At 48.1% G+C, this 54516-nt stretch overlaps 2 protein-coding genes across 2 annotated transcripts; both read left to right on the plus strand.

Annotated features, from left to right (window-relative positions):
- The first annotated feature begins 4769 nt into the window (after window positions 1-4769).
- Serpina9 (serpin peptidase inhibitor, clade A (alpha-1 antiproteinase, antitrypsin), member 9) lies at window positions 4770-18196 on the plus strand. Its single transcript, XM_013517148.1, has 6 exons — window positions 4770-4774; window positions 4860-4993; window positions 9471-10115; window positions 14167-14440; window positions 16467-16614; window positions 17553-18196. Exons 1-6 carry the CDS (start codon window positions 4770-4772, stop codon window positions 17754-17756), a joined length of 1410 nt encoding a protein of 469 aa, XP_013372602.1. The 3' UTR covers window positions 17757-18196.
- Window positions 18197-27889: 9693 nt separating this feature from the next.
- Window positions 27890-40204, plus strand: LOC102021280 (serpin A11). The gene is made up of 5 exons (XM_005390392.2): window positions 27890-28060; window positions 29686-30331; window positions 31554-31812; window positions 38116-38263; window positions 39862-40204. Exons 2-5 carry the CDS (start codon window positions 29689-29691, stop codon window positions 40063-40065), a joined length of 1254 nt encoding a protein of 417 aa, XP_005390449.1. The 5' UTR covers window positions 27890-28060; window positions 29686-29688; the 3' UTR covers window positions 40066-40204.
- Window positions 40205-54516: the final 14312 nt, after the last annotated feature.

Here is a 54516-nt window from a genome sequence, read left to right on the forward strand (position 1 = left end):
GAACAGAAGATTCTAGCAAGTCTGCTACCCTCATGTTACAGAAGAGGCTCCATGGAGGCGGCCAGACCTGGGACAGACTCCATTGTGATGGGCCTTGGGTGGGCACGAGGGGATCTGCTCCTGCTTTGGAGCTGCTCTCACAGGATTGGTTTTCTGAGTTTGGGGAGAAACAGGACTTTGTCTTCCAGCTGGCCCTGAGGCTCCGGTAACAGAGGCACTCAGGGTGCTGGTGCTGTCGGAGGGCTCCTCCGTAGGGCAGAGACAGAGGTTGGTTGGGAGTGGGGTGGGGAGAAGCACCTAGGACTCCCCTCTTGAGTCTTCTCATCTTTCTTGGAAAATCTTACTGGGAGGCTCTGAGTAGGGTCTGAGAATTTACATATTGATGAGAACCCGAGCTTGGAAAATTCCAGACTTCATAGGTCATCACCACCTACCATCGGGATGCCTCCGTGCAGCTCCCTGATTACCAGACTCCCGGGTGGGGTCATGTCAACAGGGTCTGGCCCTCGGGTTTCCTGCACTTCCTCCCACTGCCCTCTCATGCCTTCTTCCACCTTCATATTCCTCTGGGTTCTTCTCCCTCTCACCCATTCTCCCTGTGATGTGCCGCTCTCCGCCCCCGCCCTGCGGGAAGCCACAGGAGGCCCTGGCTGTCTGATCAGGGAGAGACACCGAGAAGGTGACAGCTGTGGCCGGCTGCAGGTGTTTGTCAAGGGCGAGGCAGGCTTCCTGTGGGATTGGGGCAGGCTGGTGTGGGTGCCTCGGCGCTGGGGTTACAGGGAGGCCAGAGTCACAGGTAAGGAGTGTGTGTGGGGGTGGCCCAAGCACACCGAACAGCCTGTGATCATGCAGAGCAGGGACAGAAAGGACAGGACTGCCTTCCTTTCATTTGATTGCATTGAGTGTTTTTTAAAATTTAGATACAGTTTATATAGAGTAAAAGCATGGAGTCTTTCTGCCTGCCTTTTCTTAAAATCTTTTTCTACTCTCTACACCCCACCGGTTTTCTTGCCTAAGACTGAAGGTGTTAGACTGTGGCTGGGTAGGTTTCAGACCTGACGAGGTCCCTGGTGGAGCACACTTACCAAATTTGGTCACAGAAGAAAATCACCTCAGGGTACATCAGTGAACAGAATAGGCAGTTTATTAGGCAGAGTTCAAGAGTAAGAAAGTGGAAAAGGGATTTTAGCTTGAAGAACTGAGAGGGCACATTTCTCTTTTTCTGTGGCTTGCACACAGGGTCTCTGCACTGAGCTGCATCTCCAGCCAGTTTTCTATTTTTTTACCTTGAGACAGAGTCTCACTAAATCACTAAGCTGCTGAGGCTGGGTAGAACTTGGGATTCTTCTGCCTCGGCCTATCAGAAAGCTGGGATTACAGGCATGCACCATGTCTGGCTATGAAAGGGTTCCATTTCTGATGAAGAGGATCACACTGACCCATTCATAAAAGAATGACGCCAGCCTTTACGGGTTCACAAATGTGGGTCAGGGTCTGATTGATCACCATGTTGGTTCTGCTTTTGCAAGATGGCACAGGAAGAAATCTTTACCACTGAGGGCAACTCAGTCTGTAGATGCTTGTTTCTGTCTGGGGCAAGCTCTGCTGGAAGCCAAGTGTAGGGCAGTGACTAGAGACGTCTGGACACACTTGAATGCCCCGTAAATCTCTTTCCTTGGTGTCCTCCGTCTTGACGGAGGATGTGCAGGTTAGGTCACGGTTGACCAACCTATTTTGCAGTATTTAGACAGACACTATTCAAGTGAACAATATATCTACATGCAGAGCCTGATCTTCCCAAAGCTTTAAAGTGATAGAATGAAGGTCAAACTTTGTTCTGCCTTTTAACTCTCTACTGAGCATCTGTAAGCCCAAATAAAGAATCACTTTGTGGTGGGGAACTACTTTCAATTTCCCAACACCTCAGAAGAAAACACAATCATGCTGTTCATGAGTAACAGGTTAAGGATCCAGGAGTTTCAGCTAAGAAGATCACTGGTCTTTTCTTCAAAAGTATTAGGTTGCTCTTAAATGCGGCTGGTGAAATTTAAATTTCAGATATAGAATTTTTCCTCTCTCCAAGTTCAGATTTGGTTCCTTATAAATACAGTGATACCTCGGTTCATGAACTTGATTCTTTCCATGATTCTGGTTGCAAACTGAGTCGGATGGGAATGGAATCAAATTCACTAGTTAGGTTCAATGTTGCGCTTATGGGGAAATTGGATTCACTTCTTGCATAGTTTGGTTTGCGACTAGAATCATGGAGAGAATTGAGTTCGTGAACAAAGTACCACTTAGTTTTATTTTTCTTACATTAAATCAAGAGCTCTCCTCTTTAAGTATATTTTGCTGGCCATTTTATAGTCTTTGTTTGCTCATTCTTAATATTAGTCATTTTGGGGTCTGTATCTATTGCCTAATTTTGCTTCTGGTCATGGGTAACACACTCCTATCTTTGGAATGTCTAGTGATTTTGGGTTGGACATTGGACACTGTAACATCACAACTTTGTTGTCTGTCTTTGGTTGTTTTCCTTTACAGTGCAGTGATATTTGTTTTTGACCTACTACCAAGTTCCTTGAAGATCTGCTTGGTCTTGTCAAGGCATGTTTTTGAGCTTAGCTAGGGTGTGTCTAGTGTAACTTTAAAGTTAGTTCAGCCCTAACGATAATAAGTGATATTTCTGGGACATGACTGAATGCTGCAGGTCTGTCTACTTCAGATACAATCTGAATATGTTTCCATGCTTTGTAACCTATGAGAATTGCTCTGCACAGAGCCATTCGTGTTTTAATTTGCAGTTATGTGTGTTAGACCAGCCACAGGGAAATTTACCTTATGCACCCAGAGCTTAGCACTTCGCTGCAGCCCTAAGGAGACTATGAACATTTCTGAAGCTCTCTGTCGAATTTTGCTGCAAAGTTCAGCTTTCTCGAACTTTGACGTCTGTCTCCTGAACTCAGCAAACCTGCTATGTCTCCTTGCTTTTCCTCCTGTGCCAGAAAGAGACTTTGGCAGAAAAGGGGAACAATAACAAGGTTAACATTCTTTGCTTCTCTTCCCTGCCTGTTATCCAGGGTCTGAACTGCTTCTTGTATTTTTATTTAATGTTTGTTTGTTTATTTGTTTTCTGGTTTTTTCTTTTTCAGTCAAGGTCTTGCTACCTAGTACAGGTTGGCCTCGAACTCACAGCAATCCTCCTGCCTCAGCCCCTCAAGAGCTGGAATTATAGGCATGTGCCACCACACATTTATTTTTCAACGCCTCAATTGTTTCATATATTGTTCTCTGGTTTCTCCTTTCTGTTTATTTATAGTGCCACCCTCCGTTACTTTGTTTCTGACAAACGTATAAGTCAAGTCAAACTTGATATCTGTATATAGGTTCAGAAACCCACATCACCCTGACCTCGAAAGAGTCCCTTGTGCTCATTTTCAATCACTATCACTTTCCACAGGCAAACTATTTGTTTTATTTTGTTTCAGTTCATTCATTCACTCATTTGTTCGTTACACACTTACAGGACACACCAGTGTTGGTCAAGCAATGGGTGTGTAGGGAGAACAAGCTAGTCAAGTTCCCTGATTCAGGAACTGGGCAGTCTCATAAATAAACATGAAATGATGGGAGCAGTGCGTGTTTCATGCAGAAGCTGATGGTGGCATAAAGACATCTAGTAGAGCCAGGTATGGCGGCTCACGCCTGTAATCCCAGCCCTCTGGGAGGCTGAGGAAGGAGGATTACAAGTACAAGCCCAGCCAGGCCAATTTATTGACTTCGTGAGAACCTGTCTCAAAAAGGAAAAAAATGGGCTAAGATTGTAGCTTAGTGGCTAGAAGAAGTGGCTTAGTGGCCAGAAGGCCACTTAGTGGCTTAGTGGCCAGAAGACCACAGTCACTTAGTGGCCAAAAGGCCCTGGGTTCAAGCCCGAGTACCAAAGCAAAATGAAACAACAACAACGAAGAAGAATTAGTAAGAGGAACATTCCCCGTCTGAGTGGCCAAAGACAATTTTCATGAGAAAATTGTATGAACCAGGTCCTAAACAATGAATAGAAATTAACTAAGGAGAAATTAGAAGAAAGAGCTGGGAAGAACACTCCAGGAAAAGAACAGAATTCCTATGTGAGCATCCCTAAGAAATGTCCTGACAGAGAGGTCAGGAGCCAGGGCCTCTGATGCACCCTGGCAGAAACCAGACTGGGCTGCAAGCTGAATGAAAGGTTTCAGGATTCACTCTGAACAATGGAAGGCTATCAGAACATTTAAAAGCAGGAACACAATCTAGGCTTGAGTTTTAAAACTCAAGTTTAAAAAGCTGCCGTATGTAGAGGGAGTAGGGTACCAGAGACCTGCTAGAAGGTTTTCACAGTAGTCAAAGCAAGAGGCCATGATAGTCTAGCTAACCTGCTCCTGGGAGAAGCAGAGAAAGCAGGGGAATATTTAGGAGGCAAACTTGAAAGACTGGTAAAGGGTGCTGGGGAATTAAGCTGCAGGTGCTAGAATAACCCCAGGCTCACAGAGCTGCTGAAGTGGCAGTTGAAGAGAGAAAAGTTGAAAGAGGTTTCTGCGGGACTCTTGGGATATGATGGCCTTTGGGAAAGTCTGAGTTCAGCTGGGTCACACAGCAGGCACTGAGATTTATTTATAAACTCAGGAGGAGCTGGTGGGCAGGTAATGAGAGATACGGAGTTCAGAGGGCAGGCTGGCAGGAGATGAAGCCACTGTGCATTTGTATATCTTAGTGAGAAAGCCACCGTGGGTGTGATGAGGTGAGTCGGGACAGGCGAGAGCCACAGCCAAGCAACCACAAGCGGAGGCCCGCAGACATATAAGGCCTGGGCTGGGGTGGTGGAGGAGAGGAGCCAGCCTGGTGTGGAGGAGGAGGAGCAGCGGGGTGAGAGAGATCCCAGAGGACACAGTGGCAGGCAGCCAAAGGGAAGGGCAGCATCAGAAGCCCGGGTGGCCTCCGTATCTGCGCCGCTGGGAAGGCAAGTGAGACGAGCATGGGCTGCATGCGTCCGTCGCTTTAAGCCTTGGGGTCAGGCTTCTGTGAGCGCAGAGCGAGACAAGGAGAAGAGGGGAAGCTGTGGAGGCTGTGAACACTGGAGCTGCAGAAGGAAGCAGCCAGAGGAATGAGAGGAAAGGATGCTTTTCATTGTTTTGTGGCTGCAAAGCATTGGTTTGTCCGAGCAGGCAAGACGCGACCTGTTTAAAAGCCCGGGGCAACACTGAGAGGGGAGCTCAGTGTGGAAGAGAGGGGAGAAGGGTTCCTGGATGGTGTTTCACAGTCTGGCGGGGCTGCAGGGCGGAGGGGGAGAGGGGCTGGGAGCAGGGATTTGTGTTTTAAAGAAGCTGAGTCAGTTCTTCTGAAGGTCTCTCTTTGATGTGAGGTAGGAGCAAGGTCCTCTGCAGAGAGGATATGTGTGTGCACGGTGTGTGTGTGTGTGTGTGCGTGTGTGCGCACACATGTGTGCTTTGTGAAGGAGGCAGAGACTGTGCTTTGCTCTGTAGTCAGTGGGAAAGTGAGTCCACACCTTGCCAGGCAGATAGAGATTAGACATCAGCTTCCCAGTGATCAGGGATTGACTGAGGAGCCACTTTCCCAGAAGGGACAGCTGGTAGGTCCTACCCAGCTAGGACCTTGCAGAAAGAATGCATCACAGATGGAAGCCCTGCAGCTGGAAGGCCCTGGACAGCAATGAAGCCCTTGACAAGTGAGCTGGAAAGGGGGCAGAGGATGGTGGTGGGAGACGGAGCTGGGGACAGGGCCAGGTGGTGCACAGTAGAGCAGGACCTTGCAGGCCAGGAAACGGCTCTTGCCCTGAGCTCAGTGGGGAGCTGCTGAGGGGTGAGAAGGCAGTGCTGCACAGGGCGTACACTAAGAACCTGCCCCGTGCAGTGACGAGAGATTGGGGCTGGGGCTGCCTCGAGCAATGGGCTGGTGAGAGGCAGGGGCAGGTGGAGCAAAGGCCGTGGCACCTGGGAGGGGGCAGCCAAGCGAGGCTGACCTGGAGAGGTCAGAGGGTCCCTGTCACCTCCGCGGATGGATCTCACACACATACAGGCCACAGCAGGGCAAGGGGAGGGGGCAGGGGCCACCCCAGGAGGACGGGAGCTGGGGTGGGGGAGGCCAGGCAGGGCGGGAAGTCGAGTTTTGCGAGCCCACCGAGGGAGCCTTTGCTAGGATTTCCCCGAGAAAGCGCCCGGGCTGTGGGGCCCTGCCTCTGGATGTATCTCTCTCTTCCTTTAGACACAATTCCCACAGCATGAAGCACAGCAATCTCTCTGCCACTATTTCTTCCTGTCTTTCCCACTGTCCACACCTCCCTCCCCACAGTTTTTTTTTTGCTCCCCAGGAATGGATTACACATGAGTTGGGGCACTGTTGTTTTATTTCCTTTCACTTCCAGCTTGCTGTCTTCAGTGCGGATTGTCCTTACCAATTTGTTTTCAACAGTGCTGATCTTTTCTTCAACCGTAATGGGGTTGTTCTCAAACCTAGCTGGTGACTTTAACTTCTCATCGTGGTCTACCCTGAGGTTGGGAGGGGAATGTGACTTCTGACTGGCGTCAACATCAGGCGCTGCTACTTAATCTTGGAGTCCATGGACCCTGCAGACCCTGAGCTGTCACAGCAACCCCCAGCTCCTCCCAAGTGTGCTGCGGACCCCACCCCTGGAATTACTGTCAGTCACCGCTCAACAGACAGGAGAAACTCGGGGTCTCAGTCCTGCCTTCCTGGTGGTGGCTCCCTCCTGCATTCTGTGCGCGCTGTGCCCTGCCCTGTGGCTGACTGTTAGGGGTGGGTGGGGCCGAAAGTGGGTGCAAAGAGCAATGAAGGACACTCTGGTGGTTGCAGTGAAGGAGTATCCGCTCCACCCGAGTGCTGCTCCGTGCTAGCTCCCAGCAGGTCCTCTGCACATGGTTTCCTGTTTCTGCTGCCTCTCTCACCAGTTCCGGCCTTGTGACTGGCTGCTCTTGCGCTGGGGTCCTGCTTCACACAAACTTGTCCCTTCTGTTCCCTGGAGCTGCCTTGCTCTCATTCCCCTTGGCCCAACCACGGCAGCTTCCCCAGCCTAAAGCTCTCTTCTGGGCTTTTCAACTGCATCTTGTGTGTAAGTCAGCTTTCCACTGCTGTGACAAAATGCCTGAGAAAAGCGAATTAAAAGAGGAAAAGTTTACTTGGCTTATAGTTTTAGAGGTTTCAGTCCATGCTCCCCTGGCTGTGTGGCTTTTGGAGGGAAGGCAAGGTAGACCATCATGACAGTGAGACAGATGGGGAAAGAAGTGACCAGGGACAAGTACGCCCTTCAAAGCCATGCCTCTGGTGACCTACTTCTTCCAACTAGGCCTCTTCCCTGGAAGTCTCCATCACCTCCCAGTAGCATCACTAGCTCAGGTCTTGGGGAACATTCCAGATCCAAAGTATGACATCTTGTTAACATTTTTCAAGTCTCAGTCTGTTGTCACATCCTCTGGAAGCCTTCATTGCTGTGGGACAGGTGTGCCCAGAGTTCAGACCTTCTCATCATGTCCACTCTTCATACCTGGTTGTGTTTGCTAATTGCCCATCTTCCCAAAAGCTCCTCAGGGGCTGGGACCCTCCTCTCTGTCCCCACTCACACAGAGCCTTACCTAGGCCCGTGTATGTCAACCCAGAGCCCTGGATGCGTGCAGTGCACATCCTGAGTGCTCACAGACTGTAGACAGACATGCACGGCCGGTGATCATCTGTCTGGTAATAAAGGTACAGTCACATTTCAGGAGCAGGGGAAGAGAGAAGGAAGAGAGGGCAGAAGTCACAGAGGAAAAGGAGTGAACAGGGTGCCTTTTGAACAGGTGATAGCTAAGTAGTTTCCAAGAATAGGAAAGAGAGACTGTTCTATGATCACTGGAAGGGGAGGGGTCCCCCAGGAAAAGCCCCTTCAGTGGGGTGTGATGGGCAGCAGGGAGGAGTCTGGAGGCAGGTGGGCCATGAGCTGTCTGCTCTTGGAGTCAAGTACAGACAATGTAGATGGATGTGCTGGTGGGCAGTGGGTCGGGAAAGGGAAAGAGATCGATACCCTGAGAGTGCTGATGTAGGCAAGTTTCCACTTCTGTCCCCAAAGAGAGTCTGGAAAGGTGTGGTAAAGCCAGTGACATCTTTTTAATGGTGTAAGGATGGTGCAGGAACTGGGCAGGTAGGGGGCTGTGAGCAGGGCTGGGGAAGCTTCTGAAATGGCCCAAATCAAAGACTCATTCAGTCCTCACTGAAATCAGTAACTGCAGCAACAACAGAAGTAATGTATCGAACACTTACTGCATGCTGGGTCCCCTGCTGCTCTCTTCACGTGGTGATTCATCACAAGCCTCTGAACAACTCACTAAGGTTCTACAAAGGTGGAAAGGAGAACTGAAGTCACCCATGATGCACATGAGAGTTAGTTGCAAGCCCAAGTCTGTCCTCCTGGGGTTTCTAACTGCCATGAGGTCCTTAGCCTTGTCAAAAGAAAACATTACAGCACAACTAGTTTTCTTTGCTGGCTTTAATTGCAATTATAGAATTGATCTGCACTCTGAACCAGGGGTGGTTCAAAGTGTTTCACCCTACCACATGGGCAGGTTTAATTAATAGAGAAAAGGAAGTAACATATAGAAAACAGAAGTGAGGTACAGAGACAGCTGGATGGGTCCCAGTTTAGTTTGCAACCATCTCATTTGGAATATGATCTGGAGAGTTGGCAGCTTGTGATTGGCTGAGACTCAGCTACTTGTTACAAGAGTAGGTTACAGTCTACTTACCTACCAAGTTAGATTACAGTTCACCATGTATGGAGAAACCACTAGGCCAAATTTAGTTCAGTTTAACACTGAAATCCCCCAGGTGCCCAAGTCTTGCTGGATGATGCTGGAGGGGGTGCAGGCAGTCATGGTTGGAGCTGGATCTCAGCGGCTGAAGGTCACCAGCACTCAGGACACCTGGGAACCACAATTCTAGGGCAACTGCTTGTTCTAGGGTTCCACTTGGTGACAACACAAACACACCCAGAAATGCCTGTGACCTAGACAGGCAGTCAGGGTGAGAAAATGATCCGATCTGCACAAAAGGGGTAAAAACTATTTGGAGGGTGAGCGATCACTCGCAGTACGAGGACTGAGAATTTGCCAACTACTTTCACTCTCTTATTCTTACAAAACAAACCTTGGAAGCAACAACAGCAAAGACCATGAAACTGGGGATCTGAGACTTGACTATGAATTCCAGACAGCACACAAACTAACGTCATGACCTGGTGTAAGTTACACATCACACCCTCTCCCGGGCTTGTACCATCAACACAATAATGACGATACCTGTTTTGTGGGGTTATTGGGGGTTCAAATGAGGTTTCAGTAGAGAGCTGGCAGTTGGTAACGTGGGGAGTGTAGAAGGTTTCCTGCCTGCATCCTCAGCTTACCTCTCCTCTATGGTTCTCTTTCTTACAGACTTATTTTGTTTCCAGATGGCTTCTTCCTTTTATCGCCTCCTCCTTTTTGTTGGCCTCTGGGCTCTCATCTGCTGCAAGCCCCCATCCAGTTCCCCCAGCAGAGGGTCTCCACACCCTCCCTACACCAAGAGCAGCCCCATCTCCCAGGTGTCTTCCAGCAGTACCAACTTTGCCTTCCACCTGTACCGGAGACTGGCTCTGCAGAGTCCAGGTCAGAACATCTTCTTCTCCCCTGTGAGCATCTCCACCTCACTGGCCATGCTGTCCCTGGGAGGCCACTCCGCCACCAAGGCTCAGATCCTCAGGACCCTGGGCTTCAACCTCACAGCCACACCAGAATCTGCCATCCACCAGGGTTTCCAGCACTTGGTCCATGCAGTAAATATTCCCAACAAAGAACTGGATTTGAGGATGGGGAGCGCCCTCTTTGTCAAAAAAGGGCTGCAGCTACAGGCAAGTTTCCTAGACAGAGCCAAGAGGCTGTATGGATCAAAGGTCTTTTCTATGGATTTCTCTGAAGCTTTCACTGCCCAGAGAATCAACAGATATGTGGAAAAGGAGACCAAAGGAAAGGTGATGAACTTAATCCAAGACCTTGACCCTCTGACTGTCATGGTCCTGGTGAACCACATTCTCTTTAAAGGTAAGGATCTGATTTTGTTATGTTTGTTTGTTTGTTTGTCTGTTTGCTTAATCAAATGTCTAAGCCAGACAAGTCCTAGACAGCAGGGTGGAGTTATGGGAAGGTCTGAGTTCTAATTAGCCTTGCAACCAACTGGCTGGAAGCCCTTGAGTACTTCATACACTGCTGGCATATGTTTATCAATTAGGATGGAGGCTTAGTCTTTAGAAAGATTGTGTGTCCTGAGGGGCTGATGCACGGTTTGGTGGGCACCTCCCTGGAAAAGTCTTCTAGAAATTATCTTGGGATAAAGGGTCCGATCTCATTCTATCAGCAACTTCAGCTTGGAGGTTTTAGAGGAGTGACACAGAGCTCTCTGACCAGCCAGTGTAGCTCATTCATTTCATCTGTGTATCATGACTGAATGGGTAAGTGATAAAGACATACTCTGGGATTGTGATTGAGGTTGATGTACCTGAACTCCCTGTGCAGAGTTATGAATACTACTAATCATTCTTCCCTTCCTTTTTTCTCCCATTCCTTTCTCCTTCCCTCCATCTACCCATCAGTCCATTCATCCATCCACCAGCTCATCCATTTATCCATCCATTCATCTATCCAGCTGTCCAGACATCCATGTACCGTTTTACCTATTCATCTTTCTGTCCACCCTCTACCTAGCCACACATCTATCCATTCTCCCACTTACCAAACTATCCACCCACTTATCCATCCCTCCCATAAAAAAAGGAAGAGAAGGAAGACAATATACTTTGCTTCCTTACTAACTTACCTTCACTTTATATATGTTTTCCTATTTAACTTAATTTTATTGAAATGCTATCCACTTTCCATACCATTAACCATTTTATAGTGTTCAAGTCAATGGTTTGGCTTTTTAATATATTCACATGTTTGTGTTACTATCTCCACTATATAATTCTAGAACATTTTTACCACCTCAAAAGGAAACTCCATACCCATATACCGTTTCCATTAACTCAAAAGGAAACCCAGGGTTTAAAAATAATAGGAATATCCATTCCTACACATGCTCTTTCTTTACTATTTCTTGTCAGCTAGGTCAGCTAACAACAAATTCTTGCAATTTTTATTTGTCAGAGAATTATTAATTTTGCCTTTGTTGTTTGAAAGGTTGTTTTGCCAAATATAGAACTGCTGATTGGTAGAGTGTCTTGCTTTGCTTTGTTTTGTTTTGGTTTGGTTTGGTTTGACTTGGTTTTGCACTTTGAATATGTTATCCATCTACCTTCCGGTCCCCCTGTGCTATGATTTAAATCTTAAATGTTCCCCAAAGGCCATATATTAAAGCCTTGGTCTCCAGCCTGTGGAACTATGGGTGGTGGAACCTTTAGGGGCAGTTACACCTTTGAAGGGGACACTGGGACCACAGTTCCTTGCTCTCAGTCTCTCTTCTTCCTGACTGCATGAGGTGAGTAACTGTGCTCTCCTACATGTTTCCTGCCATGCTAGACTACTTCACTACAGGCCCAAACACAATGCAGCCAAGTGACCATGGACTGAAACCTCTGAACCTGTGAGCCAAGTGAGAGCTCCTCCTTTCAAATTGTTTATCTCAGGCTTTTCATCACAGTGACAGAAAGTGAACAAATCAATTTTCTGCTAAGAAATTGTCTGTTTTTTTTTTTTTCATTGAGGATACCTACATAAATTGCTTTCCATGATTCTTTCTTTGTTTGGATGGATATACTGTGTCTAGATAGGTATCTCTTTTAGCAGCAACTACTGGGAAATTGTTGAGTGTTTTGAAAGTGTACATTGATACTTTTCATCAAAATTGGGAGTTTTTTATGAAAAAATAAAAATTTCATAACACAATAATAATAGAATAACAATTCTTGATGACTGTATATTATTGTCTTCAAAGTGGTTACTCAGAGTACAAAACACAGACAAAAGAGATTCTCACAAATAAGCAAGAAACAGATAATTGCACAAAGCTTCCTTTTCAGTGGACTAAGAGAAATGACAGAAGGTTTTTGGATGTTCCCATGTGTATACTTCTATGTCTGATTGTGTTTCATAGGTCTCTGAGAGGTTTCATTTTTTTCTATCCTTTTCCCTGTGTTTCTCATGCTGTTTACCTATTTTACTAGTCACTTGCTTCTGCCAGCTCTAATCTGCCATTGACCTCTCCCATGAACTTTTCATTTCAATTATTGTACTTTTCAACTCTATTTTTTCACCTGACACTTATAAAGTAATTTCTCATTACTGATATTCTTTATTAGGCATATCATCCTTGTCATACTTGCCTTTAGATACACAGATATGAATTCCCTTAGCTGTCTGAGTAAGTTTTAAATAATTTGACAAAGAAGGGCAACATCTGGAATGCATTGAGAACAATTTTTATTGTTTTCCCCCATGTATGGGACATACTTTTTATTTCATGTCTTTTTTTATTAAGCAGGACATTTTAAATAAGGTAATTCAGCAACTCTGGAAATTGGTTTCTATCCCTCCCAGAGGCTGCTGCTGCTGCTTGTTGTAATGATTATTATTATTTTTTTTTTTTAGTGACTTTTTGTTTAGTGATTTTTCAAATTCTTTAAAGCCTGGGCTTTCTTATGTGTGACTGCTAAAGTTCTTCCTTGGTTAGTTAAATAGTAAGTTAGAATATGACAGAGATTTTTTTAAATGCCCCAAACAAATAAATCTCCCAATCATTGCTGAGGGTATCTGTGTATATGATGGATCTTGCGATCGACACTCAGCCGAGGAGTCTAAAATTGTCTTCACCTTTCACTTTCTGATTGTGCAGACTCCCGAGGTCATTTGAAGGTGAGAGCTCACAGCCTTCTCTGGGAACTAATGAATATGCATCCAGCTTTACACACCTGTGAGCTCACTGTGGACTCAGGGTGTTAACACAACTTTCCAAAACTTTTGTGGATATTTTATTCCTTAGTCTTTTATTTCAAATTCTTTGATGAGCCTATTGTTTGTCTTATCTGTTTTCCATCAGCTAGAAGATGTGAAGTTAAAACACTTGCCTGTAACTGTGTTTGACAAATATTCCCACACTCGCACTAAGAAAGCTCCAATCAGATGTGTGAGTGAGATCTTTCAAGGAACCACAGGATAGGTTCAGGAACAATCATTTTTTGATATTAAAGCTTTGAAAGTGCTCCAGCTCTAATCTGCTTCTTGTATAAGGCACACAGACTACTATTTTTCAGCGCTATTGCTGAGGGAGGAAGAGAAAACTGGTGCCAGCTAAAATGCCAGGAAGCTAGCTGTTCTCATCAAGATTCTCTCATTTCTCCTTGAATAAACTCCCCCCAGTTTGCTATAAGTCTTCAGTTAATTTCAAGATCTCTAAAAATGTTGCTTCTGAACATTTTTTTTCTAGTTATGCTAAGGGAAGGGTAAATATGTAAAAGCTCATTACACTATCATTTTTGCTGATATAACAACCCTAATTTGTCTTCTTAACCTCTTTGGTTAGTCTACTGTTGCTCTAGTTGCTATTTTCTCCTTAGGCAGCTGTCAAATTTATCGCTGCCTGTAACCTTTTTGGAAAATATTCCCTGGGGAAAAGGGTTTTTGCATTGGCCAAGTGTGGAAGTAGATCCAATACATCTTCACAAGTAATGTTTCTGGGATAGCACAATACTGATTGAATATAACAATTCTTTGGGAAAGAGATTTTAAAGGGCTCCAGCTGCATCTTTTTCCTGCAGTGGCTACCAAGCTGCTGGACTTCAGTGTAAGTGTGGAATGTTATTTTTCAAAACCATTGCAGAGCTGAAGAATAATGTATGTGACTATGATAAGTTGAAATACCATGAAATTTACTGTCCTCACCAAAATTCAGCTACTTTTCTGTGGCAGTTTGTTCCCCAGTTACCTGTAAGCATTTAGTCAATTTTCAGAGTTCTGAAAAAGTGAATGCTGACCATAGTTTTGCATTTTTTCATTGCTTTGGTGCAGAAATGAGTTCTCAGAGGTACTTACCTCTCCCCTTTTCTCTCTTCACCTCACTAATTGCACTTAGACATAATGACCTCTTTTTTCTTTATGCTAGCCAAGTGGATGAAGCCCTTTAACCCTGCAGATACTCATAAAAGCTTCCCATTTCTGGTGGACGAGCAGACCACCGTGCATGTCCCTATGATGCAACAGATGGGAACGTTTGCTTTCGGGGTGGATTCAAAGCTGAACTGCTCTGTGCTGCAGATGGACTTCAGGGGAGATGCCATGGCCTTCTTTGTCCTTCCTGGTGAGGGCAAGATGAGGCAGCTGGAGGAGAAGTTGTCAGCCAGGATGCTGAGAAAGTGGAGCCACTCACTCCAGAAGAGGTGGGCATTTGTGTCAACTGAGGGGACTTGAACCAGGTGATGGTGCACAGGCAAGGGTAAGGAGGAGAAGGACTGTGATAACAGTTGTTAAATCATCAGCCCTACAAACTGAGCATCTATTGCACACTGGTCAGTGAGCTTGGTACTTTGTATACATGTTCACACCTGAACACCACCATCACCCAGTAAGCGAGGGATATCATCATCTCCTTCTCTCCCCATACTTCACAGATAAAGAAAGAGTGGTTCCTTGAGGGTAAGTGAATCGCCCAAGGTCATATCACCTCAGAGCTTTCTTATCACTGTAGCTATTGTGTATGAACAGAAGCCGATCTGTTATCGACTTACATGGGAGGATTTTGTAAAAGCAAACAGATAAACAAACAAGAAAAACATTGGTCCTCACTTATAAAATCAGGATAATAATACTGCTGGATGTATCAGAGGTTGAAAAGATAAAATGTTGCTATTAATAAAGCACTTAAACAGGGAGAGTAGGCAGTCAGTAAATGTTAGCTAATGGCAATGTTAGTAGTTTTGTAATTATGAGGGAGGGCATGGAAAGGATTTGAACTACACGATGTAAAGAAATACCAAAGTCTTATTTTTAGTCTCTGAGAAATATTTTCTTGACAGCAACAACATCATAACAAGGTTTTTTTTTGTTTTGTTTTGTTTTGTTTTGTTTTTCTCCGGTACCGGGAACCGAACTCATGACCTTGCACTTGCCAGGCAGGCGCTTTTGCCGCTGAGCTAAATCCCCAGCCCATGACAAGGTTTTTGTACCCTGGGAAAAGACAGGATTGAGAATACCTGTCATTAAAGAATGACAATGGCCATTTTCCCCGTGGAGGACAGGCAGAGTGGGGGAGGGGCTTCTGAGCAGAGAGAAACCATGGTTAGCTGAGACTGCAGTAGGCTTCAAGTAGATAGTGATAGCATCTGAATTAACTTCGCGTAGCTCAATTAGTAATTTAAGTATGGGTGGGCATGAATGTGTGGAGGTTAGAAGGACATTTTTGGTAAAGGAAACAGAGGCAAAGATGTACAGCCAGGGACCCAGAAGTTCTACCCACTTCAGCAGTTTCTCCTCATCTCAGACTGTTCAGACCTAGGGGCAAGGAGGGGAGGCAGTGGGGACTACACAGGGGTGATGCACAGAGCAGCAGAGAAGCCCAGAGAGGATGAAGATGCCCTAATCAGCGCTGGGGGAAATGTGGACCGGGAGGGAGCTGTCCATGGTGTCACGACAGGGTTTTCAGATGAGGACTGAAAGGTGTTTCTTGGAAACTTTCATTTTTGTACTATGACAAAGTTTTCCCACCTGTGAGTGGAGGGAACCGCCGTTGAACATGCCTAGGATGGAGTCTGGGGTGCAGTGAACGTTCAACTTATACAGATGGTTTGCTCTTGGTTCAGGAAAACGGATGCAGAGGAAGAAAACATCATGCCAAACTTTAGAGTCATTTAGCTGTCTTCATGATTTACTTTCCTGACACTGTGGCCACCACTGTGTGTAGTTATTCAAGTTCCAGTGAAGTCAAATTAAAAGTTCAGCTTTTCTCTTGAGCTGGTGATGTTTCAGCTTGCTCAGTTGCCAAACGTGGCTGGTGGCTGCCATGTTGGACGGCATAGGCAGAGGAATATTCCCAAAGTTGCAGTGTTCTGTTGGCCTTGGCTCCTCTAGGGATTAGCAGGGCTCAGGAAGGGCTGCTGGGATGGCCCTAGCAGGAGGTATAGATAAGATCCCATCACCCTCTGATGCCTTCCATTGGTCTCTGCCTTGGGCTCCCTTGCTGGGCCACCTTCTCACTTCTGTCCCCTATTTCATTAGGGAACCCACTGGTCTTCTTGCATGTCTTTGGTGCTGAGCTTGGTAGCTGGGAGGTGGGCTGGGATACATGGGCCCCCTTAGTAGCAATCTGGTGCCTGGAGGAAGAGTGGGGTCTTCTGAGATGCCACCTAGAAGGAGAGCTGTAGGCACCAGGGGCTTTGACCTCACCTTTTCCCTCTCTCGTCTCCACAGGCAGATAGAAGTCTTCATCCCCAAATTTTCCATTTCTGCCTCCTACGACCTGGAAACCATTCTCCCAAAGATGGGTATCCGTGATGCTTTCAGCAAAAATGCTGATTTTTCTGGGATTACAAAGACAGGCTTTCTGCAAGTTTCCAAAGTGAGTTGATGGGGGAGATTATTTGTAGAGAGCACATGCTGGAAACACTCATAGACATGGCTGGTGGAGAGTGGAGGGCTCTCATTTCATGTGATGTGGAAACAGAGGCCCATGAGGTAAAAAGATCTCTTGGTGGCCCATAGAAAGGCCAAGTCCCACACCTGCCAGGCCCGTGGCTCGATGGCGACCATAACTCTGGCCCAAAGGCACCTTTCACCCTTCGTCAAACAGACATCCCCAAGATCCAACTACAGCTTTGCCTTGGGCATTTGACCTCCCTTCCTTCCTCGCTATGGTTTCAGTCCCCACAGATGCCGTCAGGAGGCTGCCCATGACCAAGGTAGACGTGGCGTTTGCTCTTCAGTGCTGAAAGGAAGAGAGAGGAGGCCGGGGTTGGGGAGGCAGAAGCAGAGAGGGGGGGGTGCCACTGAGTTTATCTTCCCAAGGCAACAGTGAACCCAAGCCCAAACACAGCCGCAGTCACCAGGGCTGAGCTGTGTGCATCTTTCAGTGACCACGTGCCCCAGACCCTGCAGGTCTCCTCATCTCTGGGGTTACTTGACTTGCCCTTGTCCACATACAACCCTCTGATCCTTGACCTAAAGTATTCATTTGATAATGGATCATAATGGTCTGTAGTAGTCTGGGGGCCCCTGAAAGAAACTTTTGTCATTGACCCTCAGGGAAGGAATGCAAAAAAGGTCCCAGTGGAATAGAGAGCAGAATGGAACTTTCCCCCAAAGAAAAGGCTTATGTGCCCCTACGGAAAATCATGCCTGTGCTCACAGGAAGTCCCCAGCCCCAATGACGCTCAGGAGCACAAGAGTCCCAGTCAAGGAACTTCTCCTTGAGAAACAAGAGAGATCAGCCTTTGGTATGCCCAGCCCAGGTAACAGTGCCAGCACTGGAGACACTGGTGTTTGTTTTTCCTTTGTCAGGCTACTCACAAGGCTGTGCTGGACATTGGTGAGGAGGGGACAAAAGCTGTAGCAGCCACCGCAACGAAGCTCATAGTCCGGTCCAAGGATACGCCCTCTTCTTCTGCTATAACCTTAAACAGGCCCTTCCTGATGTTTGTTGTGCAAGAAGACAGAAATGCTGTTCTCTTCATGGGAAAGATTGAGAATCCTACTAAAGCCTAGAGGGGACCTGACCTGTTGGCAAGTTATCCACTAATAAAGATGCACAGGAAATAACAACACTGAGCGCACTCCTACGGTGACACTGAGATCCATCTTCTCCTGGTCTAAGGGCCCACCTCACCCCTGCAGAGCTGTTGGGGTGGGGATGCCTGTTCCAAGGCACAACATCAGACTGAGAACACAGGTTCTGGTCTCAAGCCCCAACCCTGGACCCCAGGCAGTGTGGCCCTTTCTACCAGCTCCATGGAGCATGGCTGGGATGGTAGCTCCATTCCTCAGAGCCTAGGAAGGATGCCATGCAGAGCAGGTGGCTTTATTGCAGAATTATGGCAATGCAGTCAGAAACCTCAAATGTGAACCTAGCCAGAGCAGGGCTGCCTCCTACCTGTAGGGTCCTGATTTGATTGATGGGGTAACTCAGTGGCTGGGATGCACCCCCAGGACATTTCAGCAGCTGTGTGAATTCATTCTTCATTTTGTTCAACAACCTATTAAGCATTGCCTGTGTTCTAGGAATGAATCAGATGGATGAGTCCTGGGGATGTTGGACCTGAATGGAGAAGGCAGGTCACCCAAGAGCAATAGAATAAAATCCACACATAAGCAAGATATCAACAGATTAGGAGATGCACCTCAAATGCATCTCACAAGATTTGAGGGGGTGCTATGGGGGGCAGGGAGGTGTTGCATGAGCACAAAGGCAGTGAGCCGGGAGCAAGCAGAGGTATCAGAGGGGACAGAGGGAAGACCCTTTGCCTGGGGCATCGTGTGTCACAAACAGAATGGCAAAAGCTGAGATATAAGGGTCTAAGGAGGTGGACTGTGTGGGGAGGGCACGGTGGCCAATAAAAGTGGGCTGGGCTTGAGGGTGGGGAGCAGAAGGCCAGCTGGACACCTCTGGCAGGAAAATGACAAGGGCCTGAGGATGAGTTGTGAAGGTGTCCGCTAGCACTGGCCATCTTCCTAATGGACACTGTCACACACGCACATGTGCACACAGCCCTCTGGGTGCTCAGCTCCTCCTTGGTGGCTTGTAGTGACAATAGTCTGGATCCCTTTTCTGTGTCCTGAGAGCCATGGACAGTGGCTACGGTGACATTTAGGCTGAGGTAGCTTATGGTGCTCCTTCAGCTGTCTCTACCATCCCTCCTGACCCCTGTAGCAGGTGGCCACATCACCTCTCAGCTGGAGGGTATCTCCCAGGCACCCAAAGGCCAAGAAACTCCTTTCCTGGGGCACCTATGCCCCTACCAGCCCTGGATGCACCATCTGGGGCTTATGCTGGCTTTCCCATGTGCTTTTACATGGAAAGGAATAGCCTGTAAGGGATTATGCTGGGCAGCTGGCAGAAGCTGCAGAGGCCCTGAATTTCCACAGCACCCCCTACTCTGTCTGGTCCACAAAGAGCCAAGCAGGGGCTCCAGGCAGGAAGACAGATGACGGGCCCAGGCTGCAGAATCGCAGGATCAGGATTAGAACCAGGAGTAGAGCTCTGCCACAAGAGGTTACAGCCATAACAGAGCTTCCTCCGTGAGGGTCACGGTGGAGGACAAGCCACCCTAGCTCTCAGAAGCACAGTGGGCTGTACAAGGCTCAGTTCTGTCTGTGCTCAGTGGCACACAGGGAATAGCAGGCATGAAGAACTGGCTAGGGACACTGGGTTTCTCAGAGTGAATCCTTTCTAATGACCCTCGGAAGCACCACAGTGGGGTAGGAGCGGGCCACCACCTCCCCCAGCCTTCTTACAGATGACATTACAGTGGCAGGCAGGAGCTACTCATTGGACACATGTCAGCTAGCAGGTGCAAACTCAGCCACAGGCCAGGTTCCCTTGTGGGGGAGGTTCCCCTCACTGTTGCTTGAGATGTTTCTCTTGGTCTGTTTTCAAAGGTATCTTGTGGTTGTTTTGAAATTTGTTGTAATCTGGTATAATAGGACATCAGCCAGAGTCAACTGTTTTTGGAGAAACATTTGGCACTTGGATTACCCAAGAGGAGGAGGCTCATCACCCCACACAGCATCACTTGGGAGCATTGGGGTTGTTCAAGAGGAAGAGAGCCAGGGGAAGGCATAGGCGTGGGCCTCTGGGACTGCCATGGTGGAAGGGGCAGAGTGGGACCGCCCCCTACAGGGCAGGAAGTGAAACTGAGCTTGGGGCTTGGGGACGGAGGGGTTATAAAAAGGCTCTCTGTCTTCACTCTGTAGGTGGTTTCTTTTGCTGTGCAAAAGCATTTTAATTTGATGTGATCCCAGTTGTTGATTCTTTGCAATATTTCCTGTGCCATTCATAAAGTTTTTGTTCCTAAAGTCTTTGCCTACATCTATGTCTTCAAGAGTTTCCAGCAGATTAAGTATTTCTGTTTTAATATTTAGATTTTTGATTGATTTTGATTTTAATTCAGAGCATGATGGGAAAAATTTTTTACCAGTTACTCTTCAGACAAAGGACTAATATCTAGAATATATAAAGAACCCAAAAAATCAGTTCTTCCCAAATTTAAAGACCCAATCCAAAAATGGGCAACTGAAATAGATACTTCTCAGATAAAGAAGTACAAACAACAAATAAATATTTGGAAAATGTGCTCAACATCACTGGTCTTTGAGAAATGCAAATTAAAGCAACACTGAGATTCCACGTCACTCTAGAAAGAATGGCTATCATCAAGAAATCAACCAATAACAAATGCTGGCTAGGCTGTAAGGAAAAAGGAATGCTTCTTCACTATTGCTGGGAGTGTAAACTGGTATAACCACTGTGGAAATCAGGATGGAGATTCCTCAAATAACTAAAACTAGGGCCAGGGATGTAGCTCAGTGGCACAGTGCCTGCCTGGCAGATGCAAAGTCCTGAGTTTGATTCCCAGTACCAAAAAAAAAAAAAAAAAAGAAAGAAAGAAAAGAAAAACTAAAACTAAAATTAAAAGTTCCATTTGATCCAGCTATTCTCCTTCTAGGTATTTTCCTGAAACCATGAAAAGCATCATACCACAGTGATATATGCATACCCATGTTTATAACAGCACAATTTGTAATAGCTAAATCTTGGAAACAGTCTATACGCCCATCAAATGATGAATGGATAAAGAAAATGTTGTATTTATGTACAACAGAGTACTACACTGTCATAAGGACAGATAAACTTGAGATGTTTTTAAGTAAATGGCTGCATCTCAAGACCATAATTTTAGGGGGCTGGGGATTTAGCTCAGCGGCACAGAGCCTGCTTGGCAAGCACAAGGTCGTGAGTTCGAGTCCAGGTACCAGAAAAAAACAAAAACAAACAAACAAAAAAAACCATAATTTTAAGAAATAAATCAGGCACACAAGTTGGAATATCACACTGTTTCTTTTGTGTGAGAAACTCAAAGGATAAATAAGGGGTAAAATGAACCACAGCTATTGGGAAGTAGGAAGAACATGTTCAGGTGAGCAAGGGAGCAAATTAGAGGGGTGGGGGAAAGGAAAATAGAGAAAAGAGATTTAAGAAAGAAAATGGAGGAAAAATGGAAACAAAGCTTTTGTAAATGGGGAGGAGACAAAGCATTGAAAGGAGGGGAGGAGAATTGAGAAAAATTGATATATTATAAACAGGTTCAAATTCTCCATGGTGAATATGATCATTATGTATGGGAAATTATAGGAATAAAAATAAAGTTAAACAAAAATTTTAAAAAAGAAATACAGGGGGCAGAAGGAGGCTCTCAACGGAGTAGAGGTGCATGCCTGTAATCCCAGCACCCTGAGTAGCTGAGGCAGGAGGATTACAAATTCTACCTCAGTAGAAATGAGTGAGATCTTGTCTCAAAATAGAAAAGGACTGGGGATGTCGCTTAGTGATAGGGTCTGCGTTCAATTCCTATCACCATAGGCAGAGAGGCAAGAGGCAGGGAGAGGGGGAGTTGGGAACAACAGTGGCTGTTAGTTTGGCCCATTGAAGTCATGGGTGAATGATTACTGCAGCGCGGCATAAGCATTTCACCCCAGGCAGAATGGCAATATTCAAAAAGTAGATTCACCTCACCTGGTGAGAGCACTTTGATAAAACCTCCAAAAGGAATCCATGCAGATAGGCACACCAAAAATAAGTCCAGAATCCTGAGTGTAGGGCAGCAGCCCCTGCATTGTACACAAACGCCAGAGACCCCTGGGCAGTGTTTCCAGCCAATCCGTGCATTCTACACACCTCTTTCTCTCTGTTTAGCCATTCGTTAGGGTCATAGCGTTCTCTCTAACCAGGCTTATCTGCGTCTGCTGCCGCGGGAGTGTACTTTTCAAAGGCTAAGGGGCCCTGCAGGATCTCTGTTGCTCCAGGATCCAAAGCTGTTGAAGAACCACCCTGGAATGTAAACAAAAACAACCATGTCCCTTCATGCCTGTGTAGGAGTATTTCAAGGTGCATCTCAGACACTGTGGGCTGATCCCCCCAGGGACTGGGTGTGTAAATTCTCGGGGTGGATGTGATTTCTCCACCTCACCCACCGCAGCCCAGGGAATCCGTATGCAGGTGTTTCATTGAACCAAGCACATGGCATGGACCAGGGTTCAGTAGAGAGCTCATCCTGCTTGGTAGAGCTTGTGACCTGGAGGAGGACAAGAGGAACAATTGCAAAGGCGATGGCCCATTAGGGCCTTCCACTAAGTTCCAGCACAAGAGGCTGAAGATGCTGTGTGGATCAAAAGCATCACTTGGGTACCAGCACCGAGAGGCCCTGAAGGCAATGCGGCCACCCCAACAGTGTCTCTGCCCCACAGGACCCAGGACAAGCAAGAGTGTGTGACAACAAGGGCTTCACATGCAAGACAGTACACAACATGGGACCAGGGACAAAAGCACTAAGCTTGGGAAGGAGGACTTCAAAGGTCTATAGTCCCAGCTCCCAGGTTGGAAACCCAGCCCTACCGCTGCCTAACTGTGACCTCAGGGACTTTGCATAATCTCTGTCTGCTTCACTTCCCTCCTCTGAAAACTCCTAGCTCCTGTGTCACTAGGTTGTCCCATGAGTAACACAGACAGCACTTAGGAAATTGCCAATCGTTGTCATTGTTACCCATATCTGCCAAGTTGTACACCAAAGATGTTGCAGTCTCTAGCTCATTTCCAGGGAGTTAGAAGTGAAAAACAGGCATTGCCCTGAAGGTTGGCCCACCACTGCCTCCTCCATCCCCTGAAGCTTTGTTCACACTGAGTGGCCAACATTCTTTCTCCACGAATGGCTCAGAACTGTCTGCACATGGGGTCCTTTCTCGTTCTTGGTGTATGGCTGATCTCTGGTGACAAAATACCCCTTCCCCAGTCCAGAGGATCCCACTGCAAATGGCTCCAGAGTCCAGCTTGAAAATGAAACCCACAGGGGCTGGGGATTTAGCTCAGCGGCCCAGCGCCTGCCTGGCAAGCGCAAGGTCATGAGTTCGATTCCTGGTACTGGAAAAAAACCAAACAAGAAAAAAGAAAATGAAACCCCACAAGCCACGTGAATCAGCTGAAACCAAAAGTAAAATCTCTCTGCGCCACCAAACTAAAAAAAAAAGTTGCATAAGAAAGGATGTCCGTGTTGCCATTCTTGACAATACTGTAATTATGGAAGACAAGAGGAAGCATTTAAAGAATTTTCAAAAGCCCTTAAGTGTTCACTGCCTGTTTAGTCTGGGATCTATTACCAAAGATGGGAAGTCACTGGCCAGGGAGCCCTGGGTTAGAGGCACAGCTGTGGCACCAGGCAGACTCTGCGTGGTCCCTCCAGCTCTGCGACCACAAGTGAGTCGCTGACCTGCTCCGTGCCTGGCTCCTCATCTCTAAAATGGCGTAATAGCATCCGCCTCCTGCGGCAGTTGTGAAGATTGAGCAGATGCTGCAGAGCGGATGTGTGGCGCAGTGCCCACCATGGGAAGTGACTGCCCAGCACCGGGGGACCACTGTTGCTGCCCCGGCATCACAGAAGCATCTGGGCAGAGGTAGGACAGGAAGCCACACCTCCTCCCTCCTCGATCTCGGCCCCTGAGCTCCAGGTGACCCCGACACATTGGCAGAGGGATGGTCCTCGGTGGGAATGTAGGTTTGTTCCCCTATGGTGAACACGGGGTCCTTGAGGGCAACGGGGTGCACTTGTGCTGGGCTTTGGTGTGCCTGCTGTGTGCTGGCTCCTGGTATAATCACAGATTATGACCGGGTCATTTCAACAATGATTTTACAGACAGGAAGGACATAAGCAGAGGATTTTGCAAGCCAGCCTGGTAAGAGAGAAGTAAACCCAGGTATGGTGGGGGCTCCCAGGAGGGAACCTAATCCAGCTGAGGCAGAAGGGGAGAGGGCAGCTGTCAGGAAAGGCTTCCTCAAGCAAGGTCTGAGCCCTGAGAAGTGGGCAGGAGCTGGTGTTGCTGAGAAAGAGGAGGAGCAGGGACAGGGTTGGAGGCCGAGGGACAAGAGTGTGCAAAGGAGAAGCAGGCCCGCTGCTTCTCAGAGTGACTCAGTGCAGCCTGAATGCAGAGCTCCCAGGAGTGGCAGGTGAGACGCCAGGTGGGACAGGCACCAGAAGGCATCCTGGAAGGGCTGTAGAAGGGTCTCCCTGAAGCCTGAGGTTGGGGACAATGAGATTTCAGAGGGCAGAGTAAGTGCGGGGTGTCTAGGCTAGAGCCAGGGGACCAGGGAGGATGGTGACAGAAGCCAGGGTGCAGGTGGCAGAGGAGACAAGGATTGGTGGGACAGGGCAGGAAGCAGGCACTGGAGAAAGGAGGGCAGGGGGGCCCTGGCAGCAGGCAGGGAGGCGTGGCTCCCCCAGGAGGCTGGGCCTGTCCTATCCCAGACAATAGCCACTGGTGGGGTAGCCATATTAGGGATCAGGCCCTGGGGAGAGGACCCTAGAAGCAGGACTCAGAGCAGCCTCAGTTTGGGGAAGTGGGGCACAAGTAGCCGGGAGATTGTGGGGGGAAACAGAATGGTTCCCTGGGCCTCATGGATTTCTCCGATTGCCCTGGCTGCCAGAAGAGTGAGAACTGCAGAGAACACGACACAGCCAGCAGGCCGCATGTGTCGGGTGCCTGCTGCGTGCGTTATGGGATCTAGCTCTAGAACCACCTGCAACACAGATCCTATCTGCCCCCTTCCTGAGGCTTAGAGGTGAACAAATTCTCACGTAGTGCCTCGGAAAGATCCCTGAGAACAGACTGAGATTCCCCTCCAGGCCATGCAACTCCAGGGCCTGCTTGGAGAGGACACTGGGCCCAAGAGCCTTCTATGAGCCTGGGGTGGGGTATTACAGGACCCTTTCTCTGCACAAGAGGTTGGAGGGCCTGGTCGGGGTGACATCGCACACAGCCTCAGGCTTCCCCTTCCTCCTCCATCACAGCCCTCTGGCTCCTCCTCAAGTCTCCCACGTGGGGACATCTGGACGGGAATGGGATTTTCCAGAGGATCCACAGTCTCCTTCCCTGCTCCATACTCCTTTTCCTCTCTGCACCCCCTCTTCTGCACGGGTGAAGCCTCTCTCGCACCTCCATTCACCTCAAGTCTCTGCTGCCCGTCAGTGCTATGAGGGGTCCCTTCTCTGTACTACCAGGAGGGACTGGCATTGTGGTCTTGCTGAGAAGCCAGTGGCTGCCCCTGCCCTGGGCCAAAAGCACTTCCTGACCCTTGTCCCCAGCAACACCGGCTGGCTGTAAGGCCAGCTGGAGCGTCCCCAGCACGGCTGGAACATGTGCCCTTTATCCTGACTCTCCTCAAAGCCCTGCATCCCCAGGGCCTCCATCATCCTGTAGTCCAAAGGATGCTTCCCAGTGCTTGGCCAGGACCTGAACTCCCCACATTCTTTCCAGAGGGACCATCAGCAGACCAGTGACAAACATGAATAGCTCTCACCGTATTGTGAGTCAGGAATCTGAATCAAGTTTTCAGGATGTTAGCCACCTGGACAGCAGGTAAGAAAGCACAAAACTGAAAAAATTCAGCTCTCAATCAGGGAGTTTGACCGCTACAGACACACAGGCCCGCTCTCTCACAGCAGAATAGGGCTCAGCTTTATGCTTTAAAGTGCCCCAGGTGGGCGGGGGTGGCTTGGGATGTAGGTCAGTGGTAAAGTGCTTGCCTAGCATGTCTGAGGCCCTGGGAAGGACCCCAGCCTCCCCCCAAAAGAAAGAAAGGTTCCTCTTAGAGAATGAAATGATTCTGCTTTTCAGCAGTGATGCTATATTGTAGTAAAGAGGATGTGTGCTCCCTGTAAGACATTTGGAGAACAAGAAAACCCACATGGAAGGACGTAAGCGTTAACTCCATCCCATCATCCAGAGACTCTCCCAAAGAAATATTCAGCTGCGGGCTTCTGAGTGTCAGGGGTTGGAGGAGCCCTTGATCCCACTTCATGGGGCTCTCAACACAGCAGTAGGGGAGCGTGTGCTGTGCTTTCTGAACTTTCCATCAGCTCCTCTCGGTCTCTGTCTCTTTGTCTCAGGGTCTCTGTAGACTGTTTTTATTCAAAGTGTCAGCGAAGCGCGGGATGCGTTGGTGTGGACAGGGATTTGGAAGCAGACCCGTCTTCACCTTCCCTCTATAAAGGAGAGAGAGCTGTCCCGCTCCTGCATTCCCCTCTCCAGGGTGACTGATGCCCCAGGGCAGGGGACACAGCCAACAGCCACTGCATACCACCCCCTGTGTTGCCGGGGCACCCTCAGACTCAGCCGCATCCCGAATCACGGGGCCCCTGCTTGCTTGTTGGACAGGTAGCCGGGACAGACGCTCTGGAAAAAATCCCTTCCTACGTACCATGCTGTCTTCACACCAGCCAAGAATCAACCCGACAGATATTGACGGGGCTGCTGTGACCCGCAGAGGCCCCTGTCGCTGGGGCTGGCAGCTGTGTGGGGCCGAGCTTTGGTGGCTCTGTGAGCAGCTGTGCGGGGTGACTGTGCTCCGGGAGTCCCACACCTGCGCTGGAGCAGCAGGGAGTAGCCACCCCTCCCTCCGCCTCTTGCGTCCCTGTCTGTCTGTCTGTCTGTCTGTCATCTCTCTTTCTCTTGATTTAGAGACAAGGATGGGAGAAGTGGGTCCCCTGAAGGAAGAGTGCGAGTACTACTTTGGAGTCTGAAGTTGGAACTTGGGGTGCTCCACAGCCTCTTAGGGGAAACTCAGGCTTCCAGACTTGGGGAGAGGAAATCTCAGTATCCCTGGTGGCCTGACAAGAATGCACAACGAACAACCAGAAGCCAAATGACCCAGGAGCTCTGGTATGTGACCAGGGCCTGCCTCACAAGCCCCTGTCTGGAGCTAAATCGTGCTCCTCCTTCTTACTAGGTGTTTGTCCTGAACCTGAGTCTGGATTTCCCCAAATATACAACAGGTAAGAATCCCTGCGCCTTAAGGATTAAATGAAACAACCCAAGGCCAGTGTTTCTCCACAAAGGGGCCGCTTGATGAGGCCCTCAGAGCCCTCACGTATCTGAGTCAGCGACTAAGCCCCCATGGCTGAGATGACCCGAACACCACCACCCCCTCTCCCACGCCCCTCGTGCCACACTCTTACAAAGTGTCCAGCACTGCCGCACTTTCACAGATGCTTAACTAGCGGAATACTGTCGTTAATGAATAGAGTTCTTCATTTTCTTCTGGAATCTTCCAGCAGTACAAGCTAAGCTAAGAAGTGCACTGGACATCATCGTGCCCAGCCTTGGTAGGAAGGGAAGACAACTCTCACTGTGTCCTTTCTGCGTGCCAGGTTTATAAAACACCTGTCACATAGTTTAGATGACACCACCCCAGGAAGCAGGCGTGTCACCTGTATGTTTTCAAAAGAGACGGTTTCAAAAGACTGTCACCCAGTGAGCTGCCCTCGGTGAAACTCAGGATCTTGTCTACAACTCAGCCCTCTTTGGGAACAGAGGCCCGGCAGAGCTCGGGTCCTGGCTTGGGGTGTAGTCGTGGGAGGAGAGGGAACGGACCAAGTTAAATGCGAGCACAAGCGCACCGAGCAATAGTCTCCCCACGTTGCGTTTCTCACTTTACTCGGGGCAGACCGAGTTTTCAACGGTTCTGCATCCTTCAGGATTTTCCCTCGAGGAACTGTCACTAAGCCACCGGCACAGAGCTGTGCGGAGGGAGGGGACAACTCGGGGAACTGTCACTGCACTTTGACCGGCCGCCGCATTTCAACATAAGGGTGAGCAGAGAACGTCCGGCACTTCCTGGAGGCTGGCTTTTGCGGCCGCAGCACGCTGAGGGCGCCGGGGCTACACCTCCTCCAGCAGTGTGCTCTCCCTCACGGTGCAGCAGCAGTCCCTCATCCAGAGGTCACTGGTCCCGGCGAAGAGTGTTAAAGGTGCTGACTGCGATGCAGGTGTTTTCAGGACAAGCGAGCAGCCCTGATGGGGGGTGGCCAGTGGGCGGCCGGCAGTGGGCGGCGCAGTGTAAGGGGTGGTTTCAGGGGGAGCAGAAGACACCAGGGTGTGGAGGGCCCAGGTGGCAGTGTATCCACTGCAGGGTTTGGGGATGTGGGGAGGGGGACAGCTGAAAGGGAATGGAGGACACGGGCGCGAGAGCAGAGACACGGGCTCTGTCCCCTGGATCTTTCCGCTGCCTACATCAGCCATGAAGCGGGGCCTCCCGCTCCTGCACCACGCTGCCCCCAGCGGTGACGAGAGGCCCTGCAGCTCCTCTTCTAAACTTTTTTTTTTTTTATATATATACTGGGAATCGAACCCAGGACCTTGTGCTTGCCAGACGGGCACTTATGCCACTGAGCTATATCCCCGGCCCTCCCTCTTCTAACTGGCGAGCGCGCAGGGCTCTCCTGTTGATTTGCAGGGGCTGTCCTGACAAAGTGACAGGGCTGGTTCCTCCCGAGGACAGGAGGAAAATCTGATCCAGGGCCCTTCCTTGACTTCTCATGCTGGGATCTCCGGCATTTCTCGGATTGTAAAGTTGCCCGGGCCCTGCCCTCACCTTCACGTGGTGCTCTCTGTGCGTCCTTGTGTCCAAAGTCCCCCTTCTCATAAGGACGCCAAGCGCAGTGGACTAGGGGCCTGCTCAGCGACCTCGTCATAACTAATTACACCTCCAGTGACCCTAGTTGGAAGCAAGATCTCGTTCAGAGGCCCTGGAGGGTGGGGTTCAGCATGAGTTCTGGGGAGACACAGGTCGACCCTTAATGGACACCCTTTCTAAAGCCCTTCACTGACGCAGGCAGGGCTTTCAGCCACTGGACATGGCAGTGTGTGTCACCCCAGGTAACAGTGGCTTCATGGAGACATGGCCTCTGTCACCTCTCCTCCTGGGACACATTCATCCTGTGTCTTTCCCCTCCTCCTTCCTGGGCTGCCTTCATCCGCACGGCCCTGATGCCTGACCACTGCAGCCTCACTGTGCTAGTGAAGACTGGAAGAATAGAGGGCATCCTCTTGTCCTTCACATGTGCCCCTTTTCCACATAGTTCCTGGCCAGGGCTGGGTTCCGGGGAGCCCAGCATCCCTCACTGTCCACAGCATCCAGAACAACTGCTCAGAGCACCCTATGGAGTCAGGAATTATGTTTATTTCTTTCCTCTTTAGATACCCAGTACTTAGAGACAGATGCTTGAAGTTATAAATGATTGAACATGCCTGGAAAGAAGAAATAAAAAAGAAAGGGAAGGGAGGAAGAAAAGAAAGAAAGAAAGGAGGGAGGGAAGAAGGAGAAAGGAGAAGGGAGAAGGGAAGGGGAGGAAAGAGGAAAGGAGGGGAGGAGAGACTGGAAGTTTATTTACAGCTCAGAGACTTTTACTCAACAAAATCTGTCAGCAGGTGGAGCAGCTGAAGGGCCACTGCTCTGACCAGGGCCTAAGCACACCTCCACAGTGGACCTGTGGCATCCCTCGGGATACAGCTGGAGTGGTGGGGTCACTGAGTGAGCAACGGGAAATGCTGAAGTCGTTCATGAAGAGTGACGTGTCCGCCATCTTGTTTTCAGAGAATGGGCCCAGCTTGGCCGTGGCTGCTGGGAGCCGGGGTCCTGGCCTCTGTCTGCTGTCAGCCCTTTCCTGTCCATGGAGATAAGAACCCCGGGGTGCCTCAGACCTCCAGTCACCAGCTTGCAGAGCTAGCCCCTGCCTACCACAAAGTTGTGCCCACCATTACCAATTTTGCTTTGCGTCTGTATAAGCAGCTGGCAGCACGCACCCCAGGAAACACCCTCTTCTCCCCAGTGAGCATCTCCAGCACCCTGGCCCTGCTGGCTCTTGGGGCCCATGGTGACACCCAGACTGAGATTTTGGAGGGCCTCGGCTTCAACCTCACGGAGACCCCAAGCCCCGACATCCACCAAGGCTTCCAGAGCCTCCTCCGCACGCTTGACCTGCCCAGCCCCAAATTCGAACTAAAGGTGGGCAACTCCTTGTTTCTAGACAAGCAGCTGAAACCTCAGCAGCGCTTTCTGGACAGTGTCAAGGAGTTGTACGGAGCTGTGGCTTTCTCTGCTAACTTCACGGACTCTGCCACAACGGGGAGGCAGATCAACGAGTTTGTGAAGAAGCAGACTTATGGGCAAGTCTCAGACTGTTTCCAGGAGCTGGGCCACGACACGCTCATGGTTCTCCTCAATTACATCTTCTTCAAAGGTGAGGACTTGTCCCAGCAGAACCAGGGCGGCTGACTCCGCCAGCGAGTGTGCTCACTGCCCGGACAGCCGAAGGCTTTGTGCCATGGCCCCCGGGGTCCGGTTGGCCTTTTGGGAACATCTAGGAATAAGACAGTTTTCCTGCCCTTGTGTAGCTCAGATCCCATGTGGTTTGGAAACAAGAGGCTACGCAGGTCAGAAAGATAATGATGGCACCCTTCTTGTGCAGGTCTGGGTGCCCTGCCCGGTCCTGGCTCGGGGAGTGAGGGCAGACTTCCTGGAAGCAGGGCATGTAGCAGAGACAGGAAGACTGGGGCAGGTTAGTGCAGATGAAGAGGCTGTGTGAGAGGTGGGAGAAAAGGTTTGGCTTGAACAAAACACATGGGAAAAGAGGCACTGTTGCACTTCTCAAAGAATCCACATTGACTGAGTTTGACTCCCTGCAAGGGGGGAAGGTACCAAGAATTGCAAAGTTGAGCAAACAGGGACCACACTGAGGGTCCCAGACCCTACTCAGGGTGCTGAAGCATGCCGAGTCTTAAGCAGTAGAAAACCACATTACATTTGTTTCAGAAGGCTCCATCTGGCCAGGTGCAGTGATATGTGCCTAAAGCCCCAGTCATTTGGGAGGCTGAGGCAGGAGGATCCTTGAATCTGGGAATGTGAGATCAGCCTGGGAAACATAGTGAGACTCACCTTAAAAAAAAAGTCACAGCAGTCTGGTGACAGTTTGGATAATGAATGGAAGTAAGGCTGGGAAACATAATTAAGAGGTTCTCGAAGTGGTCAAAAGTAAGTGTGATGGTGGCCTTGAATCAAGCTTTGATTGGGTATAAGCGTGGGGGCCAGGATGACTCCGTCCGCTCCACCTGCCACCAAGGCCAGTACTTTTGGAGGGGGGAAGGGGTAGAGTACAAGAAGTGTGGGTGAAGCTGCAGGCATTGGATTGTCCTTTCCCGGGGGGCCCACCTGGCCCCAGGCTCCTTGCTTTCCCTGCTGCCCCTTGGCTCCCACAGGGCAGCTGTGGTAGGCCATCAGTGCTCTGGGTGTGGTGACCCGCTGCAGGGGCTCCGCTGGCCCAGAGCCTGGCCTCGCGGCCCCTTATCCGGCCTACTCGGTTCCCTCAGGCGTGGGCCCCCTGGTGGAAGTCTCCTCCCGCGTGGCCTTGGGGACTCCCTCTCTGGGAACGCGTTCTCACGGTGTCGCGGTTCCTGCGTCCTCAGCCAAGTGGAAGCATCCTTTCGATCGCTACCGGACCCGCAAGCAGGAGGAGAGGACCTCGGGGCACGCGCCCCTGATGCAGCAGCGGGAGATGCACAGGTTCCTCTACGACCAGCAGGTGGCGTGCACGGTGCTCCAGATCGAGTACAGCGGCAACGCGCGGCTGCTGCTGGTGCTGCCAGACCCTGGGAAGATGAGGCAGGTGGAGGCCGCACTGCAGCCGGAGACCCTGCGGAGGTGGGGCCAGCGCTTCCAGCCCAGGTGGGTGCGGCGCCGACCTCTGGGCTTGGCTCGCTGATTCCCCCTTTCCGAGTACGTGATCCTGGGCGAGGTCTTGCCTCTTTGGACCTCATATTTCTTCCCGTGTACAGTAAGGACCCGGAGGATTAATTGAGTCAGCATGAGACTGGCACTTGGACCCTAAGTGCTCATCGTGCTCATCACCCGATCCTTTGCGGGGCGTCCTCCTGGTCCCAGTCTCCTTGCTTCCCTTTTCCTCCCCGTAATAATTTGATCCCAGAAGGTAGCTTGGAATAGCTCAGAACATCAGATCAAGGACAATTATTAAGAATAATGATGACTCCTACAGAATAGTATGTATGTTTAAAAGGTCTTTCTACTTAATTAAAATGTATTTAAAGAAATAAATGCCGAAAAAAACAAGGTAGATGTGGTGCCACAAGCCTGGGAGGCTGAGGGAGGAGAATCAGAAATTCTAGTCTGGCCCAGGCAATTTAGAGACATCCTGTATCAACATTAAAAAGAAAAAAGGCTTGAGGGGTGTAGCACAGTGTGCTGGCCCTGAGTTCAATCCTCAATAACACACATGCACACACACATAGAAGAACACCAAAACCCACCAATTTTATGTGATCTTTCAACTCTTTCTTTCTTTCTTTCTTTTTTTTTTTTTTTTTTTTTTTTTTTTTTTTGTGTGTGTGTGTGTGTTTTTGAGACAGGGTTTCATTATGCAGTTCAGATGATCTGAACTCCCTTTGTAGGCCAGCCTGGCCTGGAATTCACAGCAGTCCTCCTGCCTCAGCCTCCCAAGTGCTGGGCTTACAGGTGTGCACCACCACACCCAGCCTCACCTATTCCTTTCCATCTCTCACTCTTTGGTTTGTGGTTCTGTTGTGGCAAGCTTATCTCTTTCTGGTTTCTTTAGATCTCCTTCTCTGGTCAACCCCTTCTTTATGGGGGGAAATCTGGTACTGACTTGCAGTTACCTTTTGCTGCAAAAGAAGCCACCCTGGAAGTAACTTGCTAAAGAAAGTAGGTCCTTCTCTTAGGTGCTGTGGGCTGACTGGGCTCCGCTGGGTGGCTGCCATCATGGAGGTCAGGTGGGCCCTGGGGCCGCAGCCACGGAAGCCTCCACCACTGTGCGTCTGCGGCCTGGACTGGGCAGGCTGAGAGATGGACTAAGCAGGTGTCTCTCTCCAGGCGGCACGGGCTGGGATCACCGAAGCAGAGCAGCTCAGTGTAGCTGACATTACTATATGGCGGCTCAGGGTCCTAAGCGGAAGTGCTCCCAAAGACAGGAAGTGAAAGCTGAAAGTGAAAGCCACCTCTTAAGGCCTCAGCCCATCACTGTACTGTTCAGACCAGCTACAGAACAGCCCCACACCACCAGATGCAAGGGCAGAGCTCAGAAGCCCCACCACTTGGTGGCCAGCAGTCCAGCACAGCCTGATGGCACTAGGTCCTCTTAAAAACCCATAGGCTTCTCTGAGGAAGCCGGGGTAGAGAAAGAGTATTTTGTGTTTGGGCGGAGATTAAAGCACCAAGTGAAAGAGAGGTGGTCAAGAGGTGAGGCCAGGATTTAAGGGATTATCTGACTCCTGTAACTCCAGTCAGCCAGGTTCTGGCTCAGTGTGAGTGGGCCTTCCCCACCCCCCACCGCAGAAGGGAGGACCAGAGAATCTTCTAGACCCGAAGATTTTCCCTCAGGAAGTGTTTGCTTTGACTTCTTCTCCTTCTAGTCTTCAGAAGACAAGATGAGCCCAAGTTACTCTGCTAAATCTAGGTTGTCCCCCGGGGTCAGAAAGTTCCAGTGTCATAGGATTTTCATGGCCTTTCAGACAGGAACACTTCATTATTTTTATTTTTTATTAGTGCATGTTTGCAGTGCATAACGTTCACATTCCTTGTGAGGAGACGATACCTGTGCATTACACATCTTAATTCTTTTTTTTCTTTTTCTAAGTTAATTGCCGAGAATTTATTTCATTTTTTTCATCTATCACATTTGTATTTGCTTAAGCATTTTAGAGCATTATAAAGGAAGTCACAGACACAATTTTAACATACCTACACATGCAAGCTTTAAAAATATGGATTTTTTTAAACAAGATTTAACTTATTCCTTTTCTTCTGCCATGGCAGAGAATAAGTGGAGATGGACTTCCACCAGCCGGGGCTCCTGTGATAGAAGTATCACTGAGATGGTTTGTTGTTACAACATAATCGGGTGCGTTTTTACTAGAAAGGTAGTAGGTAGATCTAGTAGTAGGTAGATGCATCTAGTAGGTAGATGCATCTAGTAGGTAGATGCCATTGGATGGGTACCACTGACTGCTTCACATCACAGGACTGTGGTCTGCTTGTTCCGTCTTCAGGGATGCTAAGACTCAGCACTGTGTTCATGCTTCTCAAACACACGTGGAATATCCTTCAGGGCAGATGTATAATAAAATATACCTTTTTTAATTTTAAAGAGAAAAATATATATATACACAAGATGATTAAGATAGTTATACTGCTAATTTCTCTCAGTTCATCGAAAACAAAGCTTTGTACTAATATTGTTTGGACAATTAATTGCTTATATCTTGTACTCTGAGTAAATAATTTAAAGATAACAATATGGAATCTGTTAACTGTTGTTACCCTCCTGTCATCTTGTTTTGAAACTTTGTGTTGTTTTTCTTTTTCTCTTCAAATATTTCATTTTTTAAGCTGTGGGGTAAGGTATGGTTTTATTTTGTAGAATTGTGGGAAGACTTACATAAATTGTTAGAGGCTACCAGTAGTCAAAGTTCTCACTTTTTTTTTTTTTTTTTTGTCACATGGAATTTGTATTTTTTTTTTTTATTTTAAGGATAAAAGGAGGGAAACATTAACAGACATACAACATTTTACAACATATAGTTCTCACTTTTAAAAAGTTGCTTTTTACATTATCCACTTTGCAAAGACAAGTTCTCATTTAAGAAATCTTAATAACATAATAATGTTGACGTCTCTGAATTTGTCTTATAGAACAGAAAAATTATGGGATTTGTGTGCACATGTGGGTATGTGTAATGTAGTATCTCCTAAATTTTCTTTCTTTCTTTCTTTCTTTCTTTCTTTCTTTCTTTCTTTCTTTCTTTTCTTTCTTTCTTCTTTCTTCTTTTTCTTTCTTTCTTTCTTCTTTCTTCTTTCTTTCTTTCTTTCTTTCTTCTTTCTTTTTTCTTTCTTTCTTTCTTTCTTTCTTCTTTTTCTTTCTTTCTTTCTTTCTTTCTTTCTTTCTTTCTTTCTTTCTTCCTTCCTTTCTTTCTTTCTTCCTTTCTTTCTTTCTTTTATTGAAAGGCTGGGAGTTGAACCCAAGGCCTAGTGAGTGCTAGGCAAGTTAAAAAGTTAAAAATCTGAACTACAAGTCTTTAAAATCTTTTGAATAACAGAGATGAAATTTAATTAATGTTTAAGTCAAATACTTCTTGATTTAAAGAACTGGAGTCCCATACACTAGTATTTGCACTAGGAGGTCAATAAGCCCTATAAGAAACTGTACTAGTTGCTTCTATGCTTTCTTTCTTTCTTTATTAGCGTATGTTTGCAATTCATGCAGTTTACAGTCATCTTGGGAAACTCTGATTCTAACTTCTCTCTTGGGGCAGTTCGCTGTTGCCCTGTAACAGTGACGTTGCCACAGGGTATTTGAGTAAGTAGTGCAGGATGCTTGTTGCCAGTGTAACATTGATAATGACAAGAACAGAACCAGATTGTTTTACAGTAAAGACCCCTGAAATAAGCTGAGTTCCCTGCAGTGTCTAGAGTTTATTATTTTAACAGTCATGGGGTTGTAATCCCTTATTTCACTTAGAATTCATGATTTCAATTGTGGTAAGTAGCTGAAACACTCAGTGTATTTCCTCTGAGCTACTTGAATACTTTGAAGGAAAAAAAAAAGTAAGGCATAACATCAAAGTCTCCCTAAGAAAATGCAGAATTTCTATGTATGTATTTTTAGAGTTTACTTTCTCGTTGAGTTTCTCTAGTTCCTCTGTATAAATGTTACTGGCATTTGCACGTTGGAAATGAATATGTGTTTATTTGTCAGACTGTCAATTCACTTCCATCCATCTATACACATCCATCTATATATTACTTATCCATCCATAGCTTACCTATCCATCCATATCTTCACACATTCTATGAAACATCCCCTCCCTCCCTTGTACCTTTCTTTTTCTCCTATCTTTCCACTCTCTCTTCCCTTCTTCCATTAGTTCTTTTTAAAATTTTTTCTTGGTACACGTGTGAGCGCATGATGTCTGCATTGCTGTGTGTAGTTGTCCACGTGCACAACGTCTTAATTTCATTTTTCACAGTCTGCCCCTCCCTCCATCTCTTGATCTTCTTTCCCTTAGAGAATGATCTATGTCCCTACTGCTTATTATCTATTTTTTAGTTTTGCTTCTCTGTGTTTATTCATCTGGTTTTTCATGCAAGAGAAACCATGTGACATGTAAGCTTGAGTGTCTGATTCATTTCACTTAACATTGTGGTTTTTGAGGTGCATCCATTTTCCCACAAATGACTGATGTTTTTCTTTCTGTATGGCAGAGTAGTGCTCCACTGTGTGTCAATACCACATTTTCTTTACCATTCATCTGTTGATGGGTATGTAGGCCACTTCCAAGATCTAGCTATTACGAATTGTGCTGCTTTAAACATGGGATGTATGTACCACTGCCATAGGATGTCTTAAACTCTTTCAGGAAGATACCTAGAAGGGGAATAGCTGGGTCAAATAGAATTTTTAGTTTCAGTTTTTTTAGGAATCTCCATACTGATTTCCGCAGTGGTTGTATTAGTTTACACTTCTACCAACAATGTAAAAGTATTCCTTTTCCCCAGAAGCCTTCTCACATTTGGTACTATTTGATTTCTTGACATAGCCAATCTTTCTTGGGTAATATGGCATCTCTGTGTTGCTTGAATTTGCATTGTTCTAGTGGCCATCAATGTTGAACATTTCTTCATGAATTTATTGGCCATTTGTACTTTTTCTGTGAAGTTTCTATTCATTTTATTTGCCCAGTCTTGACTAGATCTTTTATTTGGGGTGATCTAATTTTTTGAGTTCTTTATCTACTGTAGATATGAATCCTCTGTGTGAGGTACAGCTGGAGATCAGACAAGAATACTTTAGACACTGCCATCATGGCTTGCCTAGGAGCGTCAGGTATCTTTGGACACTGTCCTTTCATTCATCTCCAACACCTGCTGTGTGTCGGGCTCTCTACCAGACCCCCTCTATGCCACACTACTCAGTGCCACCCTTTATACCTCTAGCTTCTGCCAATGGCCTAGGTGTTGCCACCCAGAGCTGCTGTAAAAAATATGTCCGGTTGTCCAAGATGTCTTTCCACCTCACTTAGGCATCTGGACCTCCCATTGCCCAGGAATTAAACTGGCCACAATAATGACAACCCGAATTAGATTCACTGATTTGAATTAATTACAGATGGAAGCTTGCAAGCTGATTCTTAACTAGTTAATTTTGGAGGTGCCCTGGCAATTTTCGAGCAATAATGAAGGAAAGGAGTAACCCTTGGGAGAAAGTGATAGATGTGCCCTGGGTAACAAGACATTTCCGAACATACTGGGGGGCATGTGGCAGTCTGATGGTTAGGGAATCCCAGCTGCAGGAGGGACAGTGATTTTGCTGATTTGTGACTCAGGGTGGACACACACACTCCCTCCCCTGATCCACTGAGCACTCCTGCAGAGTGGATATTGCTACACCTCTGTGTCCCTTGGCTACAGAAGGGGAAGCTGAAACTCAGAGAGATGAGACACAGAGGGCCTGAGCTGTAGGGAGGCAGTAGATGTAGTTAAGATGTGCTGGAAGCTGAGCCCACAGAACTTCAGAGGTGGGGGTGGGAAAGTGTTCTCAGTACTTACTTCACACAGTCATCTGTGGATTCAGTAAGTTAAGTGTTGGTAAAACCCACTCTCCACGTCTAGCACCTAGAAAGCCTTCTGCAAACGTGACAAAGATGGTGGAGACAGGTGGCTCTGCTGGGAGGCTTCCTGGCCCCAGCCCCAGCCCCTAGATGTTCCGTGATGGCTGAAGAGAGGGGAGCCTGGGTGCGAGCCCAGCGGTGCGGTGTTCTGCCAGAGCAAGTCGTGTTGTGCGGGACAGGGAAGACTGATGGGCCCCGCGCTGGGAACCGCTGTTCTCTCTCACAGCTCAGGCTGCCTGCAGACAGCGTGGAAGCAGCACGGGTAACACAAAGGCTCTCTCTCTCTCTGTCTCTCTCTGTCTCTCTCTCTCTCTCTCTGGTTCTCTCTCAGCCTGCTGGATTTGCACTTGCCGAGGTTTTCCATTTCCGGAACATATAACCTGGAAGAGATCCTTCCCCAGATTGGTCTCACCAATATATTCGACGTGGGAGCCGACTTTTCAGGAATTGCCGAGCAGCTCAACAGAACCATCTCCCGGGTAAGGCTGTGGCTGCGGGCGTGTGGCGAGTGGGGCTTTTGCTCCTGTCACCCAAGGTGCACTTGAACATCAAATCCCCCATCATTGTCCTGTACTGGTTCTTCATAACTACAATCTTTTGACAGCTCCCCGTCTATCTTCCTTCTCTAGATCTGTATTCTTCAGGGGAGGAATGCAGGTTTCTCAGTGAAATAGAGCCTCACTGAGGTCATCCACTGAGCCAGAATTTTCCCAGGTGTGAGATGGCATTGCTTTATTCCTAAGACAGCTTTCTCGGGCAGCAGAGAGGTTCTGTTTGCCTTTTATAGCTACAGAATGGGGATGCACAGGAGATGAATGGTCAGCCCTACAGCTCAGCAGAAGGGCTTATTTCTTGTTCATATTACATGGCAGAGGCAGGTTCTACCGCTATATATCTGGTTCCCATGTCTTTTTCCTTCCAAGATACAGGGTGAAGGGGAATCCATGCCTGGGAGATACCATTCTCAGTGGAGAGGGGAAATTAAGAGAAAATGTGTCATGTCTCTTAACAGTTCTCCCTCACGTGGCCTATGTCGTGGCTGCTCAAGGCCGCTCTCAGCAGGGAGGGTCCGTGTTCTCCCTGCCTGGAGGCCCTGGAAGCCAGACTGAGTGACAAAGGGTCCATCACTCTCTAACAGGAAGAGGGAGTTGACACTTGGGAATAATAGTACAGGAGGAAAGGCAGCAAAGGCCCTTCCCCGAGCTTTGGTTGTCTTTGTTGTTTTATGCTAACGTGGTTCCTTAGCATGCAAGTCTTTGTTGGGAACTTCATAAGAAAAGCGTTCTGTCCCTTAGTAGGAAAGGACCAGCTGAGGGTTGTGTGTGCCACCCAGGCAATGGGGACATGGCCTTATGTGTGTGTTTGCACATGTGTGTGAGCACAGGTGCATGGTGGGAGGGTAAATAAGAAAAAGAAATGTTTCTGCTTTTGAAAGAACTTTTCACAGTGACCTCAAGTGCTACATGTATTTTTTCATAGTATTTTAGAAATACAAAGGATCATCAAAGTCAGTGTTTTTTTATTTCTTTAAAGTCTCAAAATCCTTCCCTCCCAGGAAATTGTGTGAAAATGAGGAGGAGGAGGAGAGGAGGAGGAAGGAGGGGGAGGAGAAGGAGGAAGTGGGGGGGGAGGGGAAGGGGGAGAGGAAGGTGGCTCTGTTCCACTGAGCACATTTAGAACACTATGGATCCAGGCGAAGGACCCATTTTAAAGATGAGAAGACTAACTCTCAGAAAAGTCAGGTATAGCTGGCAGAAGGAAAAAGACACCCAGCCTGGGGCCACCTGTGCCCAGGTGTGGAGAAGAGGGACCACTGGCACCTGGCACACTCAGGCAGCCTCAGCTTGTCTCAGGACCATTTATCTTCCTGCCAAAGGGCAGTGAGCACCGCTGGGTGAACCCTCAGGGGAGAGAAAACGAGGAAGGAGGGAATGAAGGGGAGACTGGAGCTGCTTTCTAGGCAGCAGGGCCGGAGCGATGTGGCTCGAGCTCAGTCTCATCAATGCCCCGGAAGGCAGCCTCTGCCCTCACAGCTCCCCTGACCTGTGCTGTGTCTGGCCCTCTTGTCTTTCTGTAGGTGTCACACAGGGCAGTGGTGGACATGAATGAGAAGGGAACCGAGGTAGGGGCTGCCTCAGGCCTCCTCTCCCAGCCGCCGGCCCTGAACACGACCTCGGCACCGCACGCCCACTTCAACAGGCCTTTCCTGCTGCTGCTGTGGGAAGTGACCACCCAGAGCCTGCTCCTCCTGGGCAAAGTCGCCAACCCAGCGGCAGGGTGACCTTGCCAAGAGGTTGGGGGTGTCTTCTCTCCCCTGGCCAAGCAGGAAGGCCAGCCCCAGCCTGCATGTCAGGCCGGCTGTGCGGGCTGGCGCACCCCTGGGCACAGACGCTAATAAAGTTTGGGTTTATGAACACTGAGGAATTGTGCCCGCCCCAGATTAGCTTCTGGCCGTCTCTCCATAGTCGCCTCAACCTGGTGTTTCAAGCTGTAGTTAAGAAAGTTGAAGATGAGAACAGCCCAGTTATGGTCTCCTGGGAAGTGGCTACCACTGCCACCACAATAGATATCTGCTGAGTGTCCTTTAGGTAAGGGTCACCGTGAAAGGCCCTAGGGACATCAGGAGTAATAAGCAAGTCTCTCCCTTCACAGAGGCCCATCTGGGCTGATAGCCAAGGGAGGTCCTCCTGCGATGTCTTCGCTCAGACATCAGAGGCTGCGTCACCTCTGTGGGTGCAGCTGAACCTGGGCCAGGACTGCCCCAGCCATGAGCCATGAAGAGCGGTGGTGTGGATGGGACAGCGCAGTCACGGGTGCCCTAGTGAGGGAGGCTAACTGAAGAGAGTGTCAGGGCCAGGGAGCAATCCCCAAACTGATGGAAATGCGAAGGTCAGTACAGCCAGGAGCAAGACGGGCACTGGGCGAAGCATGGTCACCGTGTGCATTTGGAGGCGGTGTTCAGTGGAGATGGGCACCCTTCAGCAATCGGGAGCTCGGGTCCCCCAGATGCGCCCATCCAGGGGGCATCCGCCCTGGACAGAAAAGGATGGTGCCAGAGCCACTCGTGGGCATGGTCATCAGGCTGCTGGGGGTAGTTCCCGGGCCGTGTGTTCTTGATGAGAGATTTCAGTCAAGACACAGAAAAGCACTGTGAGAGCAAAGGCAGAAATTATTGCAAAATGAGACAGTGCCGGGCAAAGTACCAGCATGAGGGAGGGAGTGGGCAGAAATCACGATGGCAGTGGTGCCAACTACAAGTTTAAGTTTTAGTTACATGATTTTTGTTAGGATGTTCTGTCTTTTCAGGTCCCTCTGTCCTCTTTGGAGTCCTTTCAAATGTTGATAAGACAGGAAACGACACTGGTGCACATTATTTGTACAAGGTCGGGTGAAACCTCCCCAGGGTCTACTTGGCACCAGCGCCCCTCAGTTAGATACTTTTGAAAGGACACTGTGGCTGGGAACGTTCCTTCGTTAATGTGGGTAGATCTTAAAATGTTACTTCTATTCTTTTCTAAACCAGTGGGCCATGGCAGCAGCAACTCAGAATGCTGAATGCCTCGATTTATTTTTAGAAACAAATATCCCTAAAGTCTTGGCTGACCACACAGTGCAGCTCTGCATGATGACTGACCTTAAGATTTCATCATACTGCGGAGGGTCAGTTTTGATCTGAGACCTACTAGATGGTTATAAAGACTGAGGCCTCTATTTCTTTGCTTCACCATAACTGGCAAAGCGTGTTGTTTTGATTCCCTTTGTCCCTCAAACCTCTTCATGTCTTACGTATGACAGAGCTCAGGTGAGATCTTCTTGGGCAAGATGACCCAGGGTGGTAAGATACACGGTTCTGTTGAAGGACAGCAGGGTTCTGGCAGTTCCAGGCTCATTCTGTCCCACCCAAAGAATAGGCCAGGACCATCAATGGTAACTTTTATTTAATGTAAAGGAAGAAAAGGGAAAAAAAATGAAGAAAATAGAAAGAACAAGTAGAGATGTGTCTCACAAGCAGCACAGGCCACTGCAGAAACAGGAGGACAGGAAAACAGAGAAATTGCAGTGGCAGCAAAATCAAAGGCCATTGCCTCTTGTACCCTCCTCGTCCCTCAGAAATTGTTATGCCCAGGCATCCCGGCTGCGGTTGACAGGTCACATCCTGTTGTTGATCAGCCTCTATTCTGGCTCAGGTTATATCCTGAGTCCTGTTTTCAGCCAGTCTGCCATGCCCTAATCTCCTGCCTCAGTTCTCTTTTCTGGACCTTTCAGCACCTTACAACAGAGTGTTTATTTTGTTCTTATTCAGTGAGTGTTAAAAACCGGTGAGCTATGAGGACCTCAGTAGGCATCTGGAAAGACCAAAGGTGTCCTGCTCTAGCCTACGGCCCCGTCCACCATAGTTCCCTGGCTGTAATTCCAAACAGAAGGAAAATGGAACTCCCAGGTTTGTGTGTTATAGTGCCGGGGCTTTGACTCAAGATCATTCAAAAATCCTGATCCACTGAACTGGACTCCTTGACATAGCACCGAGACCCAAGGAGCCTATTTTTCCAAAGCCCAAACCCTAATCTTGGGTCTCACCAGTAAGATGATCCAAAATAGCCAGTGGTAGGTGAGGGATGAAGGAATGTGGGGTGGAGGTGCAGACAGAAAACAAAGGGAAAGTGCATATGTCTCTAAAGGTTACTAAATGACTAAATAACATGGACACAGCCTGGGCTTCGAAGTCCTCTGACCTCAACATTGCCTAGAGGAAGATTCATGAGGTAGTGCTGAATCTCGTGTCTATGATGACTCCTGGCCAGCTTCACGCTCCAGGGAGGGAGTGTTTCTCATAGTAGTTGAAATCCCTCTCAGCACACTTTTATCACACATCTTTTAGGGGAAGGCAGTGACAGGAAAAGATGCTGATTCCACACCCGCTGCCCATCACCAAAAGCAAGCCTGCCCCCTGCTGGTTACAGAGAGTCACTGAGGACCTGAAGTCTGCAGGGGTTCCCCTCCTCCTCTTAGGGGTGCAGGGAAGGGAATGAAAGAGAGCACAGGGCAGGTAAAACACAAAGCACCCAGCAAAACCTAAATTTTAGATAAACAACAAAGAATCTTTTAGAATAAAGCAATATTTGGGCCATACATACACTAAAAGTGTGTTTGTTATTTATGTAATATTCAAATGAGTGGAGTATCCTGTACTTTTACTTGCTCAATCCGACACCTCAGGGAGAAGTATAGGTGGATCAGAGAAAAGAAAGTCACATGAAGCTGCAGGACAGGCTGGGGCTTTGGAGCAGACAGGAGAGAGCTCAGAGGAGAGAGCCGGGAGGGACAGCACCCAGGACCCTGTGTCTGCTGGGGCACAGATCCAGGTTGCCCTGCTGCAGACTGGAGCCCTGGTATCTGTTGCTCCATCACATACTGGGGCATCCAGCCTCTTGCCACGCTGTGGGGAAGGCCCTCCTGGTGGCCCCAGGTGTTTCAGAGCTGAGCGCAAATACAGAGTGAGCCCTGGCCAGGCCAAATGGGCCAGAGGACTTGGGTTTGTGGCTCCAATCCACCAACTTCTGGAGCAGCTTGTTAGTGGCAAAAGGTAGCTGATACAAAAGGAAAGGGATGCTGGGAATGGGCCTTGGGAATTCTAGACTAAGAAGGCCACGTGACCTACTGTGCCATGTCCTGGAGGAGCCATCTGCTCGCTCTTCCCAAGGAACGGACAGCAGGTGCTGCAGTGGCTACTTGTGTCTCAGGGGACCCACTGAACAGAGCCCTTGAGCTAGGAATGGAACTTGGTCAAAGGAAACCCATCCACTGGATGACCACTCACACATCTTTTGAATTGCTTATTTCTTTCAAGCCCTTTTGGAAGAAGAAGCCACTTTACAGGGAGACCAGGACAGACAACAAAAAAGCTGTGACTTTGAGAGGAACACAGAGTCGGCCTGCTGGCCTGGAGGTACACGATGATCACAGAGCTCACCCATGCAGATGTACTGAGCCTTGGTCCTAGTGGCCCGGTGGGCAGCGGCGGTGGTTCTGGCTGGTTCCTGTGTGGGTGAGGCCAGAGGGAGAATCTTGAGAGCTGCCAGCCCTGGAGACGCAGGTCTTGGCTGCCAGGTAGACAGAATGCAAGGGAAGCCCTGAGCCACGCCGGGCACCTTTTCAGCTGCTGGGGCACTGCAGGCACCAAGAGCCCTGCAGGGGTGGCTGAGGTCACAATGAAGACATCTCATCTAAAGCTTAGTGAACCCCTGCTGGGGCTTCCCCCAAAACCCTTAAGTCATTGTACTGCCACAATACCTGCATTCCGATGTTCACAGCAGCACAACTTGTAATAGCGAAATCCTGAAAACTGCCTGTCTCCCCATCAACAGATAATTGGATGAAGAAACTATGGTATCCATAGATCCTGAAACAGTATTTCGCTATAAAGAATGACAGATTTGAGACGTTTGTGGGAAAAACGGATGCACCTGGAAAATATAATGTTGAGTAAAATAAGCCAGAGAAGCTTAGATCCCATATGGTACCTCTCATTGAGTGAGGCAAAGTGCAAGCAAAGACAGCAATAAAGAATGGACAGAAGGGGATCAGGAGACGAATCTCTTGCAGTAGGGAAGTGGGCCAAGGGAACAAGCACAAGGGCTGAGGAGGAGGGGACGAGGAAGTAAGTAGAATAAAGATTTGCCATATACAAGAACTTAAGAACCTCAGTTAATGTAAACATTATATACCATAACACGAGCTAAGGTTTTCAATAGCAACAAGAATAAAAAACGGGATGGAGTAAATGGAGGTGGGAGGGAAGGGGATTTAAAAGAAAGAAACAAGCTGCAGTGTGCACATGTACCCATTCTCCAAGAGGATAGCAGACTTCATGAACTGCAAACACGTACTAGTAAAATAAAAAAAAAAGAAGCTCATAAATACAAGAAAATATATAGTTCCAGAGGACACCTTGGTCTTAGAGGGGCTATCATGGTCTAAAACTGGACAAAATCAGGGAGGGGGACACAGGGAAGTTAGGAAGAACAAATAAAGAGATAAGCCCACCTACCTACGGGTCAGGAGGGCTGCAGGTGTCACCCACTGCAAGGACCCAGGCAGGAACAGAGCAGGCTGGAGCAGCCACTGACAGCCTTCACAACTGGTAACAGAGCCTAGGAGAGGAGGCCTGTTGGGAGGATGGCTCCCAGTGCAAAAGCTGGCACTGGACTGGGTATCCAGTGGTGCCAGCTATAACTTTTATTTCGCTCTTCATTTATAGTTTGGGTTTTCTCATATAAGAGAAGTCGTGCAAAATTTAAACTTGTGTGTCTGATGTATTTCACTTAACATTATGGTCTCAAGGAGCATTCATTGAGAGCATTCAAAGGAGTTGTTTACCTTCTTTATGGCAGAATAGTACTCCATGGTGTGTAAATACCACATTGTCTTTATCTGTCCATCACTAATCATGCAGGAATATGACTCCCTGTCCCCTGTTGTGGACTGAACATTTATATTTTCCTCAAATCGAGACTCTGGAATCCTGATCTCTACTATGATACTGCTGGGAGGCAAGGCCTGTGAGGGGGACTGAGGTCAAGAGAGTGGAGCCTAGTAAGATGAGTGTTCTTACAAAAAGAGACATAAGATCTTGTTCTGTCTCTTCCGTTACCACATGAGGAGACTAGGAAAAGAGGGCCATCTGCAAACCAGGAAGAGGCTTTTGCCAGACACCAGACCCACACCTTGATCCTGGACTGCCAGCACTATGAGTGCTGCCCCTGTATGACTCTCCCCTCAAATGAAAATTCTGCCTGGTTGCCATGGTAATGAGCCAACATGGTGCAGCCCAGGGATAGCCATGTGCCAAGCCCAGCCTTCCTGGTTGGTTTACAACTTCCGCCTTCCTTTTTACAACATCTTGTTTCCTTTTTCCCACCCCCTGCCCAATCACCACCTGCTACGTCATGCAGACAGCCCCTAAAACCCCACCCCCAGCCTGGCCCTATATAGTCATTGTTCTCCCAGCCTAGCCCTCAGAAGTTCCGTGTGTCTGTCTCTCTGTTTCTCTGCAGCCTTCCTGTGCTCACAATAAGGGCATTTTTTACTTTGTTTTGCCTCCTAACCTGTCTGTTTTGGCCCGAGTCCAGCTGCTGTGACATCTAGGTGGGTGATTGATAAACACTGGAGATGTGCGTCTCACAGTTCCAGAGGCTGGAAAGACTAAGGCTCCAGCAGATCTGGTGTCTGTGGAGGGTTTATTTCTGGTAGATGGTGTTGTCTCTATGTTCCTCTTGGTGAAAGAGGTGGTGAGGCAACCTTAGGTCTCTTAAAAGGGCACAAATTCCACTTGTGAGCCCCTCTGACTTAGTCACCTCCCCTTCTCTTACTAGCATCTTGCTGGGGATTAGGCACTGTTATGGTTTAGATGTGGGTGTCTGATGGAGACCACCTACTGAGGCCTGACAGTAGGAACCAGTACTCATAAGTAGACATGGAAAGCCAACTGGTTAATATAAGTCCTGCTCAGAGCTGCTTTATAGTGGTCTCCATCAGATGTCGCCCTCAAAGCCATGTGTGCTCAAAGGTGGGGCTTTTGAATAGTGATTAGAGTATGGAGGTGCTGTTTAGAGGGGTCTGCTTGGAAGAAGTGGTTACTGAGGGTGTGGCCTGGAAGGATATCTCCATCCTTGGCTCCTCCCTTCCCTGTCTGCTTCCTGGTCACCATGAGGTGAGCGTCTCTCCTCCACCACACCCCTGTGCCAGGCCTTCCTGCCCTGAAGCTGGCCAACTATGGACTGAAAACATAAGCCAAAGTAAATCTCTCCTCTTTTTAGTTGTGGGTGTCAGGTATTATGCTGTAGCGATGAAGAATGTGACCAAAACAGGTGACAACATAGGAATTGTGGAGTGACACATCATTTAGACCATAGCATAGCCTGAACCATGACATCTCCACTTACCTTATGAATTTTCTATGGAAGTACTCAAGGGCTCACCCTCAGAAGGATGCACCTTGACAGAAAGTCCACTGTTTGTCTTTGGGCCCACAATGTATGCCAGGACCTACCCCAACTTTGAGATAGTTGGACTTCAGTTTATTCAATGATAACTAAATTAAAATGCTATTTTCACGTCAAAACAAACACTTATAATGGAACAAATGGTATACTTCACTGTAGTTTCAAAAAAAAAAAAAAATCTGTGCCTCAAAGGAAACCATCCTGCTCTAGATTTTGTGGAAATGTAACCATTTTCCTCTGTAGCATGGTGGACTTTGGTGACAAACCATCAGTCCTGGTAGCACTGAGCCATGTCAAACCAAGCAATGGCAGAATAGATCCTCCTTGGAGCCCTAGGTTGTGCTTGATATATCATCTGTGGTTACTCCTTGGCTGGAAGATGCCATTTCTGTTTTAGATCAGAGCAATCCACAGTGGTCCTGCATCGTAAATGTTTGGTGGACCCTCACCGATGTCCTCTTTCCAGAGATTTCATCACTGTAAGCCATGGAGTTATAGTTACACATTCTGACCTGGTTACTCAGCATGATTCCTGGCCATTCCACATTTCTACTAAGCAATGAAAGATTTTCAAAGAGTTATTTAAAACCTGGGAACCAGAACGCTTGCTATCAAGAGAAGTCACCACCAGAGGCGAGCATACCAACACGACAGGACCAGCTGGCTTACAGAAGCAGGAGGCCAGCCTGTGTTCTCTCGCCTTGCCATGCTACACAGCCTTTCTCCTTCGTGAGGCTTTTGTTCATAACTCAGTGGCTTTCTTCCCTCTCCCCCCATGTGCCGGTGGGGCCATCTGGTGCTGCCGTCTAGCATGTGAGGAGGGGCTGATCCACACTGTCAAGTTTGTCCTCTGGCCCTCTGCACACCCTATATGTGTGACCCCTTGTCTTGCAAAATCCTCCTTGCTCTTGGTGCAGGTTCTATCTATCCCCAAAAACTCTTTCAACCTTCACTCTGATTTCAAATCCCTATTGTTCTATACAGTCTAGATAGGATGAACACAGGTATAACTCAGAGGCAGGTGCAGTCTTAATAGAACAGGCAGAACAGATTGTCTCCATGTATCTACCCAAGGAAGAGCTTGCAGTTCCTCCCTGCTGTGAGGGAGATCCAAGTCCAGTCTCAAAGACACGGTGTAAAGCACAGAAGGGTGCAGCTGATGACCTCAATTCCAAGTCTCCCTTCTGGCCAAAGCACCGAGTGTCCATATGCACAGGACCTCCATGTCCTCCTCACGAAAGTTAACTTGTTTTCTACTTCTATCGGTTTCCTAGGAAGCGAGGCACAAACACTAACAGAAATAATGAATTCATTGTCCTCTTTGTACTAAGGAAACACAGGAAAAAAATAGGAATAATGGGATTCATCTGTAGTAAATGACACAGTTTGCTCTCTTGAGCATCTCTTTCTTTTGCACTGCATGCAGCTTGAGAGCAGATTGAGAAGACTGCAAAGGGACCCTTCAGAATATTCTTTCTTCCAGACCCAGTGTTAGGAATTCCATCCCATGTGCAGATTGGGAGGATAAAGCCCAGCAAAGAAGGACTCAGCCTTCTGTGAATCACCTTCACCTGATATTGGCATGGCCCAGATGACCTCGCAGCCTCAACTGGGCCAGAGTCATCCCTGTCCAGTGGGTGGGGTCATTCTGTGTGATGTGGCAGTCACCAGGGCTGGAGCTGTGCTGTAGGCCTGGCCTTCTCTTGAGGGCCGAGGGAGGCTCTTGGTAGGTGTCAGGTGCTGTGGATATTCTTTCTGGCCACAAGCTTTCCAGTCTGCAGCCAGGAGATGACAGTAGCCCCCATCTAGGTAGAGGCAGCGAGATGCCTGGGATGCCCACACGTTAAACCTGCACATATCTTAGCCCTCTGCTCTTTAGCATTCCAGTCCACTGTCCATGCAGGTGACCCCTCAGGGACAGAGTAGCCTGGATGCTGGCCATCAAGTGAGGTCACCAATGTGAACATTTATCATTGTGACATAAAACTCTGCGAGCAAGGAAGCAAGAGGAAGTGATTTTGTTTCTTCCCCTCAGGTTACCTCCTTGACAGACTTCCGCAGGTCCCCAGCCTCCAGATCCAGGAGTGCAGGTGGCTTCTCTGGTGGTCCATCCTGTGGGATACAATGACCTCTAAAACCAATGGCCAACCATGCCCTCTAGTACCCACTTTTGGAGACTTTGTAACCAAGTTCCTTTAGTAGACATCTCCCCATAAATGAGTTTCCCAAAAAACACTAGGAGGTGGATTTCCGGTAAGTTCTGAAGAGTAAATTTCAAGAAGTTCTGCAGACACAGCACCACAGACACACCTCTGTTCTTCTGAAAGCCATGGCTGCTCCTTCTCCAGTGAGTTCTGCCTCTCAGCTTGGGTGTGGGGTCCTGGGTGCTCTGTCTCAATCTTAGGACAATGCTGTCCTTTATTTCTGCTCTCCCTCTATTGTTTAGAACCCTTTCACAAGCCGGTGTCTCATTGTACCAATTGCCTGTTGTAGTTAGTACCGTTTTTTATGTTAGATGCTCCCTGTTAAAATTACTGTGGATTTCGTTCACGGTGGGATACAGATTGGTACCAAGAGTGAACCCAGAAGACAGACTTCAGATTTTGGATTTGACTTGGCTGTACTCTTGGGCTTGACACAGGGCAGAGCTCCTTGACAGTGTCAGTAATTGGTGGCATCATAGTCAATGTTCCACTTGTCCTCCCTTCAAAGGATGTTTTCCTCCACGTCACTGGAGCACTTGCTTCCTGCCCCACCATGGGCTTGTAATGACCAAACACTGACCATCATTATAACCATGTGACTAGCGGAGTCCTGTCGGTCTTTGTCGTATGGGCAAGGCCAGAACACAGTTCAGTCTTCCCCTTTGTCTCTTCCGTGTGTATACTTGCATACCTGTGGAGGTTGGGAGAGGAAGTCATCCTGATTGGTTACACTTTAAGCACAAGAGGACCCTGAGTGCCACCCAGCAATCACACGGTGTTTGTGTCATGGTTTGGGGGTCATTTTGCAAGGAGAACAATAATATAATACAGGACACATATTTTATAAGATTATTTATAATAGTCACCCAAAGAATCGTATACAAGAGAGTGTAGGAAACCTGTCCACCCACTAAGACCAAGGAATCTAGCTGAGGGCCTGGATCCCATTACAGTGTCCTGCATAAGTCCAGCTAAACACCTAGAGCTCATAACAATGCCTCCCATAAGTCCAGCTGGAGGCCTGGAGCCCAACAATATCTCATGCAGGCCTGTTTCACAGGGCAGCACTGGGAAGGCTCAAAGGTCAGTGGTGGAATCTAGGAAGTCTGTGCCAGTGGGATGAAGGATCTGCGCTAGCAGGCTAAGGGATCTGCACTGGAGCAAGGAAGCGATGTGCAAAATAGAACCAGAGCTCCCCTGAAAAGTACCACAGCCATCCTTAGCAACAGTGAGGTCCCGAGCTCCTCTGATAGTGAAGACAGCTGAGTTCCCATCAGGAAAGCCAATGTAGCAAGCTTCTCCAGGCCCCTCTGGAGCCAGGAAGTGATGCTCAAAGTGAGGACAGAGCTCCCCCAAAGTGAACTGTAGCTATTTTCAGTGCCAACAAAGTCCAGAGCTCCTCAGAGGATGAAAAGAGCCAAGTTCATCGGGAAAGCCAGCATGACAAGCTCCTCCAACAGAACCAACAGCTCCTTACAGCTTCTACCAGCTCCGAACAGGCTCTCTCAGCTCCCAACAGCCCCACTTCTCCAGTTCCTCCTCTTACGCTGCCAGCAACAATCCTCAGGTGGGCCTCCCACACCCAGCACAATGCTTCCTCAGTTCAGCTGGGGGTTATAAGTTGACCACCAGTTGTCAATCCACTACAATGTGTATAATCAATTCTTTTCATTCTTCTGAAAAACAGTTTTATTCTTCCTCTTCTTTCCTGAGACTCCCAAAGCCTCATGCCCCTGTGACTAGGCTGATGACGTCTTTTGCTGCACTGAGAAACCGGAAGCTCCGGGAACAGAATTCTGACAAGCCTCCAGCTCATCTTTCTCCTGCACTCCTGCAAATCATCCCTGGTGCTCTCCCTTCTTCTCTACGCCCTGGAGGGCGTGGCCCTGCTGCTGCCGAGCCCAGCACTCTGCTTGTGACCCAGGTGCCCTCCATGACCAGTGCCTGACCACAGACTCCGGTGATCTTCTCCCTCTCTGCCTCATCATTGTCCTCTGCCACTCAGCAGCTTTTTCCTGCAAAGCCCAGTGCCAGGTACCCTGGGGTACACAAAGGTGAGTCAATAGCTCGCCCATTCCCAATAGCATCAGGGAGAATCGAATCGTCTCACCTGCAGGGCCAATAATGAAGTATGCAACAGAAGGAAAAGAACAATGACATACGTGCTCCTAAACTCCCTACGTGTGGCCTAGATGCCGTAGCTAGGCCGAGAAACTGTATCTGCCAACCAGAAAGCAGAATTCTATGTCCATGAGGGCATGGATAAGACTTAGAATCTGGTATTACATCAACCATGTGGAATCATTCTGCCTATTTTTGGCTTGGTAAAAAAACAAAAGTAATAACCCCAATCACTTCAAAGCAAACAAGCAATTTACTATTTTAACCAGAACGGCATGTTTTTAGTTTACTTTTTCACTGGAACATGTTTGTGATCCATGATAATTACCATCCCCATGAGGAGCTGCATATACGTGTACTACTTCTTAATCATTCTTACTTTCCCTCCCTGTCTTCCCATCCTCACATCCTTTCCCATCTCCACAAAGTCTATCTCCCTGTTTCCTACCATCTAAATTTTCTTTTGCTCTTTAAATTATTTATATTTTGGGTTTCTTGTATAACAGAAAAATGTAATAGTCACCCTGGGTTTGATTCGTTTCTCTTAGCATTATGGTCTGAAGGTGCAGCCATTTGCCCACAGATGATTCAAATTTATCCTTCTGTGTGGCAGAGTGGTACTTCGTTTTATACTCATGCCATACTTCCTTTATCCTGGTATCTGTTGATGGACCTGTAGGAATTCTACAGTCGTGAGCAGGCTCTAGCATGAGTTGGCCGCAGTAAGATATCAATGTCTTATTGTATTAGTCAGAGTAGATTAGGTTATGCTTCAGTAACAACAACCCCCCAGGATGTTAGTTGCTTCTCACGCCAGCTGGCTGTGGGTTTGAACAGATCCCGGGTCATCTGTCCTTTGGGCATTAGGTGGGAGGCGGTCTGGTGGTTCGCAGTATTACCCTGTGGTGATGTTGTCCCCCGTGCGGTCCAGATGGGTGTGCAGCACTTCCTCCAGCGTTTCTTGGCCCAGAACATGCACCTGCCCAAGGGCAAGGGACTGAAAAGTGTTGCCTCCTTAGTGCCCAGAGGGAAAAAAGAACCAGAGAGACGCTGATAGTGTTGATGTCTCCCACATCCAACACCTCCCACCGGTTCCTGGAAATTTCTCCTCATCTGCCTTTCGCCTGGCGCCTGGCTGTGGAAAGAGAAGGATGTGGTGTTCTGACGTGTGCATCAGTGATTTATTCAGTGGAGCCAGTTTATGGGGTCTGTGGTCAGCAAGGCTGTCACTTCCGAGAACCCAGTCCCATGGACGCTGCTCAGCCCACATATTGGGTAGGGGCATCCTTCCAATTGCCAGCAAGCAGGGAGGATGTCAGTTCACTTTGGCTGGATGTAGGAAATGGGAATTCTGGACATGGTCATCGCTACTCGCTAAAATTGGCGGCATCTAGGCCACACGTAGGGAGCTTAGGAGCACGTGTGTCTTGTTCTTTTCCTTCTGTTGCATACCTCATTTCTGCTCTTACTGGTCTGTTGTTTCTAACCATAAAGGTGGAGTAGGTGTGATATCCAGGCATTTAAAGGCCAAGTGCTGAATTGTGTGTGTGTGTGTACACATGCTGAGCATGTGAAATTTACTGTAATGCCTCATTATAAAACCATTGCGAAAAATGAGACTAACCCATAAAACTGTAAGGAAATGGAAATTTCAAACATTCACGGAAATCCTAAGATGAGGGTGTTGCTCCTTGCCGCCATGGGAAAATCCCTCGGGCAGGACACATGACAGATTAACTAGTTATGCTTATTGCTTGCTGTGGTAGACAGATAATCAAGATTATAAAACTGGTTCCTGCTTGTGTCCTCACTGATGCCAAAATGAAACAGAAGAAGAAAGATGTCATAGAAAAATGTGGAGAGTTGTAGGCTGTAGAATGAGGAGACGCACTTAGAAACTTCTTCAGATTAAGGCTTTGCAAAATTAAGACTGACAGACCCAACTCTGTCAGTCCCGGTGGCTCCTGGATCTGTGCTTCCTTCCCGATGCGATGCAAGGCACTGGGCTCGAAGTTGCCAGGGAAACACACGAATGACATTTTTGTGGATTTATTCATGTGGTGGGGTGTGCAGTACTTTGTACTTAAATCTGGAATCATGGTATAGAAATCACCCTTGGGGACCTGTTTCAGAACTGCCCTGAGCTCAGAAGAATTGCAAATTCCCAGGATTATCAAACTGCTGGATAGAAAACAAGTTGCAGTTTCAGAAGTATTCCACCTCAGTGAGCAGATGAGCAGTGTAAATAGATATTAAGGCAAAGAATCTAAACAGCCTTTGGTGATGCTGCTTTTGTATCTGAAAGATGTTGTTAGATTCAGAAAGATTGCATTCCCTCACATCTTTCCATGTTAATAAGGCTAACAAGTTCATTCTTTTTTTTAATATGTGGGTTTGTTTTTTTTTTTTTTTTGGTATTTTTGGGGTTTTTTTTTTGGTACCAGGAATCAAACTCAGGACCTTGCCCTTGCCAGGCAGGCACTTGTGCCTCTGAGCTATATCCCTGGCCCCTTAAAGTTCATTCTTAACAAGTTCATTCTTAGCCCATGGAGACCTCTTTCCCGGGGAGGCCTCCAAGATACATCCCTGGTGCTAACTTCAAGAGAACAAGTGCATGATACACATACGCCTTACACACTCTCCAGGCACCAGGGTCAGCGCCAAAATACAACATGCCTATGGTGAACATAAAGCCCACATCGTCTTGTAGGCACAGAGAATGAGGGACACTGCCACCTCTCCAAGCTTTTGAATTCTGTTTCCATTGCTTGTAGCAGGGTGCTATGACAGCACGTGACAACCCCCATATAGCATTGCTGGCAGCCACAGCCCAGGGAACTGATCTAATGCGTCACAGGGGAGCTTCTATGTGCTTGGTGACCTTACTCAGCCTCCCAAAACACTCCATCATAGACAAGAGCCCAATTTTGTTTTGGGGGCTCACAGAGATCCAATAACATTCCTAAAGTGTCACAGCCTGTGAGAAACTGGTGAGGACCTGAGCCCTCTGACTTCACCATACAAGTTTTGACAACCAGCCTATGTTCCAAGTGGCAGCATTCTGGAGGAAAGCCTGAGAGGTAGAAAGAAGAACTCCTGGGGAGGTGGCCTTCCCTGGCAGAAATTCACCTGTTTAAATACAGTATCCTCTAAGTTAAAAAAACTCAAGGTGCTCTTGCTTATACAGGCAATATACACACATGAAAACATAAGCAGCATAGGAGAATATAAAGAACAAAGTAAAAGTGGCCCCAGCTGGTAGATCTGGATTCCAGGACAATCACCATTCGGTCTCCCTCTGGGGCCTTTACACACACAGGCTTCGCAGGTGTGTATGTGAGAGAGACAGCGCCCATGCCACTCTTCGCAGTGTATTGTAAGCTACTCTGCTCCCTTCTTAATGTT

This window comes from Chinchilla lanigera, unplaced genomic scaffold (assembly GCF_000276665.1).
Source record: "Chinchilla lanigera isolate Chin_1 unplaced genomic scaffold, ChiLan1.0 scaffold00037, whole genome shotgun sequence".
Classification (NCBI taxonomy): domain Eukaryota; kingdom Metazoa; phylum Chordata; class Mammalia; order Rodentia; family Chinchillidae; genus Chinchilla; species Chinchilla lanigera.

What these genes read in the sequence shown, in the direction of transcription:
- Serpina9 (XM_013517148.1), top strand. An exon ending in GTATCTGCGCCGCTGGGAAG is followed by an intron (nt 4,994 to 9,470) that starts GCAAGTGAGACG and finishes TCTTTCTTACAG; the next exon opens with ACTTATTTTGTTTCCAGATG. An exon ending in AGCCACTCACTCCAGAAGAG is followed by an intron (nt 14,441 to 16,466) that starts GTGGGCATTTGT and finishes TCGTCTCCACAG; the next exon opens with GCAGATAGAAGTCTTCATCC.
- LOC102021280 (XM_005390392.2), top strand. Translation starts at nt 29,689, where the DNA reads ATGGGCCCAGCTTGGCCGTGGCTGCTGGGAGCCGGGGTCCTGGCCTCT. An exon ending in CAATTACATCTTCTTCAAAG is followed by an intron (nt 30,332 to 31,553) that starts GTGAGGACTTGT and finishes CTGCGTCCTCAG; the next exon opens with CCAAGTGGAAGCATCCTTTC. An exon ending in TCAACAGAACCATCTCCCGG is followed by an intron (nt 38,264 to 39,861) that starts GTAAGGCTGTGG and finishes GTCTTTCTGTAG; the next exon opens with GTGTCACACAGGGCAGTGGT.